This window comes from Notolabrus celidotus, chromosome 17 (assembly GCF_009762535.1).
Source record: "Notolabrus celidotus isolate fNotCel1 chromosome 17, fNotCel1.pri, whole genome shotgun sequence".
Classification (NCBI taxonomy): Eukaryota; Metazoa; Chordata; class Actinopteri; order Labriformes; family Labridae; genus Notolabrus; species Notolabrus celidotus.
The window spans coordinates 1,374,268-1,443,679 of record NC_048288.1 but is presented as its reverse complement, the minus strand read 5'-3'; the positions used below and the strand labels follow the sequence as shown (position 1 = coordinate 1,443,679).

General features: G+C 44.1%; 3 protein-coding genes across 5 annotated transcripts; all 3 read left to right on the top strand.

Moving 5' to 3' along the window:
• Positions 1 to 6,175: 6,175 nt before the first annotated feature.
• On the top strand, positions 6,176 to 8,659 carry LOC117829310. Its single transcript, XM_034706937.1, has 4 exons — positions 6,176 to 6,587; positions 6,783 to 6,895; positions 6,995 to 7,153; positions 8,588 to 8,659. The coding sequence occupies exons 1-4, from the start codon at positions 6,176 to 6,178 to the stop codon at positions 8,657 to 8,659; spliced, it is 756 nt and encodes a 251-aa protein (XP_034562828.1).
• Positions 8,660 to 11,539: 2,880 nt separating this feature from the next.
• Positions 11,540 to 18,228, top strand: LOC117828746. The gene is made up of 11 exons (XM_034706048.1): positions 11,540 to 11,610; positions 11,693 to 11,785; positions 11,882 to 11,956; positions 12,178 to 12,266; positions 12,361 to 12,463; positions 12,557 to 12,673; positions 12,751 to 12,902; positions 13,105 to 13,245; positions 13,757 to 13,814; positions 13,959 to 14,087; positions 17,899 to 18,228. Exons 4-11 carry the CDS (start codon positions 12,223 to 12,225, stop codon positions 18,175 to 18,177), a joined length of 1,023 nt encoding a protein of 340 aa, XP_034561939.1. The 5' UTR covers positions 11,540 to 11,610; positions 11,693 to 11,785; positions 11,882 to 11,956; positions 12,178 to 12,222; the 3' UTR covers positions 18,178 to 18,228.
• Positions 18,229 to 20,013: 1,785 nt separating this feature from the next.
• LOC117828611 lies at positions 20,014 to 64,858 on the top strand. 3 transcript variants are annotated; one of them, XM_034705792.1, is made up of 6 exons: positions 20,014 to 20,210; positions 53,821 to 53,929; positions 60,941 to 61,060; positions 61,321 to 61,399; positions 63,422 to 63,560; positions 64,498 to 64,858. In XM_034705792.1, exons 2-5 carry the CDS (start codon positions 53,888 to 53,890, stop codon positions 63,511 to 63,513), a joined length of 333 nt encoding a protein of 110 aa, XP_034561683.1. In that variant the 5' UTR covers positions 20,014 to 20,210; positions 53,821 to 53,887; the 3' UTR covers positions 63,514 to 63,560; positions 64,498 to 64,858. The 3 variants fall into 3 exon arrangements, with proteins under 3 accessions (XP_034561683.1, XP_034561681.1, XP_034561682.1); XM_034705790.1 differs by lacking the exon at positions 20,014 to 20,210 and adding an exon at positions 51,779 to 52,091; XM_034705791.1 differs by lacking the exon at positions 20,014 to 20,210 and adding an exon at positions 51,779 to 52,187.
• The last annotated feature ends 4,554 nt before the right edge of the window (positions 64,859 to 69,412 follow it).

Genomic DNA, 69,412 nt, shown 5'->3' with positions numbered 1-69,412 from the left:
AGAATGGACTGCCATCAGTCAGGATTTGGTCCAGAAGTTGATTGACAGCATGCCAGGGAGAATTGCAGAGGTCTTGAAAAAGAAGGGTCAACACTGCAAATATTGACTTATTGCATGAATTCTGTGTAATTCTCAATAAAAGCTTTTGATACTTATGAAATGCTTCTAATTGTATTTCATTATACCATAGAAACATCTGACAAAAACAACTAAAAACCCTGAAGCAGCAGACTTTGTGAAAATGTAATATTTGTATCATTCTCAAAACTTTTGGCCATGACTGTACATAGGAAAGCCATACATCCTCTGAAAGCCATGGGTCTCTAGTTTATGTGTGTAACGTGTCATGAGGCTCTGATTATCATAGAGGTCTCAGGAGGTCATTTTAAACAGTAATGTGGAGGTTTCAAAAACTGGTCTCACTGAGAGAAAAGTCTACTGTGGGCTCTAACATCATCTCATTCAGGCTCATTGAATCCACAAAAGTCTGAGCGACACCACATTTATGTAAATCCAACACTGTAACAACACATTTGTACTGTATGCAGAAAACTGCTTTGTTTTTGCCTCAAACTGAATGGGAATAGCATAAAGTGGGTATGTTTGATAGGAGACTTGTGGGTACCCACTGAAGCATTTTCATTCAGATATCTTGATGTCAGAGGTCAGAGGACCCCTTTGAAAATGACCATGATTTGAATGAATGGCCAAAATTTAGCCTAACTTTGGAGAGTTATTTAACCCACTTCCCCACAAGATATCATGGCATGGTTGGTATTAATAGAGTCCTTAGGCATTGTATTTTCATGTGATATTAGATATGTCTTCTCTGTATCTTTAAAACTCAGCCAACAGCCTCTGAAAGTCGGCAGAGCTGCAGAGCTAGAAGAGCATATTCAACGTTGTAAATACATAACATAAGCAATGTGTTCGTGTAATTACAGAGCAAGACAACCAGTGGATGCATGCTGGACACTCTGACATTCTTTAATGACAACCGGTACCACCACCAAACCGTGAGGAGAGCTTCCACCACTTCTTGTCATTAACAACATTTTCATTTGATTTCTCCTGCTACCAATGCGGATACCACCCAGCTGTGGTAGTAGCAGATGCCAATTGGAAACTAGCCTTTGATGTCCCACGTAAGAACATTTTTAGTATATATGATTAATCAATTTTTAAATTCCAGGAATGATGACAATTCTGGTTAATACAAATGTGTGCCTATATCAAGGATGTTGTTAAGCATGTTGGTTTTCATGCTTTTGTAATTGTGTTAAAAACAGTGTTGGGCAAAATACTTTAAAAAAGTAATTAGTCATAGTTACTAGTTACTTACCCCAAAAAGTAATTGAATTAGTAACTGAATTACTCCTTCATGAATGTAATTAGTTACCTGGGAAAGTAATTATTGCGTTACTTTTTTTGAAAAACCTTCAAATATGTAAATTAATTTTGATTTTTGAGTGGGTTTCACGGGCCAGTTGCATAGAGTAGAACAGCATAGACGGGTACTTCATTTAACTTAATATTTATTGGACCTCAAACCACAACTGGTAGACATACTGTAGGCCGTAATTCAAGTATTTTCTTCACTACTAAAAGTTTCAACAATAACAAGTGCAACAAGTGCTTTTAGCTCAATGTACTGTAAAATAAAAAAACTATCACACAGCTTCCAGACAATTGATATAAACTGTACTTCCAAGTATTTTCAACAAAACATTCTCAGTTAAAAACTGTAAATTAAATAAATCAAACTGTCTCACAGCTTCAGACAATTGATATAAACTGTAGGTCTTCAAGTATTTTCTTCAAAGCAAAAGTAAACAGTTTTAAAATAGAACTGAAAAGTAAGACATGGACAAATCAAACATTAGCTCCCAAACATTCCTTCATCTATCTACCATCCATATACTCTGAACACTTTAACTTCAACTTCTGTTAGAATAGCAGCTCTCTGTGAAAGAAGCAAGTGTGTGTGTGTGTGTGTGTGTGTGTGTGTGTGGGGGGGGGGGGGGGGGGGTGTATGTGGGTATGTGTGTGAGGGAGAGAGAGAAAGAGGGAGAGAGGGGGAGAGAGAGAGAGAGAGAGAGAGAGAGAGAGAGTTTCCTTCCTGACACTCATCCAAACATATTCTAATTCTTCAAAACTGCTTTTGAGCTTGGCATTCATTTTAACATACTCTGCTTCTATGTATTTAGAAAATGTCTTTCTGCATGGCGGAACGGCCCCTCCACTCGCTGGTATTTTAGCAATTATGGCTCTGAAGGCGTCTGAGTCAACAGTTGATAATGGGAGCATGTCCTCAACAACATACCTGCCTGTCAGAGCATTTAATTCAGTCTGTGTCACAAGTTTTCTCGGGCAGAAAAATCCAGCTTTTGCTGCTTGAACGGCGTGGCTCCCTCTCCATGTCCGTCCATGTTGTGACCTGGCCTGCTACTAGCAGCGCCGGCACCATCAACGGCGTTATCTGTGTTTTTGGCTAGTAGCTTCGTAGTGGCGTGTGCCGTTGAGAGGTGCTTCATGAGATTGGAGTTACTCTGAACGGACGCGGACAAACACTTCGCTCGGGGACATGATGTGCACTTAACATGTATATTCTTGCCTTTTATATCGATGATGTTGAAGTAGTGCCTGTACTTCCATCCTGTGAATGCCAATTTTATCGGGACAGACCGCTCCGGACTCGTCATTATTGCATCCACAGTCATGGCCAAAAGTTTTGAGAATGACACAACTATTAATTTTCACAAAGTCTGCTGTTTCAGTTTTTATAATGGTAATTTGCATATACTCCAGAATGTTATGAGGAGTGATCAGCTCAACTGCAATTAATTGCAAAGTCCCTCTTTGCATTGAAAATGAACTTTATCACCAAAAGCACATTTCCACTGCATTTCAGCCCTGCCACAAAAGGACCAGCTAACATCATTTCAATGACACACAGGTGTCACACACATTAACACAGGTGTGGGTGTTGATGAGGACAAGGCTGGCGATCAATCTGTCATGATTGAGTGACTGGACACTTTAAAAGGAAGATGGTGCATGACACCATTGTTCCTCATCTGTTAGCCATGGTTACCTGCAAGGAGACACGTGCAGCCATCATTGCATTGCACAAAAAGGGCCTAACAGGGAAGTTTATAGCAGCGAGTAAGATTGCACCTCAGTCAACCGTCTATAGAATTATCAAGAACTTCAAGGAGAGAGGTTCAATTGTTGCCAAACAGGCTCCAGGGCGCCCAAGAAAGTCCAGCAAGTGCCAGGACTGTCTCCTGAAGGTGTTACAGCTGCGGGATCGGGCCACCACCAGTGCAGAGCTTGCTCAGGATTGGCAGCAGGCAGGTGTGAGTGCATCTGCACGCACAGTGAGGCGAAGTCTTTGGGAGGAAGGCCTGGTGTCAAGGAGGGCAGCAAAGAAGCCACTTCTCTCCAGTAAAAACATCAGGGACAGACTGATATTCTGCAGAAGGTACAGGGACTGGACTGCTGAGGACTGGGGTAAAGTCATTTTCTCTGATGAATCCCCTTTCCCATTGTTTGGGGCATCTGGAGGAAGGCTTGTTCGGAGAAGACGAGGTGAGCGCTACCATCAGTCCTGTCTCTTGCCAACAGTGAAGCATCCTGAGACCATTCATGTGTGGGGTTGCTTTTCGGTCAAGGGAGTGGGCTCTCTCACAATCTTGCCTAAAAACACAGCCATGAATAAAGAATGGTACCAGAACGTCCTCCGAGAGCAACTTCTCCCAACCATCCAAGGGCAGTTTGGTGATGAAGAATGCCTTTTCCAGCATGATGGAGCACCTTGCCATAAAGCAAAAGTCATAACAAAATGGCTCGGGGAACAAAACATTAAGATTTTGGGCCCTTGGCCAGGAAACTCCCCAGATCTTAATCCCATTGAGAACTTGTGGTCAATCCTCAAGAGGCAGGTGGACAATCAAAAACCCACAAATTCTGACAAACTCCAAGCATTGATTATGCAAGAATGGACTGCCATCAGTCAGGATTTGGTCCAGAAGTTGATTGACAGCATGCCAGGGAGAATTGCAGAGGTCTTGAAAAAGAAGGGTCAACACTGCAAATATTGACTTATTGCATGAATTCTGTGTAATTCTCAATAAAAGCTTTTGATACTTATGAAATGCTTCTAATTGTATTTCATTATACCATAGAAACATCTGACAAAAACAGCTAAAAACCCTGAAGCAGCAGACTTTGTGAAAATGTAATATTTGTGTCATTCTCAAAACTTTTGGCCATGACTGTAGTTCTCTTGTGCGGCTGTTTGCAGCGGCGCGTTGAGGTTTAAACAACAACACCCACCTACCTGAACTCTGGCACTGATTGGCTTAACGTGAAATTGTACTCTACCTTTAGCCAATCATCATTACTTATGTGTCTGTCAGCCCTCCCCCTCACCAAAGAAAGACAGCCAACAAACATTTTATTTGCAGCTCCTGTCCTGTGCCTGGCTGAGCGAGCCAGGTCGGATGAGAGCTGTTAGATTTCAGTGCATAATAACGCGCCACATTTCTCTGTCGGTAACGGTAGCGGCGTTGTAACATTTGAAATAGTAGTTAATTAGATCACCCGTAACGCCGTTATTTTTAACGCCGTTATTCCCAACACTGGTTAAAAACTTCATTTGCAGTTGGGACATTTAAAAGGCCTGATCCAGACACCATAACGGACAAAGACCTAGAGGTTGATATTGTGAAGGCATGGTCAGATCTGGACAGGTCACTGATCGCAGAAGGCCTCAGATCAGGTTCGTGCAACATGGTGACAGAGCTGTATGTTCATCATAAATCTAGAAAAGTGTAAAATGTTCAAGCACAATTGTAGGGGCCATAATGTTGATTTACTTGTCTTATTTGTTAATCATGATTACTTCCTTTTATGGTTGACTTCATTTCCGGTTTTGGGTTGGTGGGTGTGGTTTACCTTTTATCTTACCTGTTCAGTTGTGTGGCGGGAGGAATACAAAGAGGGTGAGTGGCTTTGGATATTTATTGTTGACCGCTACGCCACCGCTATCGTCATAGTCATTATTATTGTTTATGTTGATCTTTTTTGGTATAGAATTATTTTGAGTCTTTTGTTAATAAATAGAAAAACTTTTCATGGACTTCGCGTCACAAGCACGAGCCCACTTAGTCTCTGTGGCACTGTTAAATCTTAGCCGCTTCAACAATGTTATCAACCTTACACTTTTAGGCAAGTGTATGCTACACTAACAAAACCTCTCAACAAATAAATTTATAATGGTATATATTTTACAAATAGGAACATCTGTGGCAAATCCATACTCCACATCTGTCGGCCACTCCACTTTAGAACCATGAATGGGAGAGCGCACCAGAGTGGGAAATATTCTCCCAAAAACTGAGACAAAAAAGGCAATTCCCAAAAAAAGAGAGGACATGAAGCAGCCCCCCAAAAACATTAATGAGGACATCATACTTGAGATAATTGAGTCAAAGAAGGTAAACATTTTTGTAATCTAATCGAATAAAAGTATACTAACTAAACAGACATAGACCTACAGGCATTTTTTTTAAAAATTCTTCACAGTATTGTTAGTGCTTCCTTTTTTTCGCTAATTTTTTTTACATGACTTTATGTGTGCTCCATCTGACTGAACTACGTATTTTGAATTTACAGCCTCAAAAAAAGGAGCTCCAGGAAGCCTGTAACGCCCTGGGAGTGTCAGCAGAGGGGTCCATTGCAGACATGCTGAACAGGCTTCAGGAGCTTCTAAACTTCAAAGATATTTATCCAAAGCTCTTTGTGAAGCTACAGAAGGCTGGTGGTAAGAAATAACTTGGTTTATTATTTCTCTTTATTTCTTTTAAACCTTCCAATGACATGATTGTGCTGTAAAATATTTGTTCTACTCTTCAGGTGGTGTCCTTCATTTTTCCTGTGTCCATGGTGTTGTATACTATCTGAACTTTCTTTTCTGGACGGAGTCAGCAAGGGACCATGCTGACAGGCTGCTTAGTTTTAAGCACTTTCCAACCTGCTTTATTTCTGATGTAGCTGGACAGGTTGCTAGACATACAAACAACCGTACAGCACAGCTTTTTTTCCAGCCTCATGACGGAAGACTCTGTGCCGCAACATTAAACTGGCAGCCAATAGCAAACTACAGGTTGAAATGCAGTGGGTGAAGAACCTGAGGTCCCCATTCCCCCAACATGGAAAGCTGGCTAGTGACAGGATGGAATCCACACATCCAATCACAGGGACATCTGAGAGGTACTCCCTGTATGACAGATTCCATCAGAAGAACCAGAAACGTCCAGAGGAGAAGTTAAGAAGTCTCAACATCTGCCCGGCCTTACGAACTGAAGTAAACTGTGCAGTTGCAGAGCAGTTCAATCGGGAGCTTTCATCTGTTAAGTACTCTCTGTGCCACATGAATGAGCCTCACTTTAAACAAACAGTCAGGTTGTTGATTCATCTGCACAATGAGAAGATCAACAGAAGTTTTAAGGCAGAAATGGAGGCCTTGTGCAACACACAGCTATCTATTGGAGTGCATGGGATGCTGGGACTGCAGTCAGCTGGTAAGTTCGGTCAGGATATGCTTTTACTTAATAACGCTATGAATTCCAATGTTGTGTTCAACTAAAAATGAATATGCCATAACCTACAACTGTGATATTTTAGGTTTCAAACAAACTGGTGAAAACATTATTGTAGTAACAAAGTTAACATGTTTTTCATTATATCATTATTTCATCTTCTTTTTTAATTTTTAGATGGGAAGGAAAATCCACTGCAAAATTCAGATGGCAAGCCCAACATCCAACCTGACAGCATTGTCACCTCTTCATTCGTAGCACAGTCATATGCTGTCAGTGATAATGACATGGTAATTAATAAAAATGAGTGACATTTTCCTAATGTCCTAAATGAAGTTATAACGTAAAGGTGTTAACTGTTACTATTTTCTCATGATGTGTTTATCAAGGAAAAGCTTAAGGACTTATTATCTGGGACCCGTGATGAAGGTCAAACCCTGACTCATGCCTCAGGGCGATTTCCAGTGTCAATAAATGACATTCGCAGTGTTTGCCCTCTGGAGTTGTTGGGACAGTCTTCATTAGTTATGCCATGGATGAATGATGATGTAAGTATAGATGTACATATATAATCTATAATATAAAACATTTGAAATTTACTTAACAGTTACAGCAGTGTTAGTCAGATTTGTATTCCTCTGCTTTCCTTATTGCAATTTCTGAGATGTATTATAAAGGTTCTATCCAGTGGTGTAGTCTACTTTTTTGCAGTGGGTATACTGTCATACTTGTGCTCATCCATCCTAGAGCGACACATCGTGGAGCGACACCTCATGAATTTTTTAATTTCCCCTTGGGAATCAATAAAGTATCTATCTATCTATCTATCTATCTATCTATCTATCTATCTATCTATCTATCTATCTATCCATCTATCCATCTATCCATCTGAACACACCATCACACTCACTAATGCATAGAGTATGCATTATTTTGAGATTGGCTATGTGTCATCAACATGTCAATGTATTATAAGCATTTTTATGTACCTTTTAACTGCCAGTGGCATTAATCAAAATAATGAGCAATGATAATAAAATCTTCAACTTCAAGGATTGATTAACTGATTTATTTTTTTTTTTTAATCTCAACATATAAAGTAATGCAAAATAAATATTTTCACATCCTGACCCACACATCATATTTCACACTAAAAACATCTTTGTTTCACAGATCACAAGTATCACACAATAATCATTTTAAACATATTTACTCTTCATTTCATTAGAAAAAAGTATGAACAACATAGTACAGAAAACACATGGAAATCTTTGTAGAGTGCCATCAAGACCTACACAAATGGGAACACTTCTACAGTAGGTAGTCTACAGGACTTTCCAGACATTTTTATTCTCAGGCATCTGAGGTGTGCATGGCCTCCTTGTTTGAGTGGCAGAGCGATGGGTTCTCAGCCATGTTTTTACATACTTCCTTGGCTCAAAAAGTGTTACAGGGGGCCCATTGATGCTGATCATCATCAAATGACTTACATTTGACAACAACAGTGTAGATCTCTTGTCTGTGCATATATTGTTCATGAGACTGAAGCCCCTTTCACACTCAGCAGTGCTGCAGGGGATGGTTTGCATGCACTGCATGAGTGGCTTTAGGTTTTCAGGCTCACTGTCTGGGTGCTCAAGGAAATCTCTCATACCATTAACTGCTTGCTCCTCACCAAGATTGAATCGCCTGCAGAGTCTTTTCACTTGTGCCTCACCATGCCGAATGCCAGGGCTTGATGGCCAGTTGCCTGTATCCAGAACACTGAGATCGTGAAGCATTTCACCATCAAATGACAGGCGCTTCTCCAGATTGTTAATCAGACTTTGTAGGAATTGTTTAGCATCTATTGGTCTGAGCTTTCCATTTGACTCTAAGGGAACAGAGCCTAAATGTCCCAACGTTTGCGCAGTCAGTGCCTCCTCTAGTTTCTCTCCTGGACTATCTTTGAACGATGCCAGCACTCTTATGGTTTGCTTTAGAAGCTGGTCTGCTCTCAGGAGTGTGAGAGAATGGGCCTGGAGTTGCTGAGACAGGTTTCCAAGTTCACTTAGTGCATCATACATGAGTCCCAGGTCACAAAGGAATTCTTTGCTTTGCATTCGACATGCCAGGCCTCTGTAAGTTTGTCTCTCTTTGCTGCTTCTTGTTGGGTCTCCTGCAGCATTTTCAAAATGTCTGTTTAGTGCCTCATATGATGTCCACACAGCCTTTACAGAACGGAAACTGCTGGCCACCCATCTCGTATTTAAAACTCTGCCTATTTTCAGCACATGCGAGCCCAGTTCTTTTGCTGCTTCTAGAAGCTCCCGTGAATTTTTGTTGGACTGACTGCAGAGATTGGGGATCTTCTCTAGAAACACTTTGAAGTGATTGACTGCCTGAACCTCATCCACAGCATCAGATACAGCCAGTTCTAAAAGGTGGTTCATGCAATGCCATGTGAAGAGGTTAGGGTACCTTGCGGTGAGCCTGGTTGCCACACCAGAGTTCTTGCCTAACATGACACTGGCTCCATCAGAAACAAATGAGACCCAGTTCTTTTGAAGCCATTCTTCAGTGAAGCCTGCAGTGTCCAAACAGTTCAGCAGAGCTTCTTCTATATCCGCTGCTCTTTGGCTCTCCAGCTCAACCAGCTCCAGGAACAAAAATTCAGGAGTACCTCCATCCACTGAGGCTTTCAAGTTAACAATCATTGCAGATTTGTGGCTGAGAGATGTAGCTTCGTCAATGAGAACAGACAACTTGCTTGAACACATCACAATACTCTGGACTATCTTCTCCTGCATCTCTTTTGCTATGTGTTCTACAATTTTTGTTGAACTGTACCTCGAGTGCAGATTAGTGCCCATGTTGGCACCATTTTTTTCCTGAAGTTCAATGAGACTCTCATGATCAGTAAAGGGTCGGCTCATCTTCGCAAGATAGTATGCTGTTCTGAATACAGAATCTGTCTCTGCAAACACAGTCTCTGACAAGGCTTTCACCATATTTCCGACTAAATCCTGTTCACCCTTCTCAATGAGCTCCTGGGCTATTTTGTGTGCTCTGGATACCTCATGTCGTCTAATCTTGTTTCTCAAAGAGGCCAGAGATGTTGATCTGCTTGAACCCGAGGCCTGGATCTTAAACTGCACCCACTCCTCAGACATGGACACTCGTTCTTCTGTGAGGACAGCAGTTGATTTTGTAGAGTTGCAAAGAGCACAACCTGGAAACAAAACAAGACCACAACAAATTAGCATAAAACAAGTTTTTACCAATAACATCTGCAGAAAAGAGCCAAGATTTACCCAAACTAATTTAAAAAACTGTTACAATACCTACATCATGGCTTACAAATGCATGAAAAGCAGATAAAAGGAGAATAGCTTTTACTTGATGACTGACAGCTAACGTTATCGGTAATTTGATTGTGCATATGTTTTAAATTGACACACTTTTAACATGACCATGAATTTAATCTCATTTGCATAGTCAGCAACTATACATTTCTGTTGTTTAGATCAGCTTTGCATGTATCCTGACATTTACCTAACTTTATTTCCCTCCACTCCAACCAAGGATGCCTGTTTTTAAATTCCCTAGCCTGGCTTTCAGACCACAAGGCTGGCCAGGAACCCTCATCTGTGTCATCATCTGAAACAAGGAAATAACTTAAACATTGTGTTCTGTTTATCACAACACACACACACACACACACACACACACACACACACACACACACACACACAACACTTTCATCCCTTCACACATCCCATGTATATCGTAACGACACCAATTATCGATTCTTTAGTTCGAAAATTCTAAAACAACAACGTTTTTTAATACCTCAAAATAACATTTTAAAAATGAACCTTACATTTTTCAGTAGCCATAGGCGTGTAGATTTGAACAAAAAATGGTTTGGTTCTTACCGGGGATATTACCTCCTGAAATATCCGATTTTGTTTACCACTCTCGGAGTTAGTGCTGGCCTCTCTATGTGCTGGCCTGGTGGTTCGCCTATTTTCGCCCCTTCACACTGTACATCAATGGTTAGACCGAGAATTCTCGTCGCTAATCAAAATTTAACTGGAGTTCCAAGCGGTTTTGTACACGCAGCCTTACAACACTGTGAGTCACGGTAAAATGTAATTTTTGGTAAGTAGCTAATGTAGATACACTTATGGTGTGGGTGCTTGCGTGTCTTTACGAATCATCCGTCTTAGTTTGTATAGAAATGAATATTAAATGACATACTCGTTAGGAGGAGATAATAGGTGTCGTTCCGATAGCCCCCACCCTGCTATCGGTTAGCCTCATTCAATCACACACACACATCATTGCACAATAAAGCTGAGCGACCAACCTCATTTCACCAAATGTTTTACACAAGTATCTCTATGCATCATTGTACGTGACAAATAAATATCCCTGTATCCTTGTACACACACAAACCTACACTCACCAACACTAACGTTGGTCAAGTTGCTAGTTCTGACTAACTAGCCTATCCCCTGCTACAGTTACGTTAATGATAGCCAAGCTAATTTCACTTACCTGGTAACTTTGAAGCAGCACCGGACTCGTCTGTCACGTCTATGATGACAGCCGCCTCATCTGGCTCTTCCGCTGTAGCTGTACTGTTTAACTTCTGAAAACAGCTTAATATTGTTGTCTGTTGTTTTCGTTTCATGTTTAACATTCTGATAAATGAAAGACATGTAGCTTCTTGGGCGCCTCGCGCGTTTTCAATGATGTTTTGATTTGGAATGCCTGCACGAGGTTTGAGCCAGAGATGTCATTGGTCGGAGCCAGGTCACAGGGTCACACACAGGCCACAGGCAACAGAAGCCTCATACGCCCAAAAACCGAAACCGTGAAAATGATGTTGTTACGTATCATCATGCATTTTTCAGAGGGTATACGGCGTATACTCGCGTATCACGTAGACTACACCCCTGGTTCTATCGATTTCCAGGCGGTGAACTATCGAGTAGCACAGCTTGCTCAAGAAAACAAGGTAATAGATTTGAATTTTCCTTTATGATTTTTTTATGCTTTATCAAGCTTAAATTAGATATTAATGTTCCATTTTGTTGTAGCATGGTTCTTTGGGGACCTTTGATTTTATTTTGTGGCATCGCGAATGGAAAAAGGACGGAGCAGTCAGTGACCAGGCTGTGAAACGCATCCCTGTAAGTCCTTTTGTGACTCCTTTTTAGCATAATACAAGACAATGTGTGAAGTAACAAAACGCAACAGCTCTAAACATGTTGTCATACCTGCTTTAGGTTTCAGACAAGATATTCCTCCCCAGAGTTGTGGGTCATTCCTCTCCAGAAACGGGGAACCATTTCATTCTTTGGGTGAGCCACCATTAATCAAAAGTTTTATTCAATCATATGGCCTTTATAGAATTGGATAGGTTCATATGACGTCTGTGATTTTTGTTCAGTAGCTTACATTAAAATAACTGGAAACGTCAAAAGCCATAACCTAGACCATGATCTACATAAAACGTATATGACACTTGAGCAACAACCGTCATGTTTTAGAATGTTGTGATGTGTGATGTATTTCCTTGTAGGTACTTGACTTAAAAAAAAAACAGATTCAAATCTATGATTCACTTATGCTTCAGTCTGAGATCAGTGACGATGACATGGACCTCCTCAGGTAGAGTCACATAACATACAACATTTATAAGTTATTGGTAAGGTTATGTGACAATATGATCATACTTAACTATTGCCTCCCTATTTTTTTTTAGAAATGCTTTCAGAGTTTCATTTGGTCCTGAAGATTGGACTGTGACCTATCCTCCACAGTGGAAGCAGCAGGACTCTGTTAATTGTGGAGTTTTTGTTTGTTCTGTGAGTTGTCTGTTCTGTGAGCTGTTTATCTTCCTTTTCCCTGCATGTGTGGTCTGTGGGTTCATTAAAGTCTACATTTTTGTTCACGACTAGGCAGCTGAAAATGAGGTGCTACATCATGAGGTCACTGGGGAGGCTTTGACCCTCAGCCAGTGTAGGACTCTTCGCCTGCACCATGCCACTGATATGCTGAAAGATGTCAAAGCTGAGGTTAGCGTTATTGATATCAGTATTATTAATAAAGGAAGGAAGTGCTATGGTTAAAGCAAATTTAATTTTCTACACAGGACTTCCCACCTACCCTGGAAGAAATCGTAAAGATTGAAAAAAAGGAAAGTAAACTTCAGGAAGCTGAAGCAAAAAGGCCACACTCCAGCAGCCATTGCCTGGCCTGGAAAATAAAGACCTGTTTGTTCCAACGAGCAACAGGGACAACCAGGTATGCACAACATAAATAACAACTTAACCAACTATATTTATATAGCACTTAAAACACAATACAGTTGATCAGGTCAGTTATAGTTAAGTCACTTGTGATTATGGCAAAACATTTTGGAAGATCTGAAATGGACAGAATTCACAGTACTTATAAAAGTTTTGTTGAATATTGGTAAAGTTGTCACACTTCTGTTTTTCACCAGTGTTTTACATGACCACATAAAGCACTACCCATGGGTACAATGCACAAAGTGCAAAAACTGGCTGCATTTTCAGTGTGCTGGTGTGGAGGGCGACTGGACAAACAAGGATTTCTTTTGTGGATGTGACCTTATCCCTGATGGGTAAGCATAATCTCATGTTAGACCAATGGCTGCCATTGAAATCAAAGAAAATGATTTCCCTTAAAGCCCCATCATTTTCATTTTCATTAAAATTAACATTAAAGAAGAATATATTTTTCACCATTTTGGGTTCACAGTAGTAGGCATTATTGCTGAACTGCTACATTTATAACATGAATGAAAAACTACACAAATAAACATACATTTAAAGACCTTGTTTATAATGCCAAAGAAAAAGACATAAATACACAAAATAAATTATTAGCCCTTGGTTACATCTAAACAGACAACAGGCTCTGTCTGTCTGTCTGTCTGTCTGTCTGTCTGTCTGTCTGTCTGTCTCCCTCTCTCTCTCTGTCTGTCTGTCTGTCTGTCTGTCTGTCTGTCTCCCCCTCTCTCTCTTTTATTAATTTCATATATTTGGTCATTTTGGTCATTTTAGGTGTAGGTTGTCAAAGTAAAACATGTAAAGACTTTAGTACAATTAAGGCAATGCTTCTCTCTTAAACAGAGACCTCAACCTGGAGTCTGTTAAAGCAGAAGACATTCTGACAGATGGAGAGATAAAGGTAATGACATACATTGCACATTTTCTCCTGTAATGTTAGATGTACAAAGTTTTGTCAGCCACATCTGCCATTCAGTATTTCTACATACAGTTCAGGCTGGTAGAAAAAAAAAAAAATCTTCGAAATATACATCTATTATTACAGGATTTGGAAAGAAACCTGCAGAGTGGGCATTTTCTCTCGAACAGAATGTATCTGTGGAAACACAGAGGAATAGATCCAGCCCTGAGAAAACATTACAGTGAACATGTCACTTTATTCAATGACATGGAGGTATGTAGAGTGTTCTCTTTTTTTCTGATTTGTATAGACAACTCTACCTACCAGATGAATTACAAGGTTATTTAAAAGACTTTGGGACAAGGTCTCTGACACCATGAGAGCTTTGGGATATGACACATGCGCAATCTAGCTGGAACTGCGATCTACAGGAATAGTAGGCAGAGTATGCACCTCACTAGATACTGATATAGGTAAAGACATGGGGTGGGGGGTGTGGGTTGGGTGGACCGGTTTTATACTGGGGGGGGGGGGGGGGGCAGATTGTGGTGCAGTAGTGCGCTGCGGCTCTCCCCCCTCTCTCCCGCCCCCCATCTGCCCCCCCCCCCCCCTTTTTTTAATGCACCTCACTAGATACTGATATAGGTAAAGATATATGGTCGGGGGGGCGGGTTTTATACGGGGGGGGGGGGCGGCGGATTGTGATGCAGTAGTGCACTACGGCTCTCCCCCCTCTCTCCCGCCTCCCTTCCTGCCCCCCCCTATTTTAATCCACCTCACTAGCAAACATACATACAACAAAAAAACAAACAAAACAAAGTTCAAATCATATCACACACACACAGATCAGGTTTGGCGGGGCCTTAGTGTTTGGCTCGGCCCTACTCGTTGGGGGCCCATCGGGGCTGGGTGGGTGGCTGGTGTCCCTGTCACCCTCCGCCCCCCTGCTGCCCCCTCCCCTGTGGGGGCCTGGTCCGCGGCTGCCCTCGGGGCCGGGTTTCCCGGGGTTCCCTCGCGGTCCTCTTGGGGGGGTGGGGTGGTGCGCAGCTGGGGGGGTGTTACTACGGCAGCCATTGGGGTGTCCCTCCATGCCCCCGCGGCCTGGTCCATCAGTCGCAGGGCGTGGGTGGGGGGCGTGGCTAGGGGGAGTGGTCGGGCCGTCTGGGGGGGGCAGGTGGGATTGGCCCTGCCGCCTCCGCCCTCCCCCCTGCTCCGGTGCGCCGGTTGGTGGGCTCTGGTCCTGGTCCTGCCCGTCTGCCTGGCTGTCTGCTCCTGGTGCCGGGCCCCCTCGGCCCTGGTGGCTCCTTTGGCTCCGTCTTGGGGGGCTGTGGGGGTGGTGTTGTGGGGGTGTCACTTGGGGGGGCTGCGGGATCTCTCCCCCCTCGCCCCCCTTTCCTCCTACTGGGTGACCTGGCGGTCGCCCTGGGTGCTCCGGCGGTACCTGCTTGCTTCCGGTCTGGGTCCTTGGCTTGTCCCCTGGCCTGGGTCTCCCGCGGCGGGTTGGGTCCTTCGGTCTGACTGCTCTCGCGGCCCGGGTGCTGAGCCGTACCGCTCGGCTGGTCTGACCCAGGTGGTTTCATCTGCACCAGTGGTGGTCTTGTTACACAAATAGAACACAGCACGGCGGCAACCCTCTGCGACCCAAGCTTCAGTAATGATTGTGGACACTAAGGGTTGCTTAATCATTAGTATCACCACACAGATTTTTTTTTTTTTTTTTTGGCATCATGGTGAGATGGTCCCTCTCCATCTAAGTGTGTTAGGTCTCTCTCTCCTTCTCTCTCCCTGTCCCTTTGTATATCCTTATGTAATCTTTCTTTCACTTTCTCTTATTTTTTTTATTTTATTTGGCTCACCTAGGTGTGCACGCCCTCTTTTACAGAACATGATATTAGCTGCCAATAAAAGATAGGCCAGAGTTCTAAGAGGGATGGTGATGGTTGCATGCACACAGTCACAAGCACAGAAGAAAAAGGTTTTCTTTCTTTTCTTTTGCTGCAAGAATAAATTGCATGAATATTTGACAGTTTGTGACAAACATGACACAAACCAGAAATATATATGCAGACAAGAGGAAAAAAGAGAATAAAAAGGAGAAAAAAAAAAAAAAAAAAAAAAAAAAAAGGAATAGTAGGCAGAGAAGGGGGATAGGGAGGAATAAGAAAATATTGCCTTTCCAGTTCACAATGAGCCAATTTCAAACAGCTTTGAAGTGTTGTATTGTTAATCTCCTCAACATGGTAGCCTATATAAAACCGCTTTTGCATGTTTCTTCTTTACTTGTTACCCCAGACAGAAGAGATTGTCCAGCGACTCGAAAAACTCCTATCAGTGCCTGGAAGTGTAGCTGAGAAGCAGCTATTCATTACAGAGGTCATTTTGCCAGAGGTGAGCTGATAAGGATATGTTCCTAATTAACAATTAATACAACAATTACATTCATGAAAAATAGTGTCTGATTAATGGCATAGACTTCTAAGGCCTATGAACAATAATAATAATAACAATAATGATAATAATTATTTTGTTAAGGTTTTGATTCAGTGGTTGCAAAGAAAGAGCAACATGTGCAGATACCAAGCAGAGTCTGTGCTTATGAAGAGCACATCTTCAAAGGACCAGAAAAGGTACATGACATAGTTTGTGTTGTGGGCATGCATGCCTATGTTTAACACCACTAAATCCTTACTGCCAGTCGTGACATAAAGTAGTTTTGCAGGTCATGTTGACAGAAAGTAGAACCAGTTAATTTTCAAATCATTTTCTATTATTCCAGAGGTGAAGACATGACAACAGGTGACACAGGAAGCAAAGAAGATGTAAGTAATTTACATTCCCCACCCAATTTGGACAAATGTGTCAATCTTTGATAAATTAAAGCAGTGTATGTTGCAACACGAGACAGAGGCAGATGATGGTATGTAGCTCGACTTGAAATGACTTTATTCCTGCACTTAACAACAAAAACAAAGCAGAGTATACTTGCTCTCATCCAACAAAAACATCTTTTTGTACCCATTTCTGTAAATAGAGATTCAACTTTAAGGTGTTGAATTGCATGAATGTTGATAAAGACAGAGTTTGTAGTTACAAAATAGGATCTACTTGTTTACCTGTTCTATTCCCTTTCAGTTTGAGGCAAAAACAAAGCAGTTTTCTGCATACAGTACAAATGTGTTATTACAGTGTTGGACTTACATAAATGTGGTGTCGCTCAGACTTTTGTGGATTCAATGAGCCTGAATGAGACGATGTTAGAGCCCACAGTAGACTTTTCTCTCAGTGAGACCAGTTTTTGAAACCTCCACATTACTGTTTAAAATGACCTCCTGAGACCTCTATGATAATCAGAGCCTCATGACACGTTACACACATAAACTAGAGACCCATGGCTTTCAGAGGATGTATGGCTTTCCTATGTATGTTGACAATAAGGGGCTTTCTCAGCAGCCTCAAGAACAGAAGTGCCCTCCTGCCAATCGTCGAAAAATGGGATTTGTGTTTTTTTATATCAAATGACTGGCTGGAGTATTCTGAAGTATTCCTCGTGGTCTTAATGTAAAAATTTGATATTCTGGAAGTATTTCTTTTAATGATTTTTGACCATTCTCACCCAAAAAAACACTACATTTCAGCACTAAATCTGTGTTACAAATGGTATCTGAAAATTGCTGCAAAAACTTATGATACAAAATAAAGCATGGGGTGGCTACTATATCTTCATATCTACATGTACTAAACACACTTGCACTTTTATTATTTCCTTATTTTATTAATCAATTTACTTTTTTATTTCTCTTGAATGAGTAGAACCACTTGACACACAGGGATGATCTGCATGTCGAAATAATCGTCAGGTTCCAGATTTCAGATGATGTAAACCACTTCTATGTGACAAATACAGTTGACCTGTTATCTATCACTGGAAATACCCTGTATTGACTCTATATTACTCTTAAGAAGGCCCAGAGTGAGAAGAGGTTAATTATGTACTGTAAAGACTCTGCAAGTTTGAAACATTAACTTGTAACAAACAACATCAATATGCACAAAATACTTTGACACTGTTTCTTCTTCATTGAAGGAAAACACAATCGTGACAGACACCATGGCTGCAGCTGAATGGTGCCGCAACACAACATTTGAAGGAGGTGTGAAATTTCCTGTTGTCCTTTCTATGGATGAAGAGGAGCAAACACAAATGCTTCAGGACCTGCGCAGCTCAGAAGGGGATCCCGATGAGGACTCTCCAATTGAACTTTGGACATTTGTGTTTGAAAGAAAAAATGACCATGAAAAGTTCTGTGCAGAACTCATGGACATAAAAAAGTACAAAGTTTTTTCAAAATTTGAGAAACAATGATTCAGTAAATGTTTAGAACTCTTTAAGAGTTCAGTGTTTTCATAAAAGTTAAAGAGTGAACAACAACAGCTTAAAATTGCTTCTTCATTACTGTGACCCCTTTTCCATGTAGTGCAGCATCAGAAAGTCTTGAGGTCGATATGAACAGTATAACATATTTTCTTTTCCAAATACTGATAGAAAAGCCTTGGTACAAGATTCTTAATTAGAATATATATGTGTATGTATATATATATGTATATATATATATATATACACACACACACACACATATATATATATATATTTATGTGTGTCTGTCTGTGTGTAAAATTGTAGTATAACTAGGGAATGCAACGTTGACATTCATTCATTATTTCACATAGAATATAAACTCCGTCGTCTCTCTCAATAGAAGATATCCCAAACAGCAGCAGTTGCAGTTGCAATAATTCAGCGTCTCATTGCAGCTTTCATTAACAGTGGGAGCGGCCCTGCGAAGTCAAGGAAAGCTTCTAATTAATGCAAAATCACGTACTGTTAATATTCATTTATTATAAACTTCGCCATCTCACATGCAGATGCCACAAACAGCAACAGTTTGCTGTGGCAATTGCTCCACATCTGCTGCCAACAGCATCAGCTGCCTTACCGAGTCATTTGCAGCAGTCGCAACATCGGCAGGTAACGTGGCAGCGGCTGAGGCAGTGGCAGCTGTGGCTGAGGCAGTGGCAGCTGTGGCTGAGGCAGTGGCAGCTGTGGCTGAGGCAGTGGCAGCTGTGGCTGAGGCAGCGTCAGCTAACACGCTGAGGCAGTGTCAGCTGCCACTGGAAAGCGGCAGTTGCCACTGCCTCAGCTGCCACTGGAAAGCGGCAGCTGACACGCAGAAGCAGTGGCAGCTGAGGCTGCCACCGGAAGTGCCATTGCTAGCTGCCGCTGCCACGATTTGAGCTCGCCCTCTCTCTCTGTATTCCTGTGCGCGGCAGACCGAGGCTCCGTTTGCCGAGGAGTGAAATGCCTGGGGAACCAGTGCCGATGTTTCGAAGCGGATGAAGGGTGCCTAGGAGGAGACCGCTGACAGCGGTTAGTGAAGAGAGGTCCTCACCAAGCATGCCGAAGCGGTTCTCCGGGAACACCGGAGGAGAGACCGGAGCGTCTCCACCTCTTATTTCGGCCGCCGACCACATCACGGTGCTCCGGGTGTAACGGAGTGGAGCAGTTAACCCTGGATTTCGGTCTCACTCCGCGCAGGATCCAGGGACCAGCAGGAATGGGGATGACAGAGGCTGGGACAGACTCTGTAGCAGCCGGCGGCAGCGCCGCGTCGGCCTGGACTGAGGCAGCGCCGACCCGCTCGTCCGCTTTGGAACAGGGGCCCTGTGTGGAGCCTCCAGCGGCCGACAGAGAGGCAGCGTCAGCTGGGAACGAAGCAGTGCCAACCCGAGTCTCCGCACTGGAATCGGGGCGCTGAGTCGAGCCTCCATCGGCCATGGGAGAGGCAGCGGCAGCCAGGTATGAGGCAGTGCCAGCCCAAGTCCCCGCACTAGAATAGGGGGCCTGTGTGGAGCCCCCAGCGGCCGACAGAGAGGCAGCGTCAGATGGGAACGAAGCAGCGCCAACCCGAGTCTCCGCACTGGAATTGGGGCCCTGAGTCGAGCCTCCAGTGGCCGAAGTAGAGGCAGCGTCAGCCAGGTATGAGGCAGTGCCAACCCGAGTCCCCGCACTAGAATTGGGGCCCTGCGAGGAGCCTCCAGCGGCCCACAGAGAGGCAGCGTCAGGCGGGAACGAAGCAGCGCCGTCCCGCTCGTCCGCTCTGGAACAGGGGCCCTGTGTTGAGCCTCCAGCGGCCGACGGAGAGGCAGCATCAGCCGGGTATGGGGCAGCACCTGTCCGCCCATCTGTACCGGAGAGTGAGCTCTTTGCGGCTCCTCCGAAGATGATCGTGTCCAAGAAATGTTCCGCTTCCTGGATTTTTAAAGAGGTTTTGGATTCTTTTCTCCAGTTCGGCAACCTTTTCAATGAGACTGAGGCAACTAGAGCAGTCCGAGTGCGAGGTAAGTGGAGTCATAGCTTACCCTGTTTGTTTCTGGTAAAAAACTCACGATCTCATGACGGATTGTCAAAAGCCCAAGTACAATAAAAAGGTAGAAACAGGAGTAAAATGAATCTGAAAGGACAGCATAAGATTGGTACTAAAACTGGTGAAAAGTTAGATAAAAAAGAACATAATTTATGTTCACACAAGTCCACATTTAAATGAATAGGTAACAAAAACTTAAGAGGTTAAGTGATTGAATTTGTTGTATTAATCACTTTGTGTATGTTCGTTGTTGTGTCTAGTTTCACAACACCTGGGAGTCTCTTGGGCGGTCTGGGTACTGGGCCCTGAAGGGCCAGGGGAAGGTGTTATGTTTGTCAATACATTTAGCAGATACCTGGCTGACCTGACAACTTCTGAGTTGTCTCCTTGTCAAATGTACAACAATGAAGCAGTGGGTTAGAAAAGCTACACAACTAATCATACATTGTTTTGTATCCCAAAAATGATTCATTGTTGGCAATATCTGCTACAGTTTCTGCAGACCGGGTCAGTCCTGCTCATAGACTATAAATAAAAGGCCATACGTATTTCAATTTTTTTTAAAGATTCCAACCCGAGCACTCATCTCGGTTTAGGTGAAAGCTCAACTTGTGATTTTTTTTTCAACACTTCACTTTGACACCAGAGAGCCAGTTCTTTTTTGCATTACACAACACAGACGTGCTCCTCCGCCTGAACTGAAGCGCACTGATCATCTGTTCAGGTCTGCAGCTTCAAAGAGACAAAAATACAACTAAAGTTAATAATGAGTGATAAACCCCCCCCCCCCCCTCTCTATTGACTGCTGCTGGCATTATAATGCATAATATACTGTATTATAATTATCTTGCCATATTATATTATGTTATATTACATTATTATTCTAACTACAACTCATGGTCATATAACATACCCATATTTATTTTTATTTATTGCTTAATTTGTCATTACCAACCATAATCACACAATGTGAACCTGTCACTACTGAAATTTTTTAATACTGCCTGTAATTACTTCTATTTAATTTAAATTCCATTTGTAACATTGTATATATCTAAATTGTATACTAGCTTTATTTATCTATTTTTATTTTTACTTATTTTATTTTTACTTATTGAAACTTCTTTCTTGATTGTACTTATGTCTGGTTGTTGTAACAACTGAATTCCCCCCCTTCCCTGATCAATAAAGTAATATCTTGTCTTTACTGTGGACACACGTGGACATCTTAATGAGTTTACAGAAGAAAAGATGATTCAATGCACCGGAGGGAAAAGCAGAGGAACTCAGAGCTAAACTGGAGAGCAGGAGAGATCCAGAGTTACCTGGTGGTGCGGGTGTGTGAACTGTGAGCTAATGCACACAAGTTTACACACAATGAACAGAGAAAACTTCATGCTGTCACAAGCAAGACTTAACAACGGTCCCTTCAGACCTTTGGGAATTAAGATATACCAGCAGATCCTAAACAAGTGTGGCTAGTATAATTAGCAACATAAAAACTCATAAAACTCATACAACCCCACTTCAAAAACAGTAAAATATCCCTGTAAGAAGCAGAAGCCGGGCCTGTCTCCTCGTCATATCACTGAAAAACAACTGTTCGGCACTTTTTAAGTGTTTAAACACTGAATTGTAAAACTGAATCTGAATTGTGAGAACTGAAATTGAACTTTTTTATTTTTGAATGTAAGGAAAACAGAGAGTTGAATTTTCAAGTTGGTCAAATACAATTTCAAATCAAACTAGAAAGGTTGCATTTCCTGGAAGCAAATGCGTTGAAATGCTGAAGCTGAAGGCTGAAAGCTGTGAAACACAGCTGAACATGTGGAAATGTGAAGTAAAGAAAAAATAAACAAAGTTAATAAGAGCAGAATAAGTAGAAGGGTCTTAAACATTTTAAGTAGTGGAAGAAGTGGAAGGAGTGGAAAAATTAGAAGGTAAAACGTGGCAGGAGTGGAAAAAGTTGGAGTGGAAAAAGTAGAAGGGGTCTGTGTGTCTTTGGCTGTTTCCGAAACTGCCTGCTACATACTACTTATTAATGTAGGAGGCAGTAGGTACTGCCTACTACATACTGCGTTTGCATTTAGTCTGTAGTATGAATGTTCTGTTCGATCTGTGTTGCAGTATGCTGGGTCAGACGTCACTGGATTTCCGGTTTCGGAAAGCAGAAGTAAACGACGGCGAAGCCGATAGAGAAACTGCTTCTTTAGCATCACTGATGATTTAAAAAGTTAGGTAGTGGTTTATATGGAATTTAATAACTTTCACAGCACCCAAAAAACTGATTTCCTCCCGTCAAGAAAGAAGGAAAAAGAAAAAGCGGAACGAGTGCTGTGCATTATGGGAAACAGTACGCAGGGCAGACTGGTTCGATGCATACTGTGAAATTTTCCCAAATCAGTAGACATCCGGGGAGTTTTGGCAAACTGCAGATTTTGCTCTTGTTCACATACTACTTACTACATACTGAATTTTGGCCAAATCAGTACGTACTGCTAGTATAGTAGGCGGTTTCGAAAACAGCCTTTGGCTGTTTCCGAAACGGCCTGCTACATACTACTTACTAATGTAGTAGGCAGTAGGTATTGCCTACTACATACTGTGTTTGAATTTAGTATGTAGTATGACTGTTCTGTCCGATCTGTCATGAGGCATGCTGAGCCAGACTTCGCTGGATTTCCGGTTTCGGAAAGCGGAAGTAAACAACGGCGAAGCCGATAAATAAAATGCTTCTTTAGCATCCATTTATGATTTAAAAAGTTAGGAAGTGGTTTATATGTAATTTGATAACTTTCACAGCACCCAAAAACGGATTTCCTCCCGTCAAAAAATGAGGAAAAAGAAAAATCAGAACGAGTGCTGTGCATTATGGGAAACAGTACGCGGGGCAGACTGGTTCGATGCACACTGAGATATTTTCCCAAATCAGTAGACATCCGGGGAGTTCTGGCTTACTGCAGATTTTGCTCTTGTTCACATACTACTTACTACATACTGAATTTTGGCCAAATCAGTACGTACTGCTAGTATAGTAGGCGGTTTGGAAAACAGCCTTTGTGTCAGTCAGCACTTGATGAGGTCATCTGAATCAGCTTTGTGTCCAACTGTCATTAACTGTTGCCATGGTGATTGGACCAGCTGTGTAAATGCTGTGTGACAGTTGATTAAGAATGGGATTCATGGAGTAAATTAGGTTCTACATATGCCCACACTGTGCTATAACCGTAATAGCTATCAGAACAAGGATCAAACTTTGAGCATCAGAAGACTCTTATGAACACAGTGATGTGTTTTTCATGTCTGTACAGTCAGAAATGTAGTCAGGGCAGCGAGTTAAGTAAGGTGAAACTTTTGCTGCCCTCCAGAAATATTTAACATTACAGCAGATGACCGAGCAGAGAGACTTGCTCTGACAGTTGGTGACCTGCTGACTCAACGGTACAATCTTTTGCTTTGGTAACCTCTTTAACAGAAGCAGGAGAAGACAGGGAACGTTTCGATGTCTTATTTGTATATGTGGAGTGAGATTTGTGGATTTTCTGGCAATTTTTCCAGAGGCCATGTCCCATTGTTTTCCCAGCCTGCCAACTCTAAGATTTGAACCTCTCACTCTGCTCACCAGAGTTCCACTCCATACACACCAATGTTAAAGTGAGGGAAGAGCTGAAAAAAAAAGTTTTGGCTCCATAGCAACCATCAGCTTAGAATGTGTCATTATGACTCAACAAAGTAGCAAAGGACAGATCTAGGATGTCATAAGGACTCAGAGGATCAAAGGACAGGTTTATGATATGTCACATTGACCCAAAGGATCAAAGGACAGGGCTGTATATATGAAGGAAACCATCCAGACAACCTGAGTAGTTCAAACATTTCCAGAAGAGACTGAGAGAGAGAAAACAAACAGAGCCGTACAACATAGATCAGAATGGAGATGGACAAACTACAACAAGATGTGCACCACCTCAATCAAATGCTGAGTAGAGAGAGGGACCACTGCTTCAGAGAGAAGGAGAGGATGCTACTCAGTAAAGACTTGGATATCACCAAGAGCATCTGGAAAAAGGGAGACACCTCCAAAGAAACGTTCATGGACAGGTGCAAATATCTGCAGGAACTCCTGAGGGACAACAAAGGAGAGAAATCTCTCACGCATTAGAGATCACCAATGAAAGAGAGAAGACTTCTCATGGCTTTAAAGAAATGCAAGTAGACCCCTTGACCAGCAACAAGGTTCCTTTCTCCCCCTTTCCCTGTGTCCTCATGTTCCTGTGTCCTTTTGTCCCTGTGTTCCAGTATCCCTGTGTCCCCCTTTCCCAGTGTTTCTTTGTTCCTGTGTCCTTTTTTTCCTGTGTTCCAGTGTCCCCATGTTCCTGTGTTCCAGTATCACTGTGTTCCTGTGTCCCTTTGTTCCAGTGTCTCTGTTTTTCAGTGTCTCTGTGTTCCTGTGTCCCCTTTTTCCGCTGTCCCTGTGTTCCAGTGTCCCTTGTTCCAGTGTCCCTGTATTCCTGAGTTCCTGTGTTTCTGTGTCCCCGTGTTCCTGGGTTCCTTTCTCCCTGTGTTTCTGTGTCCCTGTATGCCAGTGTCCCTGTATTCCTGTATCCCTGTGTTCCTGTGTTCCTGTTTTCCTGTGTTCCTTTGTCCCCGTTTTCCTGTGTCCCTGGGTTCCTGTGTCCCAGTATTCCTGTGTCCCTGGGTTCCTGTGTCCCTGTATTCCTGTGTCCCTGTGTTCCTATGTCACCGTGTTCCAGTGTCCCTTTTTTCCTGTGTCCCCTTTTTCCACTGTTCCTGTGTTCCAGTGTCCCTGGTTCCAGTGTCTCTGTATTCCTGTGTTCCTGTGTTTCTGTGTTCCTGTGTCCCTGTGTTTCTGGGTTCCTTTCTCCCTGTGTTTCAGTGTCCCTGTTTTCCAGCTTTCCTGTGTCCCTGTTTTCCTGTGTCCCTGTGTACCCGTGTTCCTGTGTCCATGTTTTCCTGTGTCCCTGTGTTCCTGTGTTCCTGTTTTCCTGTGTTCCTGTGTTCCTGTGTCCCCGTTTTCCTGTGTCCCTGTTTTCCTGTGTCCCTGTATTCCTGTGTCCCTGTGTTCCTATGTCACCGTGTTCCAGTGTCCCTTTTTTCCTGTGTCCCTGTATTCCTGTGTTCCTGTGTTTCTGTGTTCCTGTCTTCCTGGGTTCCTTTCTCCCTGTGTTTCTGTGTCCCTGTTTTCCAGTGTCCCTGTGTTCCAGTGTCCCTGTGTTCAATGGTCCCTCTATTCCTGTGTTCCTGTGTTTCTATGTACTTCTGTTCCAGCGTTCCTGTGTCCTTGTGTTTCTTTGTCCCTGTGTTCCTATGTTCGTTTCTCCCTTTGTCCTTGTTTTCCTGTGTCCCTGTGGTCCAGTGTCCCTGTGTTAGTGTCCCTGTGTTCATGTGTTGCTGTGCCCCTGTGTTCCAGTTTCCCTGTGTTCCTGTGTCCCCGATTTCCTGTGTCCCTGTGTTTCAGTGTCCCTGTTTTCCAGGGTTCCTGTGTCCCTGTTTTCCTGTGTACCTGTGTCTCAGTATCCCTGTGTTCCAGTATCCCTTTTTTCCAGTATCCCTGTGTCCCGGTTTCCCCGTTTCCTGTGTCCCTGTGTCCCTGTGTTCCTGTGTTCCTGTGTCCCTGTGTTCCTGTGTCCCTGTGTCCCTGTGTTCCTGTGTTCCTGTGTCCCTGTGTCCCTGTGTTCCAGTGTCCCTGGGTTCCTGGGTTCCTGTGTCCCTGTATTCCTGTGTTCCTGTGTCCGTGTGTTCCTATGTCACCGTGTTCCAGTGTCCCTTTTTTCCTGTGTCCCCTTTTTCCACTGTCCCTGTGTTCCAGTGTCCCTTGTTCCAGTGTCCCTGTATTCCTGTGTTCCTGTGTTTCTGTGTTCCTGTCTTCCTGGGTTCCTTTCTCCCTGTGTTTCTGTGTCCCTGTTTTCCTGTGTTCCAGTGTCCCTGTGTTCAATGGTCCCTCTATTCCTGTGTTCCTGTGTTTCTATGTACTTCTGTTCCAGCGTTCCTGTGTCCTTGTGTTTCTTTGTCCCTGTGTTCCTATGTCCGTTTCTCCCTTTGTACTTGTTTTCCTGTGTCCCTGTGGTCCAGTGTCCCTGTGTTAGTGTCCCTGTGTTCATGTGTTGCTGTGCCCCTGTGTTCCAGTTTCCCTGTGTTCCTGTGTCCCCGATTTCCTGTGTCCCTGTGTTTCAGTGTCCCTGTTTTCCAGCGTTCCTGTGTCCCTGTTTTCCTGTGTACCTGTGTCTCAGTATCCCTGTGTTCCAGTATCCCTTTTTTCCAGTATCCCTGTGTCCCGGTTTCCCCGTTTCCTGTGTCCCTGTGTCCCTGTGTTCCTGTGTTCCTGTGTTCCTGTGTCCCTGTGTCCCTGTGTTCCTGTGTTCCTGTGTCCCTGTGTCCCTGTGTCCCAGTGTCCCTGGGTTCCTGGGTTCCTGTGTCCCTGTATTCCTGTGTTCCTGTGTCCGTGTGTTCCTATACTGTGTTCCAGTGTCCCTTTTTTCCTGTGTCCCCTTTTTCGGCTGTCCCTGTATTCCAGTGTTCTTTCTTCCAGTGTCCCTGTATGCTTCAGAGAGAAGGAGAGGATGCTACTCAGTAAAGACTTTGATATCACCAAGAGCATCCTGAAAAAGGGAGACACCTCCAAAGAAACGTTCATGGACAGGTGCAAATATCTGCAGGAACTCCTGAGGGACAACAAAGGAGAGAAATCTCTCACGCATTAGGGAGCACCAATGAAAGAGAGAAGACTTCTCATGGCTTTAAAGAAATGCAAGTAGACCCCATGACCAGCAACAAGGTTCTTTTCTCCCCCTTTCCTTGTGTTCTTGCATTATTTTGTCCCTGTGTTCCAGTGTCCCTCTGTCCCCCTTTCCCAGTGTTTCTTTGTTCCTGTGTCCTTTTTTTCCTGTGTTCCAGTATCCCTTGTTCCAGTGTCCCGGTATTCCTGTGTCCCTATGTCCCTTTTTTCCTGTTTCCCCTTTTTCCGCTGTCCCTGTGTCCCTTGTTCCAGTGTCCCTGTTTTACTGTGTTCATATGTTCCTGTGTTCCTGTGGCCCTGTGTTCCTGTGTCCCTGTGTTCCAGTGTCCCTGTGTCCCCCTTTCCCAGTGTTTCTTTGTTCCTGTGTCCTTTTTTTCCTGTGTTCCGGTGTCCCCATGTTCCTGTTTTCCAGTTACCCTGTGTTCCTGTGTCCCTGTGTTCCAGTATCCCTGTCTTCCAGTATCCTTGTGTCTCGGTTTCCCAGTGTTCTTGTGTCCTTGTCTCACTGTGTCCCAGTGTCCCTGGGGTTCCTGTATACCTGTGTTCCTGTGATCCTGTTTTCCTGTGTTCCTGTGTCCCCGTTTTCCTGTGTCCCTGTGTTCCAGTGTCCCTGGGTTCCTGTGTCCCTGTTTTCCTGTGTCCCTGTGTACCTGTGTTCTTTTGTCCCTGTGTTCCAGTATCCCTGTCTTCCAGTATCCCTGTGTCTCGGTTTCCCAGTGTTCTTGTGTCCCTGGGTTCCTGTGTCCCTGTTTTCCTGTTTTCTTGTGTTCCTGTGTCCGTGTGTTCCTATGTCACCGTGTTCCAGTGTCCTTTTTTTCCTGTGTCCTTTTTTTCGGCTGTCCCTGTGTTCCAGTGTTCTTTCTTCCAGTGTCCCTGTATGCTTCAGAGAGAAGGAGAGGATGCTACTCAGTAAAGACTTGGATAACACCAAGAGCATCTGGAAAAAGGGAGACACCTCCAAAGAAACGTTCATGGACAGGTGCAAATATCTGCAGGAACTCCTGAGGGACAACAAAGGAGAGAAATCTCTCACGCATTAGGGAGCACCAATGAAAGAGAGAAGACTTCTCATGGCTTTAAAGAAATGCAAGTAGACCCCTTGACCAGCAACAAGGTTTCTTTCTCCCCCTTTCACCAGTGTTCTTGTGTCCCTGGGTTCCTGTGTCCCTGTTTTCCTGTTTTCTTGTGTTCCTGTGTCCGTGTGTTCCTATGTCACCGTGTTCCAGTGTCCTTTTTTTCCTGTGTCCTTTTATTCGGCTGTCCCTGTGTTCCAGTGTCCCTGGGTTCCTGTGTCCCTGTTTTCCTGTGTACCTGTGTTCTTTTGTCCCTGTGTTCCAGTATCCCTGTCTTCCAGTATCCCTGTCTTCCAGTATCCCCGTGTCTCGGTTTCCCAGTATTCTTGTGTCCTTGTGTCACTGTGTTCCAGTGTCCCTGTTTGCCTGTGTTCCAGTGTCCCTGGGTTCCTGTGTCCCTTTTTTCGGCCGTCCCTGTGTTTCTGTGTCCCTGTGTTCCATTGTCCCTGTATGCTTTAGAGAGAAGGAGAGGATGCTACTCAGTAAAGACTTGGATAACACCAAGAGTATCTGGAAAAAGGGAGACACCTCCAAAGAAACGTTCATGGACAGGTGCAAATATCTGCAGGAACTCCTGAGGGACAACAAAGGAGAGAAATCTCTCACGCATTAGGAAGCACCAATGAAAGAGAGAAGACTTCTCATGGCTTTAAAGAAATGCAAATAGACCCCTTGACCAGCAACAAGGTTCCTTTCTCCCCCTTTCCCTGTGTTCCTTTGTCCTTGTGTTCCTGCATTATTTTGTCCTTGTGTTCCTGCATTATTTTGTCCCTGTGTTCCAGTGTCCCTGTGTCCCCCTTTCCCAGTGTTTCTTTGTTCCTGTGTCCTTTTTTTCCTGTGTTCCAGTATCCCCATGTTCCTGTGTTCCAGCATCCCTTGTTCCAGTGTCCCGGTATTCCTGTCTCCCTATGTCCCTTTTTTCCTTTTTCCCCTTTTTCCGCTGTCCCTGTGTTCCAGTGTGCCTTGTTCCAGTGTCCCTGTATTACTGTGTTCCTGTGTTTCTGTGTTCCTGTGTCCCTGTGTTCCAGTGTCCCTGTGTTCAATGATCCCTGTGTTCCATTGTCCCTGTATTCCTGTGTTCCTTTGTTTCTATGTACTTCTGTTCCAGCATTCCTGTGTCCCTGTTTTCCTGTGTCCCTGTGTACCTGTGTTCTTTTGTCCCTGTGTTCCAGTATCCCTGTCTTCCAGTATCCCTGTGTCTCGGTTTCCCAGTGTTATTGTGTCCCTGGGTTCCTGTGTCCCTGTTTTCCTGTTTTCCTGTGTCCGTGTGTCCGTGTGTTCCTATGTCACCGTGTTCCAGTGTCCTTTTTTACCTGTGTCCTTTTCTTCGGCTGTCCCTGTGTTTCTGTGTCCCTGTGTTCCATTGTCCCTGTATGCTTTAGAGAGAACGAGAGGATGCTACTCAGTAAAGACTTGGATATCACCAAGAGCATCTGGAAAAAGGGAGACACCTCCAAAGAAACGTTCATGGACAGGTGCAAATATCTGCAGGAACTCCTGAGGGACAACAAAGGAGAGAAATCTCTCACGCATTAGAGAGCACCAATGAAAGAGAGAAGACTTCTCATGGCTTTAAAGAAATGCAAGTAGACCCCTTGACCAGCAACAAGGTTATTTTCTCCCCCTTTCCCTGTATTCCTTTGTCCTTGTGTTCCTACATTATTTTGTCCCTGTGTTCCTGTGTCCTTGTGTTCCTGCATTATTTATCCCTGTTTTCCAGTGTCCCTGTGTCCCCCTTTCCCAGTTTTTCTTTGTTCCTGTGTCCTTTTTTTCCTGTGTTCCGGTGTCCCCATGTTCCTGTGTTACAGTAACCCTGTGTTCCTCTGTCCCTTTGTTCCAGTGTCTCTGTTTTACAGTTTCTCTGTGTCCCTGTGACCCTTTTTTCCTGTGTCCCCTTTTTCCGCTGTCCCTGTGTTCCAGTGTCCCTTGTCCCTGTATCCATGTTTTTCAGTGTCACTGTATTCCTGTGTTCCCGTGTCCCTGTTTTCCAGTGTCCCTTGTTCCAGTGTCCTTGTGTTCCAGTGTCCCTGTGTTTCAGAGTCCCTGTTTTCCAGCGTTCCTGTGTCTTTGGGCTCCTGTATCCCTGTTTTCCTGTGTCCCTGTGTACCTGTGTTCTTTTGTCCCTGTTTTCCAGTATCCCTGTCTTCCACTATCCCTGTGTCTCGGTTTCCCAGTGTTCTTGTGTCCTTGTGTCACTGTGTCCCTATGTTCCAGTGTCCCTGGGTTCCTGTATACCTGTGTTCCTGTGTTCCTGTTTACCTTTGTTCCTGTGTCCCCGTTTTCCTGTGTCCCTGTGTTCCAATGTCCGTGTGTTCCTATGTCATTGTGTTCCAGTGTCCCTGTGTCCCCCTTTCCCAGTGTTTCTTTGTTCCTGTGTCCTTTTTTTCCTGTGTTCCGGTGTCCCCATGTTCCTGTTTTCCAGTTACCCTGTGTTCCTGTGTCCCTGTTTTCCTGTCTCCCCTTTTTCCGCTGTCCCTCTGTTCCAGTGTCCCTTGTCCCTGTATACCTATTTTCCTGTGTCCCTGTTTTCCTGTTTTCCCGTGTCTGTGTGTTCCTATATCACCGTGTTCCAGTGTCCCTTTTTTCCTGTGTCCTTTTTTTCGGCCTTCCCTGTATTCCAGTGTTCTTTCTTCCAGTGTCCCTGTGTCCCCCTTTCCCAGTGTTTCTTTGTTCCTGTGTCCTTTTTTTCCTGTGTTCCGGTGTCCCCATGTTCCTGTGTTCCAGTAACCCTGTGTTCCTGTGTCCCTTTGTTCCAGTTTCTCTGTTTTACAGTGTCTCTGTGTCCCTTTTTTCCTGTGTCCCCTTTTTCCGCTGTCCCTGTGTTCCAGTGTCCCTTGTCCCTGTATCCCTGTGTTTCAGTGCCCCTGTATTCCTGTGTTCCTGTGTACCTGTGTTCTTTTGTCCCTGTGTTCCAGTATCCCTGTCTTCCAGTATCCCTGTGTCTCGGTTTCCCAGCGTTCTTGTGTCCTTGTGTCACTGTGTTCCAGCGTCCCTGTGTTCCTGTTTTCCTGTATTCCTGTGTTCCTGTGTTCCTGTGTCTGTGTTCCTATGTTGCCGTGTTCCAGTGTCCCTTTTTTCCTGTGTCCCCTATTTCAGCCTTCCCTGTGTTCCAGTGTTTTCTCTTCCAGTGTCCCTGTATGCTTCAGAGAGAAGGAGAGGATGCTACTCAGTAAAGACTTGGATAACACCAAGAGCATCTGGAAAAAGGGAGACACCTCCAAAGAAACGTTCATGGACAGGTGCAAATATCTGCAGGAACTCCTGAGGGACAACAAAGAAGAGAAATCTCTCACGCATTAGGGAGCACCAATGAAAGAGAGAAGACTTCTCATGGCTTTAAAGGAATGCAAGTAGACCCCTTGACCAGCAACATGGTTCTTTTCTCCCCCTTTCCCTGTGTTCCTGTGTCCTTGTGTTCCTGCATTATTTTGTCCCTGTGTTCCAGTGTCCCTGTGTCCCCCTTTCCCAGTGTTTCTTTGTTCCTGTGTCCTTTTTTTCCTGTGTTCCGGTGTCCCCATGTTCCTGTGTTCCAGTAACCCTGTGTTCCTGTGTCCCTTTGTTCCAGTGTCTCTGTTTTACAGTGTCTCTGTGTCCCTGTGTCCCTTTTTTCCTGTGTCTCCTTTTTCCGCTGTCCCTGTGTTCCAGTGTCCCTTGTCCCTGTATTCCTGTGTTCCTGTGTCCCTGTTTTCCAGTGTCCCTTGTTCCATTGTCCTTGTGTTCCAGTGTCCCTGTGTTTCAGTGTCCCTGTTTTCCAACATTCCTGTGTCGTTGGGCTCCTGTATCCCTGTTTTCCTGTGTCCCTGTGTACCTGTGTTCTTTTGTCCCTGTGTTCCAGTATCCCTGTCTTCCAGTATCCCTGTGTCTCGGTGCCCCAGTGTTCTTGTGTCCTTGTGTCACTGTGTTCCAGTGTCCCTGTGTTCCTGTGTTCCACTGTCTCTGGGTTCCTGTGTCCCTGTATTCCTGTATTCCTGTGTTCCTGTGTTCCTGTGTCTGTCTGTTCCTATGTTAGCGTGTTCCAGTGTCCCTTTTTTCCTGTGTCCCCTTTTTCGGCCTTCCCTGTGTTTCAGTGTTCTTTCTTCCAGTGTCCCTGTATGCTTCAGAGAGAAGGAGAGGATGCTACTCAGTAAAGACTTGGATAACACCAAGAGTATCTGGAAAAAGGGAGACACCTCCAAAGAAACGTTCATGGACAGGTGCAAATATCTGCAGGAACTCCTGAGGGACAACAAAGGAGAGAAATCTCTCACGCATTAGGGAGCACCAATGAAAGAGAGAAGACTTCTCATGGCTTTAAAGAAATGCAAGTAGACCCCTTGACCAGCAACAAGGTTATTTTCTCCCCCTTTCCCTGTGTTCCTGTGTCCTTGTGTTCCTGCATTATTTTGTCCCTGTGTTCCAGTGTCCCTGTGTCCCCCTTTCCCAGTGTTTCTTTGTTCCTGTGTCCTTTTTTTCCTGTGTTCCAGTGTCCCTGTGTTCCTGTGTTCCAGTAACCCTGTGTTCCTGTGTCCCTTTGTTCCAGTGTCTCTGTTTTACTGTGTCTCTGTGTCCCTTTGTTCCTGTGTCCCCTTTTTCTGCTGTCCCTGTGTTCCAGTGTCCCTTGTCCCTGTATCCCTGTGTTTCAGTGTCCCTGTATTCCTGTGCTCCTGTGTCCCTGTTTTCCAGTGTCCCTTGTTCCAGTGTCCTTGTGTTCCAGTGTCCCTGTCTTTCAGTGTCCCTTTTTTCCAGCGTTCCTGTGTCGTTGGGCTCCTTTATCCCTGTTTTCCTGTGTCCCTGTGTACCTGTGTTCTTTTGTCCTTGTGTTCCAGCATCCCTGTTTTCCAGCGTTCCTTTGTCGTTGGGCTCCTGTATCCCTGTTTTCCTGTGTCCCTGTGTACCTGTGTTCTTTTGTCCCTGTGTTCCAGTATCCCTGTCTTCCAGTATCCCTGTGTCTCAGTTTCCCAGTGTTCTTGTGTCCTGGTGTCACTGTGTTCAAGTGTCCCTTTGTTCCTGTTTTCCTGTGTTCCTGTGTCCCTGTATTCCTGTATTCCTGTGTTCCTGTGTCCCTGTATTCCTGTATTCCTGTGTTCCTGTGTTCCTGTCTCTGTGTGTTCCTATGTTACCGTGTTCCAGTGTCCCTTTTTTCCTGTGTCCCCTTTTTCGGCCTTCCCTGTGTTCCAGTGTTCTTTCTTCCAGTGTCCCTGTATGCTTCAGAGAGAAGGAGAGGATGCTACTCAGTAAAGACTTGGATAACACCAAGAGCATCTGGAAAAAGGGAGACACCTCCAAAGAAACGTTCATGGACAGGTCCAAATATCTGCAGGAACTCCTGAGGGACAACAAAGGAGAGAAATCTCTCACGCATTAGGGAGCACCAATGAAAGAGAGAAGACTTCTCATGGCTTTAAAGAAATGCAAGTAGACCCCTTGACCAGCAACAAGGTTCTTTTCTCCCCCTTTCCCTGTGTTCCTGTGTCCTTGTGTTCCTGCATTATTTTGTCCCTGTGTTCCAGTGTCCCTGTTTTACAGTGTCTCTGTGTCCCTTTGTTCCTATGTCCCCTTTTTCCGCTGTCCCTGTGTTCCGGTGTCCCTTGTCCCTGTATCCCTGTGTTCCTGTGTCCCTTTGTTCCAGTGTCTCTGTTTTACAGCGTCTCTGTGTCCCTTTGTTCCTGTGTCCCCTTTTTCCGCTGTCCCTGTGTTCCAGTGTCCCTTGTCCCTGTATCCCTGTGTTTCAGTGTCCCTGTATTCCTATGCTCCTGTGTCCCTGTTTTCCAGTGTCCCTTGTTCGTGTGTCCTTGTGTTCCAGTGTCCCTGTGTTTCAGTGTCCCTGTTTTCCAGCGTTCCTGTGTCGTTGGGCTCCTGTATCCCTGTGTTCTTTTGTCCCTGTGTTCCAGTATCCCTGTCTTCCAGTATCCCTGTGTCTTGGTTTCCCAGTGTTCTAGTGTCCTTGTGTCACTGTGTTCCAGTGTCCCTGTGTTACTATTTTCCTGTGTTCCTGTGTCCCTGTATTCCTGTATTCCTGTGTTCCTGTGTTCCTGTGTCTGTGTGTTCCTATGTTACCGTGTTCCAGTGTCCCTTTTTTCCTGTGTCCCCTTTTTCGGCCTTCCCTGTATTCCAGTGTTTTCTCTTCCAGTGTCCCTGTATGCTTCAGAGAGAAGGAGAGGATGCTACTCAGTAGAGACTTGGATAACACCAAGAGCATCTGGAAAAAGAGAGACACCTCCAAAGAAACGTTCATGGACAGGTGCAAATATCTGCAGGAACTCCTGAGGGACAACAAAGGAGAGAAATCTCTCACGCATTAGGGAGCACCAATGAAAGAGAGAAGACTTCTCATGGCTTTAAAGAAATGCAAGTAGACCCCTTAACCAGCAACAAGGTTCTTTTCTCCCCCTTTCCCTGTGTTCCTGTGTCCTTGTGTTCCTGCATTATTTTGTCCCTGTGTTCCAGTGTCCCTTTGTTCTGGTGTCCCCCTTTTCCCAGTGTTTCTTTGTTCCTGTGTCCTTTTTTTCCTGTGTTCCGGTGTCCCCATGTTCCTGTGTTCCAGTAACCCTGTGTTCCTGTGTCCCTTTGTTACAGTGTCTCTGTTTTACAGTGTCTCTGTGTCCCTTTGTCCCTTTGTTCCTGTGTCCCCTTTTTCCGCTGTCCCTGTGTTCCAGTGTCCCTTGTCCCTGTATCCCTGTGTTTCAGTGTCCCTGTATTCCTGTGTTCCTGTGTCCCTGTTTTCCAGTGTCCCTTGTTCCAGTGTCCTTGTGTTCCAGTGTCCCTGTGTTTCAGTGTCCCTGTTTTCCAGCATTCCTGTGTCTTTGGGCTCCTGTATCCCTGTTTTCCTGTGTACCTGTGTACCTGTGTTCTTTTGTCCCTGTGTTCCAGTACCCCTGTCTTCCAGTATCCCTGTGTCTCGGTTTCCCAGTGTTCTTGTGTCCTTGTGTCACTGTGTTCCAGTGTCCCTGTGTTCCTGTTTTCCTGTGTTCCTGTGTCCCTGTATTCCTGTGTCCCTTTGTTCCTGTGTCCCCTTTTTCCGCTGTCCCTGTGTTCCGGTGTCCCTTGTCCCTGTATCCCTGTGTTCCTGTGTCCCTTTGTTCCAGTGTCTCTGTTTTACAGCGTCTCTGTGTCCCTTTGTTCCTGTGTCCCCTTTTTCCGCTGTCCCTGTGTTCCAGTGTCCCTTGTCCCTGTATCCCTGTGTTTCAGTGTCCCTGTATTCCTGTGCTCCTGTGTCCCTGTTTTCCAGTGTCCCTTGTTCGTGTGTCCTTGTGTTCCAGTGTCCCTGTGTTTCAGTGTCCCTGTTTTCCAGCGTTCCTGTGTCGTTGGGCTCCTGTATCCCTGTGTTCTTTTGTCCCTGTGTTCCAGTATCCCTGTCTTCCAGTATCCCTGTGTCTTGGTTTCCCAGTGTTCTAGTGTCCTTGTGTCACTGTGTTCCAGTGTCCCTGTGTTACTATTTTCCTGTGTTCCTGTGTCCCTGTATTCCTGTATTCCTGTGTTCCTGTGTTCCTGTGTCTGTGTGTTCCTATGTTACTGTGTTCCAGTGTCCCTTTTTTCCTGTGTCCCCTTTTTCGGCCTTCCCTGTATTCCAGTGTTTTCTCTTCCAGTGTCCCTGTATGCTTCAGAGAGAAGGAGAGGATGCTACTCAGTAGAGACTTGGATAACACCAAGAGCATCTGGAAAAAGAGAGACACCTCCAAAGAAACGTTCATGGACAGGTGCAAATATCTGCAGGAACTCCTGAGGGACAACAAAGGAGAGAAATCTCTCACGCATTAGGGAGCACCAATGAAAGAGAGAAGACTTCTCATGGCTTTAAAGAAATGCAAGTAGACCCCTTAACCAGCAACAAGGTTCTTTTCTCCCCCTTTCCCTGTGTTCCTGTGTCCTTGTGTTCCTGCATGATTTTGTCCCTGTGTTCCAGTGTCCCTTTGTTCTGGTGTCCCCCTTTTCCCAGTGTTTCTTTGTTCCTGTGTCCTTTTTTTCCTGTGTTCCGGTGTCCCCATGTTCCTGTGTTCCAGTAACCCTGTGTTCCTGTGTCCCTTTGTTACAGTGTCTCTGTTTTACAGTGTCTCTGTGTCCCTTTGTCCCTTTGTTCCTGTGTCCCCTTTTTCCGCTGTCCCTGTGTTCCAGTGTCCCTTGTCCCTGTATCCCTGTGTTTCAGTGTCCCTGTATTCCTGTGTTCCTGTGTCCCTGTTTTCCAGTGTCCCTTGTTCCAGTGTCCTTGTGTTCCAGTGTCCCTGTGTTTCAGTGTCCCTGTTTTCCAGCATTCCTGTGTCTTTGGGCTCCTGTATCCCTGTTTTCCTGTGTACCTGTGTACCTGTGTTCTTTTGTCCCTGTGTTCCAGTACCCCTGTCTTCCAGTATCCCTGTGTCTCGGTTTCCCAGTGTTCTTGTGTCCTTGTTTCACTGTGTTCCAGTGTCCCTGTGTTCCTGTTTTCCTGTGTTCCTGTGTCCCTGTATTCCTGTATTCCTGTGTTCCTGTGTTCCTGTGTCTGTGTGTTCCTATGTTACCGTGTTCCAGTGTCCCTTTTTTCCTGTGTCCCCTTTTTCGGCCTTCCCTGTGTTCCAGTGTTCTTTCTTCCAGTGTCCCTGTATGCTTCAGAGAGAAGGAGAGGATGCTACTCAGTAAAGACTTGGATAACACCAAGAGCATCTGGAAAAAGGGAGACACCTCAAAAGAAACGTTCATGGACAGTTGCAAATATCTGCAGGAACTCCTGAGGGACAACAAAGGAGAGAAATCTCTCACGCATTAGGGAGCACCAATGAAAGAGAGAAGACTTCTCATGGCTTTAAAGAAATGCAAGTAGACCCCTTGACCAGCAACAAGGTTCTTTTCTCCCCCTCTCCCTGTGTTCCTGTGTCCTTGTGTTCCTGCATTATTTTGTCCCTGTGTTCCAGTGTCCCTGTGCCCCCCTTTCCCAGTGTTTCTTTGTTCCTGTGTCCTTTTTTTCCTGTGTTCCGGTGTCCCCATGTTCCTGTGTTCCAGTAACCCTGTGTCCCTTTGTTCCAGTGTCTCTGTTTTACAGTGTCTCTGTGTCCCTTTTTTCCTGTATCCCCTTTTCCGCTGTCCTTGTGTTCCAGTGTCCCTTGTCCCTGTATCCCTGTGTTTCAGTGTCCCTGTATTCCTGTGTTCCTGTGTCCCTGTTTTCCAGTGTCCCTTGTTCCAGTGTCCTTGTGTTCCAGTGTCCCTGTGTTTCAGTGTCCCTGTTTTCCAGCGTTCCTGTGTCGTTGGGCTCCTGTATCCCTGTTTTCCTGTGTCCCTGTGTACCTGTGTTCTTTTGTCCCTGTGTTCCAGTATCCCTGTCTTCCAGTATCCCTGTGTCTCGGTTTCCCAGTGTTCTTGTGTCCTTGTGTCACTGTGTTCCAGTTTCCCTGTGTTCCTGTGTTCTAGTGTCCCTGGGTTCCTGTGTCCCTGTATTCCTGTATTCCTGTGTTCCTGTGTCTGTGTGTTCCTATGTTAGCGTGTTCCAGTGTCCCTTTTTTCTGGTGTCCCCTTTTTCTGCCTTCCCTGTGTTCCAGTGTTTTCTCTTCCAGTGTCCCTGTATGCTTCAGAGAGAAGGAGAGGATGCTACTCAGTAAAGACTTGGATAACACCAAGAGCATCTGGAAAAAGGGAGACACCTCCAAAGAAACGTTCATGGACAGGTGCAAATATCTGCAGGAACTCCTGAGGGACAACAAAGGAGAGAAATCTCTCACGCATTAGAGTGCACCAATGAAAGAGAGAAGACTTCTCATGGCTTTAAAGAAATGCAAGTAGACCCCTTGACCAGCAACAAGGTTCTTTTCTCCCCCTTTCCCTGTGTTCCTGTGTCCTTGTGTTCCTGCATTATTTTGTCCCTGTGTTCCAGTGTCCCTGAGTCCCCCTTTCCCAGTGTTTCTTTGTTCCTGTGTCCTTTTTTTCCTGTGTTCCGGTGTCCCCATGTTCCTGTGTTCCAGTAACCCTGTGTTCCTGTGTCCCTTTGTTCCAGTGTCTCTGTTTTACAGTGTCTCTGTGTCCCTGTGTCCCCTTTTTCCGCTGTCCCTGTGTTCCAGTGTCCCTTGTCCCTGTATCCATGTGTTTCAGTGTCCCTGTATTCCTGTGTTCCTGCGTCCCTGTTTTCCAGTGTCCCTTGTTCCAGTGTCCTTGTGTTCCAGTGTCCCTGTGTTTCAGTGTCCCTGTTTTCCAGCGTTCCTGTGTCGTTGGGCTCCTGTATCCCTGTTTTCCTGTGTCCCTGTGTACCTGTGTTCTTTTGTCCCTGTGTTCCAGTATCCCTGTCTTCCAGTATCCCTGTGTCTCGGTTTTCCAGTGTTCTTGTGTCCTTGTGTCACTGTGTTCCAGTGTCCCTGTGTTCCTGTTTTCCTGTGTTCCTGTGTCCCTGTATTCCTGTATTCCTGTGTTCCTGTGTTCCTGTGTCTGTGTGTTCCTATGTTACCCTGTTCCAGTGTCCCTTTCTTCCAGTGTCCCTGTATGCTTCAGAGAGAAGGAGAGGATGCTACTCAGTAAAGACTTGGATAACACCAAGAGCATCTGGAAAAAGGGAGACACCTCCAAAGAAACGTTCATGGACAGGTGCAAATATCTGCAGGAACTCCTGAGGGACAACAAAGGAGAGAAATCTCTCACGCATTAGGGAGCACCAATGAAAGAGAGGAGACTTCTCATGGCTTTAAAGAAATGCAAGTAGACCCCTTGACCAGCAACAAGGTTCTTTTCTCCCCCTTTCCTTGTGTTCCTGTTTCCTTGTGTTCCTGCATTATTTTGTCCCTGTGTTCCAGTGTCCCTGTGTCCCCCTTTCCCAGTGTTTGTTTGTTCCTGTGTCCTTTTTTCCTATGTTCCGGTGTCCCCATGTTCCTGTGTTCCAGTAACCCTGTGTTCCTGTGTCCCTTTGTTCCAGTGTCTCTGTTTTACAGTGTCTCTGTGTCTCTGTGTCCCTGTGTCCTTTTGTTCCTGTGTCCCCTTTTTCCGCTGTCCCTGTGTTCAAGTGTCCCTTGTCCCTGTATCCCTGTGTTTCAGTGTCCCTGTATTCCTGTGTTCCTGTGTCCCTGTTTTCCAGTGTCCCTTGTTCCAGTGTCCTTGTGTTCCAGTGTCCCTGTGTTTCAGTATCCCTGTTTTCCAGCGTTCCTGTGTTGTTGGGCTCCTGTATCCCTGTTTTCCTGTGTCCCTGTGTACCTGTGTTCTTTTGTCCCTGTGTTCCAGTATCCCTGTCTTCCAGTGTCCCTGTGTCTTGGTTTCCCAGTGTTCTTGTGTCTTTGTGTCACTGTGTTCCAGTGTCCCTGTGTTCCTGTTTTCTTGTGTTCCTGTGTCCCTGTATTCCTGTATTCCTGTGTTCCTGTATTCCTGTGTTCCTGTGTCTGTGTGTTCCTATGTTACCGTGTTCCAGTGTCCCTTTTTTCCTGTTTCCCCTTTTTCGGCCTTCCATGTGTTCCAATGTTCTTTCTTCCAGTTGTCCCTGTATGCTTCAGAGAGAAGGAGAGGATGCTACTCAGTAAAGACTTGGATAACACCAAGAGTATCTGGAAAAGGGAGACACCTCCAAAGAAACGTTCATGGACAGGTGCAAATATCTGCAGGAACTCCTGAGGGACAACAAAGGAGAGAAATCTCTCACGCATTAGAGATCACCAATGAAAGAGAGAAGACTTCTCATGGCTTTAAAGAAATGCAAGTAGACCCCTTAACCAGCAACAAGGTTCTTTTCTCCCCCTTTCCCTGTATTCCGGTGTCCCCATGTTCCTGTGTTCCAGTAACCCTGTGTTCCTGTGTCCCTTTGTTCCAGTGTCTCTGTTTTACAGTGTCTCTGTGTCCCTGTGTCCCTTTGTTCCTGTGTCCCCTTTTTCCGCTGTCCCTGTGTTCCAGTGTCCCTTGTCCCTGTATCCCTGTGTTTCAGTGTCCCTGTATTCCTGTGTTCCTGTGTCCCTGTTTTCCAGTGTCCCTTGTTCCAGTGTCCTTGTGTTCCAGTGTCCCTGTGTTTCAGCGTCCCTGTTTTCCAGCGTTCCTGTGTCGTTGGGCTCCTGTATCCCGGTTTTCCTGTGTCCCTGTGTACCTGTGTTCTTTTGTCCCTGTGTTCCAGTATCCCTGTGTCTCCGTTTCCCAGTGTTCTTGTGTCCTTGTGTCACTTTGTCCCTGTGTTCCACTGTCCCTGGGTTCCTGTGTGCCTGTATTCCTGTATTCCTGTGTTCCTATGTTAGCGTGTTCCAGTGTCCCTTTTTTGCTGTGTCCCCTTTTTCGGCCTTCCCTGTGTTCCAGTGTTCTTTCTTCCAGTGTCCGTGTATGCTTCACAGAGAAGGAGAGGATGCTACTCAGTAAAGACTTGGATAACACCAAGAGCATCTGGAAAAAGGGAGACGCCTCCAAAGAAACGTTCATGGACAGGTGCAAATATCTGCAGGAACTCCTGAGGGACAACAAAGGAGAGAAATCTCTCACGCATTAGGGAGCACCAATGAAATAGAGAAGACTTCTCATTGCTTTAAAGAAATGCAAGTAGACCCCTTAACCAGCAACAAGGTTCTTTTCTCCCCCTTTCCCTGTGTTCCTGCATTATTTTGTCCCTGTGTTCCAGTGTCCCTGTGTCCCCCTTTCCCAGTGTTTCTTTGTTCCTGTGTCCTTTTTTTCCTGTGTTCCGGTGTCCCCATGTTCCTGTGTTCCAGTAACCCTGTGTTCCTGTGTCTCTTTGTTCCAGTGTCTCTGTTTTACAGTGTCTCTGTGTCCCTGTGTCCTTTTTTCCTGTGTCCCTTGTCCCTGTATCCCTGTGTTTCAGTGTCTCTGTATTCCTGTGTTCCTGCGTCCCTGTTTTCCAGTGTCCCTTGTTCCAGTGTCCTTGTGTTCCAGTGTCCCTGTGTTTCAGTGTCCTTGTGTTCCAGTGTCCCTGTGTTTCAGTGTCCCTGTTTTCCAGCGTTCCTGTGTCTTGGGCTCCTGTATCCCTGTTTTCCTGTGTCCCTGTGTACCTGTGTTCTTTTGTCCCTGTGTTCCAGCATCCCTGTTTTCCAGCGTTCCTTTGTCGTTGGGCTCCTGTATCCCTGTTTTCCTGTGTCCCTGTGTACCTGTGTTCTTTTGTCCCTGTGTTCCAGCATCCCTGTTTTCCAGCGTTCCTGTGTCGTTGGGCTCCTGTATCCCTGTTTTCCTGTGTCCCTGTGTACCTGTGTTCTTTTGTCCCTGTGTTCCAGTATCCCTGTCTTCCAGTATCCCTGTGTCTCGGTTTCCCAGTGTTCTTTTGTCCTGGTGTCACTGTGTTCCAGTGTCCCTGTGTTCCTGTTTTCCCGTGTTCCTGTGTCCCTGTATTCCTGTATTCCTGTGTTCCTGTGTCTGTGTGTTCCTATGTTACCGTGTTCCAGTGTCCCTTTTTTCCTGTGTCCCCTTTTTCGGCCTTCCCTGTGTTCCAGTGTTCTTTCTTCCAGTGTCCCTGTATGCTTCAGAGAGAAGGAGAGGATGCTACTCAGTAAAGACTTGGATAACACCAAGAGCATCTGGAAAAAGGGAGACACCTCCAAAGAAACGTTCATGGACAGGTGCAAATATCTGCAGGAACTCCTGAGGGACAACAAAGGAGAGAAATCTCTCACGCATTAGAGAGCACCAATGAAAGAGAGAAAACTTCTCATGGCTTTAAAGAAATGCAAGTAGACTCCTTGACCAGCAACAAGGTTCTTTTCTCCCCCTTTCCCTGTGTTCCTGTGTCCTTGTGTTCCTGCATTATTTTGTCCCTGTGTTCCAGTGTCCCTGTGTCCCCCTTTCCCAGTGTTTCTTTGTTCCTGTTTTCTTTTTTTCCTGTGTTCCGGTGTCCCCATGTTCCTGTGTTCCAGTAACCCTGTGTTCCTGTGTCCCTTTGTTCCAGTGTCTCTGTTTTACAGTGTCTCTGTGTCCCTTTGTTCCTGCGTCCCCTTTTCCCACTGTCCCTGTGTTCCAGTGTCCCTTGTCCCTGTATCCCTGAGTGTCAGTGTCCCTGTATTCCTGTGCTCCTGTGTCCCTGTTTTCCAGCGTTCCTCTGTCGTTGGGCTCCTGTATCCCTGTTTTCCTGTGTCCCTGTGTACCTGTGTTCTTTTGTCCCTGTGTTCCAGTATCCCTGTCTTCCAGTATCCCTGTGTCTCGGTTTCCTAGTGTTCTTGTGTCCTTGTGTCACTGTGTTCCAGTGTCCCTGTGTTCCTGTTTTCCTGTGTCCCCTTTTTCGGTCTTCCCTGTGTTCCAGTGTTCTTTCTTCCAGTGTCCCTGTATGCTTCAGAGAGAAGGAGAGGATGCTACTCAGTAAAGACTTGGATAACACCAAGAGCATCTGGAAAAAGGGAGACACCTCCAAAGAAACGTTCATGGGCAGGTGCAAATATCTGCAGGAACTCCTGAGGGACAACAAAGGAGAGAAATCTCTCACGCATTAGAGAGCACCAATGAAAGAGAGAAGACTTCTCATGGCTTTAAAGAAATGCAAGTAGACCCCTTAACCAGCAACAAGGTTCTTTTGTCCCCCTTTCCCTGTGTTCCTGTGTCCTTGTGTTCCTGCATTATTTTGTCCCTGTGTTCCAGTGTCCCTGTGTCCCCCTTTCCCAGTGTTTCTTTGTTCCTGTGTCCTTTTTTCCTGTGTTCCGGTGTCCCCATGTTCCTGTGTTCCAGTAACCCTGTGTTCCTGTGTCCCTTTGTTCCAGTGTCTCTGTTTTACAGTGTCTCTGTGTCCCTGTGTCCCTTTTTTCCTTTGTCCCTGTGTTCCAGCGTCCCTGTATTCCTGTGTTCCTGTGTCCCTGTGTTCCTTTGTTCCTTTCTCCCTCTGTTCCTGTGTCCCTGTATTCCAGTTTTCCAGTTTCTCAGTTTTCCAGTGTCCCTGTGTTCCAGTGTTCCTGTGTCCCTGTGTCCCTGTGTTCCTGTTTTCCTTTGTCCCTTTTTTCCATTGTCCCTGTGTTCCAGCGTCCCTGCATTCCTGTGTTCCTGTGTCCCTGTGTTCCTTTGTTCCTTTCTCCCTCTGTTCCTGTGTCCCTGTATTCCAGTTTTCCAGTTTCCCAGTTTCCCAGTGTCCCTGTGTTCCAGTGTTCCTGTGTCCTTGTGTCCCTGTGTCCCTGTATTTCTCAGTCCCTGTGTTCCGGGGCCCCCTATTCTAGTGTCCCTGTGTCCTTGTGCTCCTGTGTCACTGTGTTTCTTTGTTCCTTTCTCCCTGTGACCCTGTGTCCCTCTTTTGCTGTGTACCTGTTTTCCTGTCTGTGATCCTGCCTGTGATTCCTTTGTTCCATTTTCCCTGTGTGCCTTTGTCCCTGTGTTCCCACTTTTCCGTTTGTCCCTGTGTTCCAGTTTCCCTTTTTCCTGTTTTTCCTGTTGGTCACAATGTTCCAATATCCCTGTATTCCAGTGTCCCCTTATTCCTGGGTTTCTTTCTCCCAGTGTTCCTGTGTCACCGTGTTCCTGTGTCACCGTGCTCCTGTGTTTTATTTCTCCCAGTGTTCCTGTGTTCCTGTGTCACTGTGCCCCAGTGTCCGTGTGTTTCAGTTTCCTTTTTTTCCTGTGTTCCTGTTTTCCTGTGTCCCTGTATTCCAGTGTTCCTGTGTTCCTGTGTCCCTGTGTCCTTGTTTTCCCATGTTCCTGTTTTCCAGTGTGCCTGTGCACCAGTGTCCCTTTGTTCCAGTGCCCCTGTATTTCTCACTCCTTGTGTTCCTTGGCCCCCCGTTCCATTGTCCCTGTGTCCTGTGTCACAGTGTTTCTTTGATCCTTTCTCCCTGTTATCCTGTGTTCCTCTTTTCTAGTTTCCCTGTATCCCTGTTTACCTGTGTCCCTGTTTTCCTTCGTCCCTGTTGTCCAGCATTCCTCTTTTCCAGTGTCCCTATGTTTCAGTGTTCCTGTGTTTCAGTGTCCCTCTTTTCCAGTGTCCCTGTATTCTTGTGTCCCTTTGTACCTGTGTTTCTGTGTCCCAGCGTTCCTGTTTCACTGTGTTCTTGCGTTCCTTTCCCCCTGTGTTCCTTTGTCCCAGTTTTCCAGTGTCCCTGTGTTCCAATGTCATTGGGTTTCAGGGTCCCAGTGTTCCAATGTCCCTGTGTTCCAGTGTCCCCTTGTTCCGGTGCTCCTTTCTCCCAGTGTTCCTGTGTTCCTGTGTCACTGTGCCCCTGTGTTCCAGTGACCCTGTATTCCTGTGTACCTGTTTCCCTGTGTTCCTTTGTCCTTTCCCCCTATGTTCCAGTGTCCCTGTTTTCCACTTTTCCAGTTTCCCAGTGTCCCTGTGTTCCTGTGTCCCTGTTTCCCTGTATTCCTGTATCCCTGTTTTCCCATGTCCCTGTTTTCCAGTGTGCCTGTGTACCAGTTTCCCTTTGTTCCAGTGTCCCTTTGTTCCAGTGTCCCCGTGTGCCTTTTTCCCTGTGTTCCGGGGACCCCTGTTCCAGTGTCCCTGTGTCCTTGTGCTCCTGTGTCACCGTGTTTCTTTGTTTCTTTCTCCCTGTGTTCCTGTGTCCCTCTTTTCCAGTGTTCCTGTTTTCCAGTGTCCCTGTGTGCCTGTGTCCTTGTGTCCCTTTTTCCACTGTCCCAGTGTTCCAGTTTCCCTGTGTCCCTGTGTCCCTCTGTTCCAGGATTTCTGTGTTCCTAAGTCCCTTTGTTCCCGTTTCCCTGTATTCCAGTGTCCCTGTGTCCCAGCGTCGCTGTGTCCCTGTATCCCTGTATCCCTGTTTTCTCATGTCCCTGTTTTCCAGTGTGCCTGTGTACCAGTTTCCCTTTGTTCCAGTGTCCCTTTGTTCCAGTGTCCCTGTGTGCCTTTTTCCCTGTGTTCCGGGGCCCCCTGTTCCAGTGTCCCTGTGTCCTTGTGCTCCTGTGTCACCGTGTTTCTTTCTCCAGTTTCCCTCTTTGTCCCTGTATTCCAGTGTCTCTGTGTTTCCCTCTGTGTCCCTGTATTCCAATGTCCCTGTGTTTCCCTCTGTGTCCCTGTGTCCCTGTATTCCAGTTTCCCTGTGTTTACAGTGTCCCTCTTTTCCAGTGTCCTTGTGTCCCCTGTGCTGTGTCCCTGTGTCCTTATGTCCCTTTTTACATTGTCCCTTTGTTCCAGTTTCCCTGTGTGCCTTTGTCCCTGTGTCCCCTTTTCCCTTTTTCCCTGTGTTTCAGTTTCCCTGTAACCCTGTTTTCCTGTGTCCCTGTTTTCCTGTGTCCCTGTTTTCCTTTGTCCCTTTGTCCCTGTGTTCCAGTGTTCCTCTTTTCTAGTTTCCCTGTAACCCTGTTTTCCTGTGTCCCTGGTTTCCTTTGTCCCTTTTGTCAAGCATTCCTCTGTTCCAGTGTCCCTATGTTTCAGTGTCCCTCTGTTCCAGTGTCCCTGTGTGACCTGTGTCTCTTTGTACCTTTGATTCTGTGTCCCAGCGTTCCTGTTTCACTGTGTTCCTGCGTTCCTTTCTCCTTGTGTTCCTTTGTCCCAGTTTTCCAGTTTCCCTGTGTTCCAGTGGCCTTGTGTTTCAGTGTCCCAGTGTTCCAATGTCCCTGTGTTCCAGTGTACCCTTATTCCTGTGACCCTGTATCCCTCTTTTTACATGTCCCTATTTTCCAGTGTGCATGTGTACCACTGTCCCTTTGTTCCAGTGTCCCTTTGTTCCAGTGTCCCTTTGTTCCAGTGTCCCTGTATTTCTCAGTCCCTGTGTTCCGGGGCCCCCTGTTCCAGTGTCCCTGTGTCCTTGTGCTCCTGTGTCACCGTGTTTCTTTGTTTCTTTCTCCCTGTGTTCCTGTGTCCCTCTTTTCCAGTGTCCCTGTGTTCCTGTTTTCCAGTGTCCCTGTGTTCCTTTGTGCCTGTGTCCTTGTGTCCCTTTTTCCATTGTCCCAGTGTTCCAGTTTCCCTGTGTCCCTTTGTTCCAGTGTTTCTGTGTTCCAGCTTTCCTCTGTCCTTGTGTTCCAGTTTCCCTCTGTGTCCCTGTATTCCAGTGTCCCTGTGTTTCCCTCTCTGTCCCTTCGTTCCAGTGTCCCTGTTTTCCAGTGTCCCTGTGTCCCCTGCGCTGTGTCCCTGTGCCCCTTTTTCCATTGTCCCACTGTTCCAGTTTCCCTGTGTCCCTGTGTTCCAGTATTTCTGTGTTCCTAAGTCCCTTTGTTTCCGTTTCCCTGTATTCCAGTGTCCCTGTATCCCTGTATCCCTGTTTTCCAGTGTGCCTGTGTACCAGTTTCCCTTTGTTCCAGTGTCCCTTTGTTCCAGTGTCCCTGTGTGCCTTTTTCCCTGTGTTCCGGGCCCTCTGTTCCAGTGTCCCTGTGTCCTTGTGCTCCTGTGTCACTGTGTTTCTTTGTTTCTTTCTCCCTGTGTTCCTGTGTCCCTGTGTTCCTGTTTTCCAGTGTCCCTGTGTTCCTGTGTCCCTGTGTTCCGGTGTCCCTTTGTTCCAGTGTCCCTGTATTTCTCAGTCCCTGTGTTCCGGGGCCCCCTGTTCCAGTGTCCCTGTGTCCTTGTGCTCCTGTGTCACTGTGTTTCTTTGTTCCTTTCTCCCTGTGTTCCAGTGTCCCTTTGTTCCAGTGTCCTTGTGGTCATGTGTTCCAGTGTCCCTGTGTCCCTGTATTCCAGTGTCCCTGTGTTTCCCTCTCTTTCCCTTCGTTCCAGTGTCCCTGTTTTCCAGTGTCCCTGTGTCCCCTGCGCTGTGTCCCTGTGTCCTTGTGTCCCTTTTTCCATTGTCCCACTGTTCCAGTTTCCCTGTGTCCCTGTGTTCCAGTATTTCTGTGTTCCTAAGTCCCTTTGTTTCCGTTTCCCTGTATTCCAGTGTCCTTGTATCCCTGTATCCCTGTTTTCCAGTGTACATGTGTACCAGTGTCCCTTTGCTCCAGTGTCCCTTTGTTCCAGTGTCCCTGTGTGCCTTTTTCCCTGTGTTCCGGGCCCCCTGTTCCAGTGTCCCTGTGTCCTTGTGCTCCTGTGTCACTGTGTTTCTTTGTTCCTTTCTCCCTGTGTTCCAGTGTCCCTTTGTTCCAGTGTCCTTGTGGTCATGTGTTCCAGTGTCCCTGTGTCCCTGTATTCCTGTGTCCCTGTGTTCCAGTGTCCCTGTTTTCCAGTGTCCTTGTGTCCCCTGCGTTGTGTCCCTGTGTCCTTGTGTCCCTTTTTCCATTGTCCCAGTGTTCCAGTTTCCCTGTGTTCCAGTGTCCCTGTGTCCTTGTGCTCCTGTGTCACTGTGTTTCTTTGTTCCTTTCTCCCTTTGTTCCAGTGTCCCTTTGTTCCAGTGTCCTTGTGGTCATGTGTTCCAGTGTCCCTGTGTCCCTGTATTCCAGTGTCCCTGTGTTTCCCTCTCTGTCCCTTCGTTCCAGTGTCCCTGTTTTCCAGTGTCCCTGTGTCCCCTGCGCTGTGTCCCTTTGTTCCAGTGTCCTTGTGGTCATGTGTTCCAGTGTCCCTGTGTCCCTGTATTCCTGTGTCCCTGTGTTCCAGTGTCCCTGTTTTCCAGTGTCCTTGTGTCCCCTGCGTTGTGTCCCTGTGTCCTTGTGTCCCTTTTTCCATTGTCCCAGTGTTCCAGTTTCCCTGTGTTCCAGTGTTTCTGTGTTCCTGAGTCCCTTTGTTCCCGTCTCCCTGTGTTCCAGTGTCCTTGTTTTCCATTGTCCCTGTGTCCCAGCGTCGCTGTGTCCCTGTGTCCTTGTGTCCCTTTTTTCCATTGTCCCTGTATTTCTCCGTCCCTGTGTTCCGGGGCCCCCTGTTCCAGTGTCCCTGTGTCCTTGTGCTCCTGTGTCGCCGTGTTTCTTTGTTCCTTTCTCCCTGTGTTCCAGTGTCCCTTTGTTCCAGTGTCCTTGTGGTCATGTGTTCCAGTGCCCCTGTGTTTCTGTGTCCCTGTGATACTGTGTCTCTGTGTTCCTGAGTCCCTGTCTTCACGTTTCCCAGTGTTCCTGTGTTTCTGTGTTCCAGCTTTCCTCTTTCCTTGTGTTCCAGTTTCCCTCTGTGTCCCTGTGTCCCTGTATTCCAGTGTCCCTGTATTTCCCTCTCTGTCCCTGTGTTCCAGTGTCCCTGTTTTCCAGTGTCCCTGTGTCCCCTGCGCTGTGTCCCTGTGTCCTTGTGTCCCTTTTTCCATTGTCCCAGTGTTCCAGTTTCCCTGTCTTTTTTTCCCATCGTTCCTTTTATCCTTTGTTCCAGTATCCCTGTGTCCCTGCATCCCTTTTTTCCATTGTCCCTGTGTTCCAGTGTCCTTGTTTTCCAGTGTCCCTGTGTCCCTGCATCCCTTTTTTCCATTGTCCCTGTATTCCAGTGTTTCTGTATTCCTGAGTCCCTTTGTTCCTGTTTCCCTGTATTCCAGTGTCCCTGTGTTCCAGTGTCCTTGTTTTCCATTGTCCCTTTTTCCCAGCGTCGCTGTGTCCCTGTGTCCTGGTGTCCCTTTTTTCCATTGTCCCAGTGTTCCACTTTCCCTGTGTCCTTTTTTTCCCCAGCGTTCCTCTGATTTTTTGTTCCTGTGTTCCAGTATCCCTGTGTCCCTGCATCCCTTTTTTCCATTTTCCCTGTATTCCATTGTCCCTGTCTTCCAGTGTCCTTGTTTTCCAGTGTCCCTGTGTCCCTGCATCCCTTTTTTCCATTGTCCCAGTGTTCCAGTTTCCCCGTGTCCTTTTTTTCCAGCGTTCCTTTGATCCTTCATTCCTGTGTTCCAGTATCCCTGTGTTCCTACATCCCTTTTTTCCATTGTCCCTGTATTCCATTTGTCCCTGTGTTCCAGTGTACCTGTGTTCCAGTGTCCCTGTGTTCCTGTGTCCCTGTGTTCCTGTGTCTCAGTGTTCCTGAGTCCCTGTGTTCACGTTTCCCTGTGTTAATGTTTTTCTTTGTTCCAGCTTTCCTCTGTCCTTGTGTTCCAGTTTACCTCTGTGTCCCTGTCTCCCTGTATTCCAGTGTCCCTGTGTTTCCCTCTCTGTCCCTGTGTTCCAATGTCCCTTTTTTCCAGTGTCCCTGTGTCCCCTGCGCTGTGTCCCTGTGTCCTTGTGTCCCTTTTTCCATTGTCCCAGTGTTCCAGTTTCCCTGTGTCCTTATTTTCCAGCGTTCCTTTGATCCTTTGTTCCTGTGTTCCAGTATCCCTGTGTCCCTGCATCCCTTTTTTCCATTGTCCCTGTATTCCATTGTCCCTGTGTTCCAGTGTCCTTGTTTTCCATTGTCCCTGTATTCCAGTGTTTCTGTTCCTGAGTCCCTTTGTTCCCGTTTCCCTGTATTCCAGTGTCCCTGTGTTCCAGTGTCCTTGTTTTCCAGTGTCCCTGTGTTCCAGTGTCCTTGTTTTCCAGTGTCCCTGTGTCCCAGCGTCGCTGTGTCCCTGTGTCCTTGTGTCCCTTTTTTCCATTGTCCCAGTGTTCCAGTTTCCCTGTGTTCCAGTGTCCTTTTTTTCCAGTGTCCCTGTGTCCCTGCATCCCTTTTTTCCATTGTCCCTGTATTCCAGTGTCCCTTTGTTCCATAGTCCTTGTTTTCCATTGTCCCTGTGTCCTTGTGTCCCTTTTTTCCATTGTCCCTGTATTTCTCAGTCCCTGTGTTCCGGGGCCCCCTGTTCCAGTATCCCTGTGTCCTTGTGCTCCTGTTTCACCGTGTTTCTTTGTTCCTTTCTCCCTGTGTTCCTGTGTCCCTGTGTTCCTGTGTCTCTGTGTTCCTGAGTCCCTGTGTTCACATTTCCCTGTGTTTCTGTGTTACAGCTTTCCTCTTTCCTTGTGTTCCAGTATCCCTGTGTCCTTGTGCTCCTGTGTCACTGTGTTTCTTTGTTACAGCTTACCTATTTCCTTGTGTTCCAGTATCCCTGTGTTCCTACATCCCTTTTTTTTCATTGTCCCTGTATTCCATTTGTCCCTGTATTCCAGTGTCCCTGTGTTCCAGTGTCCTTGTTTTCCAGTGTCCCTGTGTCCTTGTGTCCCTTTTTTCCATTGTCCCAGTGTTCCAGTTTCCCTGTGTCCTTTTTTTCCAGCATTCCTTTGATCCTTTGTTCCTTTTATCCACTATCCCTTTGTCCCTGCATCCTTTTTTCCATTGTCCCTGTATTCCAGTGTCCCTTTGTTCCAGTGTCCTTGTGGTCATGTGTTCCAGTGTCCCTGTGTTCCTGTGTCCCTGTGTTCCTGTGTCTCTGTGTTCCTAAGTCCCTGTCTTCACGTTTCCCTGTGTTCCTGTGTTTCTGTGTTCCAGCTTTCCTCTGTCCTTGTGTTCCAGTTTCCCTCTGTGTCCCTGTGTCCCTGTATTCCAGTGTCCCTGTGTTTCCCTCTCTGTCCCTGTGTTCCAGTGTCCCTGTTTTCCAGTGTCCCTGTGTCCCCTGCGCTGTGTCCCTGTGTCCTTGTGTCCCTTTTTCCATTGTCCCAGTGTTCCAGTTTCCCTGTGTCTTTTTTTCCCAGCGTTCCTTTGATCCTTTGTTCCTGTGTTCCAGTATCCCTGTGTCCCTGCATCCCTTTTTTCCATTGTCCCTGTGTTCCAGTGTCCTTGTTTTCCAGTGTCCCTGTGTCCCTGCATCCCTTTTTCCATTGTCCCTGTATTCCAGTGTTTCTGTTTTCCTGAGTCCCTTTGTTCCCATTTCCCTGTATTCCAGTGTCCCTGTGTTCCAGTGTCCTTGTTTTCCAGTGTCCCTGTGTCCCAGCCTCGCTGTGTCCTTGTGTCCCTTTTTCCCATTGTCCCAGTGTTCCAGTTTCCCTGTGTCCTTTTTTTCCCCAGCGTTCCTTTGATCCTTTGTTCCTGTGTTCCAGTATCCCTGTGTCCCTGCATTCCTTTTTTCCATTGTCCCTGTATTCCAGTGTCCTTGTTTTCCAGTGTCCTTGTTTTCCAGTGTCCCTGTGTCCCTGCATCCCTTTTTTCCATTGTCCCTGTATTCCAGTGTCCCTGTGTTCCAGTGTCCTTGTTTTCCAGTGTCCCTGTGTACTTGTGTCCCTTTTTTCCATTGTCCCAGTGTTCCAGTTTCCCTGTGTCCTTGTTTTCCAGCGTTCCTTTGATCCTTTGTTCCTGTGATCCAGTATCCCTGTGTCCCTGCATCCCTTTTTTCCATTGTCCCTGTGTTCCAATGTCCTTGTGTTCTTCTGGCCCTGAGTTCTTCTGTTTCTGTGTTCCACTGTCCCTTTGTTCCTTGTGCTCCCTTGTCTCGTAGGTTCCTCTGAGCTGCCGTAGACGTCCTCCTGCTGTGGACGTTCCAGACTCCAGCTGATACGGACGTGCTGGAGTCCAGCGGCAACAGCTTCTACTACTCGTCTCATCACTATCACCGCTCCCTCTCTCTCTTATTCTCCTCTATCCCTCTTTCCAGACCCAACTCAGTCGAGGCAGATGGCTGTCTAACAACAGTCTGGTTCTGCTCGAGGTTTCTGCCTGTTAAAAGGAAGTTTTTCCTCTCTACTGTAACTAGCTAAATACTGTGAGGTGCAATGCTGACTGAGTCTTATCCTGTCTTGGTGTTGGGTCTCTGTTCATAATTTGACATAGAGTGATCTAGACCTGCTCTGTTTGTAAAAGAGTCTTGAGATAATGTTTGTTGTGATTTGGCGCTATACAAATAAATATTGATCGATTGACTTTTTCCCTGTGTCCCTGTGTCTCTGTGTCCCTGTGTCCCTGTGTCTCTGTGTTCATGTGTTCCTTTGTATCTGTTTTCCTGTGTCCCTGTGTCCCTGTGTCCCTGTTGCATGTTGGGTCTTTGTTAATAATAGAACAGAGAGTACGGTCTGGACCTGCTGTTTTTGGAAAGAGTCTGAGGAGAACGTTTGTTGGGATTTGGTGCTATATGAAGAAAGATTAGAGTTACGTTTCTTCATCCTTTCTTTGTTGAAGATCTTCTCAGACAGAGCCCAGCTGGCCATGCTGAAACTTTAGTCATCTGTTTGAAACCGTCACAGACCTGTCTTCAGAGCAGAGGCATGGAGGCGTGTGCTTCTCCTCTGCTCTCTCTCACAGACTTCCTCTAGGCGTCTCTCTAGACCAGATAACCCTGCAGCTCCTCTTTAAAGCCTCCTCCTCACAACTAAATTAGATTTACTGTGTTTCCTTTTCAAAAAGCACATGATCATCCTGTGATTTTGATCCTCTCAGTCCTGGTTTTATGTCTCTTCATCAGTGGAGCTGATTGTTCTTTGTTGAGTGTTCAGTCCAGAGTTAACTGTGTGATCGGAGCAGAATGAATCCATGGCTCTTTACGATAATCCTGGCAGCTGGCACCTTGGAGCTTTGTTGTGCAGGACCTCTCCATGCCCAGTGCAAAGCTGAATGGTATGCTTTCATTCGTTTCATAAAATATGTTGTGTTTTTGTTTTCATAGTAATGACTGAAGCTTGTGGCATCGCAGCACTCTGAGAAATACTGAAGGTTAGTGTTGGACTTAAAACATCTGTTACAGGCAAGAATTTATTGAATACCTTATATTCTGATTCTTTTGATGTCAGGTGAACCTTCATAAGGCTAGACTTGTGTTGTAATGTGTTACATGGCATTCTATTCTAAGTTATTTTCTATTAAACACAAATAGTGTCAAAACCATCATGCATATGTGGGACTTTGTTTGAAAGCAACATGGCTTGATTATTGTGTCAGCTGTACTTAAAGAACATGCTGGTCTAACCTCAGAGCGTGTGCCATGGAGAGGTCATTTCAGTCCTTCAGCTGAGCTACAACAAGGCCTGAGTTTGTCTGGACAGGGACAGTATTCCTCATGATAAAAGGCCTTTGTGTCTCCTAGTCTCACTGTTAATTGATTAATGTTGTTTAAAACTTTTTTGAATTGCCTACTATAGAGAGAAAAAAAAGGTCAAAATTTGCTTTTATGTGACTTTATCCTTCTAACTGCTTTTACCTCTATTATATTTTTATTTTTACCTTTTATCCAACTAATCAATGGTTTTACATTTTATTTGATTATTTTATTTGGTTATTATTTGTTTTAATATATATATATATATATATATATATATATATATATATACATATACATATACATATATATATATATACCTATATATATACATATATATATACATATATATATATATATTTCATTTATTATTTTAATGTTCCTAAATTATCCTTTTCACTTTGTCTAATTTTTCTGATGTGATGTCGTCATCTCATTCTGAAAACCTCTTTAATTGTCCTTTTATTTATTAATTATTTATTTACTCATTCATTTATTTATTTATTATTTTTTTATTTAATGTATTTGTAATTTAATTTAATGTATTGTATTTATCATTTTTAATTGTATTTATTTATTGTATTTGTTTATTTATTTATTTTATTTATTTATTTTATTTATTTATTTCTATTTATTTATTTCTATTTACTCATTTTTGTGTATTTATTAATTTTTATTCAATAATTTGTACACGTTTTTTCTATTTATTTATTAATTTTTATTAATTTTATTTATTTATTTTATTTATTAAAACCTCTTAAACAATGATTTGTTGGTCTTTTGTCTCACCACTTTATTCTGTTTAATTTACATGTGTTCTTTTTAACCTCTCGTTGTATTCTGTTTTGTTAAAATTCCTCCTCCCTGTCTGTCAAAGGTTTACTTTGTTATTCAAACCATGCTTTGTTTGTCAAAGCACTTTGTAAACATTTGTTTTGAAATGTCCTATATAAATAAAGTTGTTGTTGTTATTATTATTATTATTATTATTATGTGACTAAGATAAGACTGTGCCAATGATCCTATATTTTGTGTTTAATGTGTGTGATCTTTGGGTCCAGTTAAAAGTGAAATACTCAATTCAAAGCTCTAATGGTAGCACAAATAGCTAAGTAATGCTGACTCTTAAATACTGCTGTAACACGAGCATTCACATGAAGACGCTTTTTAAAACCTTATATATCAGTCGTACTCATAGCTACACCAAATGTCCACTAGATGGCACCATTTCATTGAAAATAACAAACTCTGGTTGTCTCAGAACTACCAGAGAGCTCAGAACCTCCTTCAGTGATGTGTTTGTTTCTGCAGGTACTTTGGGATCCCATGCCAAACGGTTTATGAATCCCTCGTCTCTCAGATTAAGAAGTGGAGAACCATGAGTGGCTGCACCATGGGAGGACAGAAGTGCCTGTACAAGGTGTGTGTGTGTGTGTTTGTGTGTGTGATTTCATACCTTAGAAGACTGCAAATGCACATAAAACTGTTGAACACAGTGGAAATGAACCTGTATGTATTTTAGTAAATCTAGCAGCTTTGTCCTATCAACCTTAATCCACCGTTTTGGTCCTTATGGAAATAACTTTTAGTTTTTTACACATTTTTTTACAGACCTTCACATGGCCAAGAGGATGAATCCATTCTGACCAAATAATAATACCTCAACTTTACCTTATCTTCCACCAGTAGAGTTGACATCTTTGGTTCAGATTTTGTCAAATATGTGCACACAGCATTAATTCATAATTAAAGCAACAAGCAGCAATTAACGGGCCTTCACAACGGTGCACCTGGAACATGTTGCAGCCACAGAATACCAAGCAGAAGCATCTTGTGACTCTGCACCATGACCTAAATTTATAGATGTGTTTAAGCATAGACTGTCAGAATACTTGTAAAATGTTAAGCATATAGAACACTGTATATGAGAGGTTGTAGTGTCTTTAACAGTAGCTGGTGCTAAGAATAAGACCAAGTTATCACCCATAGATCTGTTCATAACAGCACATTCATGAAGTGCATAACACTTGAGCCAAGTTGAACAAAGTTTATGAGAAGCAGTACAGCTTGTGTCCAGTAGGTGGCGCTTTTACCCAAGCGGGAATTGAAGCCAATGAGGAAGTGCTAAAAACTGCTCGAGTGTCCGCTTGAGGCTGGCTATGGAAGTACCAGAAACCACGTACACACCAATTCAAAAAAGACGATCTTTACAGCAGAAAGAAACATGTTTACAGCCTGGTACAAAAGATGAGTGTAGTCTGGATAGCTCATTTCTTGATCGGCACACACTGTACGGGTTGATGAATTTTTTCATAACGCGCAATTTCAAAGATATTGAGATTACGAGTCTTCCAATGAGAGGCTCAGCTGACTTGATTGACAGGCGGGAACACTGTAGCTGTTGGCTAGGAGGCTTCAGAAACAGATGGGTGACCTCACGGAGATTCCGTCCATTATTTATACAGTCTATGGCTGGGACTGACATCCAACCACTGAAACCTGGAGCTGATTGGTCATTGTTTGTAAGATGTAGTTCTGCCTCTGTCCATTAGGTGGTAGTGTTACTTTAGGTGAAACGTTGTCATGTAGATGTATTAAGGCAGGGGTGTCCAAAGTGCGGCCCGGGGGCCAATTGCGGCCCAAGGTCCATTTATTTATGGCCCCAAGCTTCCATATTAAAACGTGTTATTTATAGCACAGAAATGAATCACATTCTGAATCATCTGTACATTTGTAGTTTCTTTCAAGCGCACACACAAAACTAAAGTCAATCCAGAAACGTCTCAAAAAGCTTCATATGGACTACTTGTATAAAGCCAAAGCTCTGGGAATTCTGCAAGACGGCAATTATGAAGAAACACAAGAACTCTTAAAGTTGACAGGTTTTCAACTTAATGTTTTTATCATGATGTGAAAATGTTCTTGATGAACACTAAAAGTACAGAAGACACAAAAGAGGACACAAGACAAGACCAAAATTATGAAATTGTGCAGAAAAGGCCAAATTTGGTGCATAAAACTAAACTTAAAACAGAACTCAGGAAAATAATTATTTTGTCCTTAAAATGTTGTCTGCTGGTCAGAAAAGTCTTAAAAACAACATGAAAAAGAAGTGTGATGAAATCCAGATCGTGATCCTGCCATAGAAAAATAATGATACAATATTTTTCTCACACTGCCCGAACATTTTCCTCCAGAAGATAAAGTTTGCTAATGTATACATGGCTTGTGGAGAACTGAGGACTACCTATTTACTGATGTATTGAGAAAAAAATTAAAATAATTGTTATCAAATGGAGATTTCATATATAACTTTTATGATGCCTAAGTCTCGGTAGGAGCCGCTGGCCCTGAGGCAGTCTGACAACATCAAAAGTGGCCCTCTTTGAAAAAAGTTTGGACACCCCTGTATTAAGGGATAGACCCTCATCTTTAATGTAAACATGTGAGCAGAGATAATATGATAATTATAAGCATGACAGCACAGTACATTAAGGGTTACAAGGCTTTTCTGGTTTATGGCAAATGGCCAGAAAACAACAAACTTTGATCTGCAGCTGAGGCCACGCCCCCTGAGAAAAACTCAAACTCTATATAACTTCAAATACTCAAGGTGTCTACAGTGAGCTGATCTAAGTTAGGGTTGGTCCGATAAAGCTGGAACCCTGAAAGTGGCTGAAGATAGAGTGATGATTTTTTATTGTGAAGTATTCAATTATTGCCTATTGATAAAAATAGCAGCAACAAGTCAGCAGACATATGTGAGTTGAGCTTGAAATGGAAATGATGACATATAGGACATGTTGTGGACCTGTCATGCTTCAACTTCCTCCTCTTAAAACGTCTCCACCCATGTCTCTGGAGATGCAAGCAAGCTCCAAGAAACTGTTATTACAGAGCAGTAATGTTAGTCTTCTATCCTTCCCCTCAGCTCTGCTATTCTCTGATGTTAGCTGGCATTAGCATTAGCATTAGCGTTTTGCTGGCCAAACAGTGGCGCTGCTGTCACAGTGTAAGTGAATAAAGGCAAGGCTTCGAGGAACAGGTGATATTATAATCACAATACAAAGCTTATGATGAGAACTGATTACACACTAAGATCCAAAGCCGGCCTCTGGGCCTGTGAGGCGTCTGCTTGAACCAAGTAAACAAGATAGAAGTTCAAACATGATATGCAATTCAATAATGTGCGTTTTCAGCCAATGAAAAAGTGGACTGGATAACACAGTAGCAGCTAACACGTGTGCTCAAGTTGTCATTAAACCAAAAACCATGGACTGAACCAAACACCCTGGACTGAATCAGAAACCATGGACTGAACCAAACACCCTAGACTGAACCAAACACCCTAGACTGAACCAAACACCCTAGACTGAAACAAACACCATGGACTGAACCAAACACCCTGGACTAAACCAAACACCCTAGACTGAACCAAACACCCTAGACTGAAACAAACACCATGGACTAAACCAAACACCCTAGACTGAACCAAACACCCTAGACTGAAACAAACACCCTGGACTGAACCAAAAACCATGGACTGAACCAAACACCCTGGACTGAACCAAACACCCTAGACTGAACCAAACAGCCTAGACTGAAACAAACACCATGGACTGAACCAAACACCCTGGACTAAACCAAACACCCTAGACTGAACCAAACAGCCTAGACTGAAACAAACACCATGGACTGAACCAAACACCCTGGACTAAACCAAACACCCTAGACTGAACCAAACAGCCTAGACTGAAACAAACACCATGGACTGAACCAAACACCCTGGACTAAACCAAACACCCTAGACTGAACCAAACAGCCTAGACTGAAACAAACACCATGGACTGAACCAAACAGCCTAGACTGAAACAAACACCATGGACTGAACCAAACACCCTGGACTGAACCAAACACCCTTGACTGAACCAAACACCCTAGACTGAACCAAACACCCTGGACTGAACCAAACACCCTTGACTGAACCAAACACCCTAGACTGAACCAAACACCCTGGACAGAACCAAACACCCTGGACAGAACCAAACACCCTAGACTGAACCAAACAGCCTAGACTGAAACAAACACCATGGACTGAACCAAACAGCCTAGACTGAAACAAACACCATGGACTGAACCAAACACCCTGGACTGAACCAAACACCCTAGACTGAACCAAACACCCTGGACTGAACCAAACACCCTTGACTGAACCAAACACCCTAGACTGAACCAAACACCCTGGACAGAACCAAACACCCTGGACTAAACCAAACACCCTAGACTGAACCAAACAGCCTAGACTGAAACAAACACCATGGACTGAACCAAACAGCCTAGACTGAAACAAACACCATGGACTGAACCAAACACCCTGGACTGAACCAAACACCCTAGACTGAAACAAACACCATGGACTGAACCAAACACCCTAGACTGAACCAAACACCCTAGACTGAACCAAACACCCTGGACTGAACCAAACACCCTTGACTGAACCAAACACCCTAGACTGAACCAAACACCCTGGACAGAACCAAACACCCTGGACTAAACCAAACACCCTAGACTGAACCAAACAGCCTGGACTGAAACAAACACCATGGACTGAACCAAACACCCTGGACTGAACCAAACACCCTGGACTGAACCAAACACCCTGGACTGAACCAAACACCCTGGACTGAACCACCCCCCTCAGCTTTAGGAGTCAGTCTCTCTGATGCTCCTGAGTTTAATAATGTCACAGCTGCTGTGGCACCAGGAGAATATTGACAGAACATTTGGATTTTACTTTGGTATCACATGCATTTTGAAGTCTATCTTTTCACTTTTCTCCACTACAATTATTTTTCACTGGTAGGTAATTAAATGATAAAGTGTTGAATATATCAATTCTGTATTCCGATCTTGTTTTTTCCATTTGAGGCTTTTATCTAAAATCTTTCATTGATTTTGAGAAAGTGATAAATGCTTTTATTTTGACCTGACTGGACGACTGTAACGCACTTTATGTCGGCGTTAAAAAGGCCTCCCTGTCACGCCTACAGTTAGTTCACAATGCTGCTGCTCGTCTTTTAACTGGCACCCGTAAGTGAGAGCACATTACATTAAAAATAATAATAATAATAATAATAATAATAATAATAATAATAATACATTTTATTTATTACGCACTTTACATTCTGAAACAAATCTCAAAGTGCTACATGACATATTAATATGACAGCAAGAGTAAAAAACAGGGTTAAAAACAGATAGTTAAATGCAGACACTTGTTTAAATCAGTGTAGTTAAATAAAACAGATAAAAGAAGCAGGGAAGGGCAGATAAAAACCAGGGAAATTAAAACTAAGGAAATAAAAACTAGGGAAATGAAAACCAGGGAAATAAAAACTAGGGAAATAAAAACTAGGGAAATAAAAACCAGGGAAATAAAAACTAGGGAAATAAAAACTAGGGAAATAAAAACTAGGGAAATGAAAACCAGGGAAATAAAAACTAGGGAAATAAAAACTAGGGAAATAAAAACTAGGGAAATGAAAACTAGGGAAATGAAAACTAGGGGAAAAAAAACTAGGGGAGATAAAACTGGGTGGTTAAAAACTATGGAAATAAAAACTAAGGAAATAAAAACTAGGGGGTTAAAAACTAAGGAAATAAAAACTAAGGAAAAAAACTAGGGAAATAAAAACTAGGGAAATAAATACTAGGGGGTTAAAAACTAAGGAAATAAAAACTAAGGAAAAAAACTAGGGAAATAAAAACTAGGGAAATGCACTCCGAAACAGAAAGGTTTTCAGTGCCTTTTTGAAGGAGTCTGTGGTTAGGGAGCTCTCAGGTGGTCCGGGAGGGCATTCCACAGTCCCATAGTGCGGAGTCTAGTTTTTGGACTCTGCATTACCCCCCCATCCTTCCTCCATCCACTGTTTCTTTAGGATTCATTTTCAGATGTTATTGTTTGTTTTTAAACCTTTAAATGGAGTAGCTCCACAGTACATCAGCGACCTCCTGCAAAGCCACACTCCCACAAGGTGGTACCTAAGACCAGGCTGAAAACCAGGGGTGGCCGTGCCTTCTCAGCAGTGGCCCCCAACCTGTGGAACCAGCTGCCCCCCCCCCATGTTAGACTGTCCCCAACATTAAGGACTTTTAAATCCCGTCTTAAAACATATTTTTACTCCTTGGCTTTTAACCCTCTAACCCAGGGGTGTCAAACATGCGGCCCGCGGGCCAAAACCGGCCCACCAGAGGTTGCAATCCGGCCCACGGAACGACTTTGCAAAGTGCAAAGTGTTACAGATTAGACATTAACTGCAAATTTTCAATGAAAGTAACTACTATTTTAAATTTGTCCTCTGAGGGTCGCATACAATCATAGTGCTGATGGAGCGCACCTGAACAGCACTTTTTCCCGGGACTTTTTCCTCAAAGTGAGAAAATAGATGACTTGCTGTTTGCATAATCCGGTTGAGATTCATTAAGTCTTTTTAGAGCACTATAAGATGATCCACTAACTATTTACACTAACACAACACCCCTGCATACAACAATGTCCAGCAAGCAAACAGTTCCTTTCGGAGCTGAGGGGTCCAGGATAGCCAACTTTACCTTCTTCATTATTATAATCTCTCTGTTCTTTTGCAGTAAAAATGACACTCTGTGTCAGGTGAATTGATAACTTGTTTGGTGTGTTTGCAGCAGGTTTCAGTGCTTAAAGAGTAAAATGTTCTGCCCCAATATGAGACTCATCATGGAGAACTGTTTTTGTAGAAAGATAGTTGATTACATTTTCAGCACATACTTGTACTATTTTGCACTAAAACAAAGGGAAAAATGTAAAGTTGTCGTTATTTATAGGTTATTATGTTATGATTTTACTGGTCCGGCCCACTTCAGATCAACTTGGGCTGTATGTGGCCCCTGAACTGAAATGAGTTTGACACCCCTGCTCTAACCCCTGTGTGGTCTCTGACTCTGTCTGTTCTTTTAGTGGAGTTTTATTTGCTCTTACAGTGTTTTTATTTTAGTTTTTATTATTTATTTTACTTTTTTTAATTCCTTTTTTATTATTATTTATTTATATTTTTCTGTTAAACTATTTTGTTTTTTTTACTATTAGTGTTTTATTCTGATTCTTTTATTTTATTCTATTTTATTTTCTGACAGTGTTTCATGTTCTGTGTGTTTGAACTTATTTTACCTCGCTCTGCAGCACTTTGCTAAACTTGATTGTTTTTTTTAAATGTGCTATATAAATAAAGTGGATTAGATATTTATTTCTATAATGTAAGTACAGTTCAATCAGCTTGGTTTGGGGTTTAACCAAAACCCAACATGTGTTTTGACATGGTAATTTAATACTTAGTCAATGAAACTACAACATTTAAATGAATTCATGTTCAAATCAAACACTTTGTTCTCTCTGCAGCTGAAGTCTGCCTCTGTCCACTTTATAGCAGCCAAACACACCGCTCCTTTCAAGAGATATGAGGACGACATCAATTTCCGGCTGGTCTCCTATCACTTCTTCACTTGCTGTCACGTTTCAGTAGGTTCCAACACTCCTCTCATTTATTATCTCACAGATGTTAGAAAACTGAACCAGCCATAGATAGTCCTCTCAGTCTGAATCTATGTCCTCTCTGAACCACGTCTATATTTGCTGTCTTTATCTCTCTTTCTGTCACCATCCGTTTCCTCCTTTCAAAGTGTTTCCCAAAGGGGAGTCTGTCTTCATTCATGTAACTGTGTGTCTCTTTTGGTGTAAACTATATAATCCTGTTAACATATGTAATTGTTCATTTATAGGCCATGTCCGTTTCTGAGAGCTGGTATGCAATCAAAGACCACGGCAGAAACTACTGCAACCTGTACAACCTGATGGAAGGTACGCTTTAACAATCCACCATTAAATCAGCGACACAGCAGTTCACTATCAGACTGGAATAATTACAAACATCTACAACTTAGCATGTGAGCTATATTCCAGTCTGTAGCCTAATCAATCAATCAATCAATCAATCAATCAATCAATCAATCAATCAATCAATCAATCAATCAATCAATCAATCTTTATTTATACAGCACCAAATCCCAACTAACGTTCTCCTCAGACTCTTTACAAACAGTGCAGGTCTAGACCGTACTCTATGTTCTATTATTAACAAAGACCCAACATCAAGACAGGATCAGATCCAGTCCCATCTTACAGACAGGACTCAGTCTGATCTCATCTTAATCCACCATGAGCAGAGCACTTTGCAGCATTTAGCAAGTTACAGTGGCAAGGACAAACTTCCTTTAACAGGCAGAAACCTCCAGCAGGACCAGACTCATGTTAGACACACATCTGCTGAGACCGTGTTGGAGAGAGGGATAGAGGGAGATGAAGAGAGAGAGAGATGATAGAGGTAAGACGGATAGTAGTAGTTGTAGCAGAGATCCAGAGGAACCTACGAGACAAGGGAGCTCAGGGACTCCAGAAAGGTTTATGGTTAGTAACTTTAATGGACTCTCTTACTCTCCTCTATCCCTCTTTCCAGACCCAACTGGGTCGAGGCAGATGTCTGTCTAACATGAGTCTGGTTCTGCTCGAGGTTTCTGCCTGTTAAAGGAAGTTTGTCCTCTCCGCTGTAACTAGCTAAATACTGCGAGGTGCAATGCTCATGGTGGATTAAGGTGGGGACAGACTGAGTCTTATCCTGTCTTGGTGTTGGGTCTCTGTTCATAATTTGACATAGAGTGGTCTAGACCTGCTCTGTTTGTAAAAGAGTCTTGAGACAATGTTTGTTGTGATTTGGCGCTATACAAATAAAGATTGATTGTTTAAATGATAGATAGATAGATAGATAGATAGATAGATAGATAGATAGATAGGTAGGTAGGTAGGTAGGTAGGTAGGTAGGTAGGTAGGTAGGTAGATAGATAGATAGATAGATAGATAGATAGATAGATAGATAGATAGATAGATAGATAGAAAGATAGATAGATAGATTGATTGATTGATTGATTGATTGATTGATTGATTGATTGATTGATTGACTGATTGACTGATTGACTGACTGACTTTGAAAGAGGGAAAGACAGGATCCCAGTGTGTCAGTCTAACAGTGCGTTCACACCAAACGAGATCAATCGCTCTATTTGCACGAATACAGAGGCGAGGATGTTTTGCGTTCACTCGCTCAATTTTATGCGAATGACTCGCTTGAACACGAGTGCCCAAGACGCGAATTGTTGTTGTTATCAAACAAGGTTGAGCTCGCAGACATTGAATGGGGAAGCTGGTTATGCTAAAGGAGGCAGAGCTAACTTCCTACTACAAACCCATAGCAGGATTCAAGTGACAGACAAAGTTTTTCACCACTCAGCAGATCATCCTCCTCCCTCTCTGTCCTCACAGTGAGCTCCTGTTTATTCCTGATCCCATAAAAACAGGTAGAGTCAATATATAATCAATGTGTCCCGTATATATTTGCGCCGCCAGACCACTACTTGCGTCTCTACATTGACTTTACATGTAATTCATTCGCGCAAATGATTTTATTTGCGTATGGTGTGAACGCCCCATAAGCCCATAGCAGCATAACTAAGAGCCTGTTTGTGTAGAGAATTACATATTGACCAAGTGAAGTACTGTTCATGCCTTAATGTAACCAAACTGCAGCCTGTATACAGAGTTTTCCACGAGTCTAGTTGTTTTTTACTCCAAACTTATGATTAGATTTCTGGAACTATCATTGTGAAGGTTAATATGTGAGGTTAACTTTCAATCTCTGTTTAGACCTGTTGGCTTCCTCAGCCAATCACAGCATGGTAGGGTGGACATTCTTGCACATTTCTGCTGGATGCATATGTTTTAACTGAACAGATGATCCTCACACCTCTCACTCTTGTAATTATTCAACAGGAAGTGGTCTCACTGAGGCCAGAGGTTATAAAGAGGTCACCAGTGACTTCCTGTGTACACAACGATCTTCTGCCAACTGCACCATCTACTGACCTGCCAGCTGGAAGAACATGAAGGGCGATCAGAGTAATCGCTACAAGTATACAGTGTTTTCATTTTTGAAAATGATGGATTTGCAGCTTGAACTCATATATTAAGTGTGATTTATTATGTAGCTAGACAGTTGAACTTCTCATATAATGCAACAAAGCAGAGTCAATGTGCAAAGTAAGACTAACATCACATTCCCATCATTACTTCATGTTAGATCTGACTAAAATAACTCACAATGATACCCTGAAAACATTTTTTTATTCTTATTCCTGTGTCATGTATGACAGTTTTAGATTTAATGTTTTCAGGGTATCAGCCCTGAAGGTGATGATAAAATGTGAAGGAAAACATGAGTCGAAGCCTCATAACAGCTTAAAGGCTCTGGTGTTAGCCTGTTTTAGTCTCTTATTTTAATTTCTGCATGATGTCACAAAAGCATGATCAACAACTTGAATTCATGTTTCACATGAATGATTATACAGCTCAGTAAAGTGTCCTACCAGCCTCTTGTCCTCCCCTTACAACCACCTCAGATCAAACCAATTGATTGGTCGGTGGGTAGAGTAACGTAAGCACCCTTGCCCCTCAGAATTGCAGGCAGCCAATCAGCACAGAGCCTCATCAGAATCAGAATCAGCTTTATTGGCCAAGTACGCTTGAACACACAAGGAATTTGACTTTAGTAAACTGTGCTCTCTTTGTACAAGGCATAAGAATAAGAATAAGAATAAGACCTACAATAAAAAATAAACTAAAAATAATAACAATAACATCAGCTATAAATACAAAAGAACAACAAATAGGCATGACTAATATGTACAGGCTAAAATAATATGATAAAGTGCAGTGGTGAGTTGCAGAGGTAGTTTTTACATTATAAAAATAGAAGTTAAATAATACAAAAAATAGAAATATGGAATTCTGCTTGGAGAATTGTTGCATTGTGTATTTACATGTATATAAAGAGAGTATTGATCCAACAGGTATGACACTGTTATGGTTTAGTGTTCATCATCATCATCATCATCATCATCGTAGCAGCCCCACCCCCTCAGATCAGTGCATGGATGATGAGGTTAGAAGCTGAGTTTCTGCAACTGAATCCAAACCTTGCTTAAAGATGACTAGCACTGTGGTATACTGGAACTAGCTGAGTACCTAATGAAGATGACTTTGGAGGAACTCAACAGCCTAGAAGAAGAATCACCAACACATTTCCAGACCCCATGTGATCATGGTCAGAAACTGTTTGAATTATATATGTTTCTGTGACTGTTTTACTATTATACTTTATATTTGTACTGTTTTTTACATTTAAAGAATAAAAAGCCTAAAACACCTGAATTACTCACCTATACCTTAACAACAAAGCTGAGATCTGATAACTGGATCATTAAAGGCGTTTTTCAACCGGAATAACTTTACCCCTGAACTACATGCGTTTCGACCGTTGGACCCAGGGTCTAAATTTAGTTCAGGGGTAGATAATCTCCCTCCTAAAAAGCCCCTGCTAGGGGGGTTGTACTTTTCAAAGCTGCCGGGACTTTCTGGGGGCGGGGCCTGCAATGCTGAACCTGTCTGATTGGTAGATTAACCTCAGTGTTTTTATTCCTCCCTCCGTCCACAATAACATCACACACATCTGTGACTCACTTGATTTCTCTTTCTTTCATTAGTTTTTATTTGTTCTATCTTTTTTGTATGTGTGTGTACTTTTCAAAAGAAGAAGCTGTGATTCTCTTGATTTAGCAGCTTGTAACAGTAGTCTTCTCTCAGCCCACCGTGAATGCGTCTCTCCTCCCGGTGTTACGGTTTTAAAAGTGACCCTGTAAACTGGAGACCTTCAGCTGAACGTGTCAGTGTTTGTGGAGTTTACACAGCTGTTGAAACACAGAGGGAGTTCCTGGGAATGCAAACTAGTTTAGTTTTTATTAAGATTTCAAAATATCCTCATCAGATATTTAATGATGGTCTAAAGATGTTTATGAGGGATGCATCCGGCTGAAAGTCTCCAGTTAACAGGGTCGCTGTTTAAACCAAAACACCGGTCGATCTCTGCCACGGCTTTTTGAGTTCAAAAGGATTTTAAAGGCGTGTTGAAACGTCTTTGCTACTCGCGCTTATCTCCTCTCACGTGTTGATTCAGTGAATCCATCTGTGATGAAATATAACACCATCTAAAACAGACCAGCTGAGTCTCTTCATGCTAACAGGCTAACTGTTGTGTTGCCCATAATGATACCTGCCTGTCCGTCTGCTTCTATGGTGTCATCTGTGATGAATGGCATTCCTCTTTGTTTTACTGCCCTCTACTGGTCTGGTGGTGTAGTGCATTTACTTTTTTTGTCATAAGCTGATATCTACACCCAAATCTGCGCTGGTTTCTTCACCAGATTGATATATGAGGTCCATTATGTATTTTGACCTAAACTGTTTTTTGAACCAGGCTGTAAACATGTTTATTTCTGCTGTAAAGATGGTCTTCTTTGAATGGGTGTGTATGTGGTTTCGGGTACTTCTGCAGCCAGCCTCAAGTGGACATGCGAGGAACTTCAGTTTTTCTTCTGCATTGGCTTCAGTTTTGCAGCCGGATGTTACCGCTTGGGTGTTGCCAAGCAAGAGTTCACATTGTTGCCCTTGATTTCAACATGCTATAGTACTGTATAGATATTATGGTTAATGTTTAATCTCCTTTTTTTGCAGAATAAAAACAACCACCATCTCATTCAAACCTGCTGAGCCTCATGTTTTGTTTTCCTACAAACCATGAGGCTTGTACTACAGATGTGTGGTGCTCCACAGCATTACTACAGATGTGTGGTGCTCCACAGCATTACTACAGATGTGTGGAGCTCCACAGCATTACTACAGATGTGTGGTGCTCCACAGCATTACTACAGATGTGTGGTGCTCCACAGCAGTTACCATTTTTCTTAATCTGCAAGTCGTAAAATGAAATAAGATCACGTGATGTCATCGCTCCCCATCAGGGCCGGCTCTTCCAATAGGCAATATAGGTAAATGCTAAGGGCGCCGTGGCCTCTAGGGGGCGCCACAAAAGAGGGAAAAAATACCTTAAATATAATTGTATTAAAACTAGTTATTACTATTAACTCTTCAAATGGAAAAGCTCACATTGATTCAAATGTAAAGCAATGGGGCGGCGGCGTCCCCCCCCCCCCCCCCCCCCCCGCCCCCTCCCCCTCCCCCTCCTCCTCCTCCTCCGGCTGATCGTTACCTGCTCGCTCTCTGTGGGGGTAGGGGCGAATTTATTGATGTGACCCCAGAAAACATGTCAAAACGACCGAAACTGTCCGGAGCACAGGGGAGAAAAAAAAGAAAAGAAGAGCAGGAAAGAAGAAAGAAAAAAAGGAAAGCTGAAAGAAGCTTTTCTAAGCTTAAACTCATTAAAACATACCTGAGGTCTACAATGATGCAAACTCGTCTCACTGGACTTTCAATTATCAGCATAAATCATGTGGTCTCCAGTGAGGTGTCATATGACGATGTCATAGATGACTTTGCTGGGAGAAAAGCTAGGAAAGTACGGCTGTAGCAGGAGAGGGGAGGCTGAGTAGGTAGTGGATGCAGTAATTAAAATCCACCACTAGAGGTCTCTAAAATGCCTGTTTTGTACATAGTTTTGTAAATAGTTGTAGAAAGGTTTTTTCTATAGCTTTTGTATATATTTTATTTAGTTTTTGTATATAGTTATTGCAGAGTGTAAATGTAGCCTATGCATATAGTTTTTGTGAGCAAACTGTGTGGTTATTTAAATTGTTTGATGTTGATTGTTTTATTTGTAATTTATTACTATCATTATTGTTATTATTATTATTGTTATTATTATTATTATTCACTTATTTACAAGTTTTTATTGTGTAGTTAGGGTATTTATATTTTATTTCATATTTTTTTGTATTTAAGTATGTAAATTTGGTGACATGTTACCTTACAAATTAAAGACATTGATAAAAGCAATGCTATTCGATTTCTTTTGTAAGTGCATGTTAATCGCCGATGGAGGGGGGGCGCCATTTAAAATCTCGCCTAGGGCACCACATTGGGTAGAGCCGGCTCTGCTCCCCATGATGCACACACTTGTCACTGTAATCTCCTTTACAGTGTGTTATCAACACGTGGTGTGTGTGTTTAATCTATGAGTTTTTCTTTATTTCCGTGATGCAGCCCAATTACAAAATATAAGTCTCTTGAATATCCTAAAGTGTGAGCTTGTTCTCAGAGTCAGTAATGACACAATCAGCAGAGCTCTTAAGAAGGCTGTCAACCTTTCAATGTCCAAACACAAATATTAAAAATAGATGGAGTGAAAAACAGCAGAAACCTCTGTGCACACGTTTGAACACAGCACCCTCAAAGCAGAGCCTGCAGCGACGTTATGTAAGAGTTTAAAGAGCAGCGTCTTTCTGCTTCATGACCAACAGCTGTGTTATTGTCAGGACGGCGATGTCTCCTGGTCGGCCTTATAAAAGCTGTATAAAGATTGAAACATCATTTCAGATCTGAAGTCACCAGGTGAAAGTTTGACGATGTCCTCCGTCTTTCTTGTTTGTTCTGGGCCCTTGGTAAAAACAAAAACAGAAAAGAAAAATGCACACACCAACAGAGAGCCACTTGGTGTGATTATAGTGGTGGATACCGCTCAGAGGTGAGTCACAGTCTGACGAGGGGCATCATTCTTTCTGACACCTTAACCAGTTTTCGCTCTTAAAAATGATGGCAGAGTAAGGAGGGTGGAGGGAGACAAAGAGAGAAAATACACCCTTAGCTGCGTGTGGATTGCAGGGCAGCTTTTATTAAGGGAGCAATATGCTCAGCCGGGCTTTGCCATCCATCATTAAGACCTGCAACCCCCCCCCCCCCCACATTGTGGCGAGAGTATTGTGGACTTCAGTGTGTCTTATCCTCCAGGCTGAACAACTGACTGGCAGGCACCTGTAACATCTGAGACAAACTGAGACTGCATCAAAACATCATTTCTGCAAGACAACAAAACATTATATCCAATCTCTCCTACGAGCAAACAACGTACAGATTATCACAACATATTCTTACATACTGTCAATAATTACATTCCTTAATAGTTATAATAAAATAATACTATAATAATAATGTTATTATGATTATTAATAATAAAATAATAATAATAATAATGTTATTATTATTATTAATAATAATAATAATAATAATAATAATAATAATAATAATAACAATAATAATAATAATAATAATAATAATAATAATAATAATAATAATAATTTTATTATTATAGAATACAAAGAGTAAGGGACCAGTGTTTGATACAAAATCACAACTTTGACAATCTGGGATTAATGGAAGTCAGGTGGGTATACTTGAGCTGCAATCTCAATCAGCGTCCGGGAGGCAGACACCCTCTTGACTTTTAAGAGTAGGCTTCAAACTTTCCTTTTTAATAAAGCTTATAGTTAGAGCTGGATCAGGCTTGGACCAGCTCTTAGTTATGCTGCTATGGTCTTAGACTGCCGGGGGAACTGACACATTGGGATCCTATCTCACCCCCTTCCCCCCCACCCCTCCATCACTTACTTAACTCTCCCTGTCCCATTAAAGTTACTAACCATAGACCTTTCTGGAGTCCCTGAGCTCCCTTGTCTCGTAGGTTCCTCTGAGCTGCCGTAGACGTCCTCCTGCTGTGGACGTTCCAGACTCCAGCTGATACGGACGTGCTGGACTCCAACAGCAACAGCTACTACTACTCGTCTCATCACTATCACCGCTCCCTCTCTCTCTTATTCTCCTCTATCCCTCTTTCCAGACCCAACTGGGTCAAGGCAGATGGCTGTCTAACATGAGTCTGGTTCTGCTCGAGGTTTCTGCCTGTTAAAGGAAGTTTGT

What these genes read in the sequence shown, in the direction of transcription:
- LOC117828746 (XM_034706048.1), top strand. Translation starts at nt 12,223, where the DNA reads ATGCTTCAGTCTGAGATCAGTGACGATGACATGGACCTCCTCAG. An exon ending in TGAAAGATGTCAAAGCTGAG is followed by an intron (nt 12,674 to 12,750) that starts GTTAGCGTTATT and finishes TTTTCTACACAG; the next exon opens with GACTTCCCACCTACCCTGGA. An exon ending in CGAGCAACAGGGACAACCAG is followed by an intron (nt 12,903 to 13,104) that starts GTATGCACAACA and finishes GTTTTTCACCAG; the next exon opens with TGTTTTACATGACCACATAA.
- LOC117828611 (XM_034705790.1), top strand. Translation starts at nt 52,000, where the DNA reads ATGAATCCATGGCTCTTTACGATAATCCTGGCAGCTGGCACCTTGGAG. An exon ending in GCCCAGTGCAAAGCTGAATG is followed by an intron (nt 52,092 to 53,820) that starts GTATGCTTTCAT and finishes TTGTTTCTGCAG; the next exon opens with GTACTTTGGGATCCCATGCC. An exon ending in TCACTTGCTGTCACGTTTCA is followed by an intron (nt 61,061 to 61,320) that starts GTAGGTTCCAAC and finishes GTTCATTTATAG; the next exon opens with GCCATGTCCGTTTCTGAGAG.
- LOC117829310 (XM_034706937.1), top strand. Translation starts at nt 6,176, where the DNA reads ATGCAGTGGGTGAAGAACCTGAGGTCCCCATTCCCCCAACATGGAAAG. An exon ending in GCTGGGACTGCAGTCAGCTG is followed by an intron (nt 6,588 to 6,782) that starts GTAAGTTCGGTC and finishes TTTAATTTTTAG; the next exon opens with ATGGGAAGGAAAATCCACTG. An exon ending in TGCCATGGATGAATGATGAT is followed by an intron (nt 7,154 to 8,587) that starts GTAAGTATAGAT and finishes GGTTTGCTTTAG; the next exon opens with AAGCTGGTCTGCTCTCAGGA.